Source organism: Gymnoscopelus braueri, assembly GCF_963280865.1.
Source record: "Gymnoscopelus braueri genome assembly, chromosome: 22".
Taxonomy (NCBI): Eukaryota; Metazoa; Chordata; class Actinopteri; order Myctophiformes; family Myctophidae; genus Gymnoscopelus; species Gymnoscopelus braueri.
In genome coordinates, this window is record NC_137624.1 from 1,185,775 (window position 1) to 1,257,863 (window position 72,089).

General features: G+C 41.5%; 2 protein-coding genes across 2 annotated transcripts; both read left to right on the forward strand.

The window, feature by feature from the left end:
- Positions 1–20,949: 20,949 nt before the first annotated feature.
- Positions 20,950–31,152, forward strand: LOC308078279 (uncharacterized protein; the record flags this gene model as incomplete). Its single annotated transcript, XM_080419400.1, has 3 exons — positions 20,950–21,085; positions 25,672–26,525; positions 31,123–31,152. 3 exons carry the CDS (start codon positions 20,950–20,952, stop codon positions 31,150–31,152), a joined length of 1,020 nt encoding a protein of 339 aa, XP_080275526.1.
- Positions 31,153–32,151: 999 nt separating this feature from the next.
- LOC308078280 (uncharacterized protein) lies at positions 32,152–59,011 on the forward strand (the record flags this gene model as incomplete). Its single annotated transcript, XM_080419401.1, has 4 exons — positions 32,152–32,233; positions 37,041–37,176; positions 46,758–46,831; positions 58,490–59,011. Exons 2-4 carry the CDS (start codon positions 37,041–37,043, stop codon positions 59,009–59,011), a joined length of 732 nt encoding a protein of 243 aa, XP_080275527.1. The 5' UTR covers positions 32,152–32,233.
- Positions 59,012–72,089: the final 13,078 nt, after the last annotated feature.

The window sequence follows — 72,089 nt, forward strand, 5'->3', positions numbered from 1 at the left end:
TAGGACGTTGTGTGGAACCGAGCCAAAGGCGTTGGCCAGATCTAGGAAAACGACATGGAGGTCTCTTCCATCCCTTTTTGCGGCTTGAATTTGGTGCTCCACACAACAGGGAAAGCCTGGCATCCCTGCTTTCTGCACCGATGTGTCAATGTAGTGGTTCATTTCCAGGTAGGTGGTCAACCTGCGAGCCACTACACTGAAGAAGATTTTACCCTCTATGTAGTGACTAAAATAGGCACAGTTTTACAAACACAGAATATGGTGTTATTATCCAAAGTGCAATGCACTCTGCATGGCAGGGACGTCCTCCTCCCTGAGCCAAGCTTGCGCCTGACCGCATACCTGAATGGGACTAGGTGTTACAATCCTTGTTTATACCTTGAGAAACATGGGTGGGGATGATAAAGTCATCACAGGGTTGGGTGGAAGGGGCTAAGGGTTTCATTGGGGTCGTCAGGTGGGCGCCCTCCATCTTGGGTGTTTCATTGACTAGGCCCACAACACCTCCAGAGGGTTCAACAGCAACACCTGGCGTCCCAGGTGTGCCCCCCTCTGCCTTACCCTCTTCTATACCTCACTCGTCTTGATGTCGTCTTAGACGTAGGTGTCATTTCGGAGCCCAGCTGTTGTCTCTCCTCCTGATCCAGGAGTGCAGGAGCAAGACGGGTCAAGAATATGCCCTGGTGGAATAGGAACTGTAGCAAAGCCGTTAAAGACAGAAATAAGGCATTTAAGAAACTCAAAAAGCTTCATTCTCTGGATACTTTGATTCAGTATAAGAGGGCCCAGACAGTTGTGAGAAGAACAATAAGAACCCCAAAACGCTCATATTGGAGGCAATATTGCAGCAGTATTGGAAGAGAGGCGCAGCTGTCAGATGTATGGGGTATGATCAGAATTATGGGGGTATCAGAAGGAACTATGCGTTGCCAGTAATGAGTAGTGGTGAGAGGGTGGCTATCAACAATTTAGAGAAAGCTGAACTTTTGGCCCAAACGTTTAGGAAAGTTCACAGTTCAGGAAATCTTACAGAGGAGGCTAAGCAGTGTAGAAACATAGTGTTATTATTATTATCAGTGTTATTATTATTATTATTATTATTATTATTATTATTATTATTATTTAGGATGAATTTGTTTTGGGGCGGTCCCATGGATGGTTATTGACTTCCACACCTACCATTTAGCTCGATGTATAATCCAGTGTATGGTGGTACCGAACATAGCAGATCTACAAGTAGGGATGTTGCCAGCGGTTAATTTCACTGACGTGTAAACATCTTTTAAAACATTTCTATGAAAAGTCGAAAATGTATTAATTAATTAAAATGAACAACCAGAAAATTGCCAAAAACTGAGCACATTTTGATCAATAAGGCCAAATATCATTTGAAAAAAATATGAGTATATGAAAGTAGGGATGCACCGAATATTCGGCCACCTAATATATTCGGCCTAATAAGGCCAAATAAATGCATTTGTAAATTATTGTAATGCCGAATAAATATTACCGAATGTTTACAAGACATACACAAACAGCACAATCCGATCGGTAACACACCGTTGCATGGAGAATTTATACAGCAGTTGCGTCTCTCTCGGTGGCTGAAATTACAGAGTGAGAGAACGGACATATAATCGTTGGCGATATGGCAACTTCACGTGTCCAGTTATTCATAAAACATGCTAAGTTCTGCACAAAATAGGCTAAAGTAGAGTTAGTAGACTGTTAACTCCACGTGTGTCACACATCTCTCATTCTCTCTCTCCCTGACGTCCTTCAACGGTGGCACGCCAAACACAGCAGCAGATCTACAAAACCAAAATGTGTTCATCTGCCTCTTATTCTGGGCTTTTGTTCTTCTGCTGCCCTGCCCTGTAGACCTTTGTATCCAAAAGTTTTAAAACCGAATCCAGTCACTGTCAGCGCAGCACCACACCACACTGACAGCACTGCTGTTCATAACTAATAAATACACACAGACAGATTGAGAGAACAGAATTTGTATTAAGGGGCCAAGGCCGTAGGGCCTTTGGACCCTTATTGCATCTCTACTCTTTCGTCGTCTTCCCCCGTTTTTCGCAGTTCTAGCCTAACCGTGCATTCACTTTTTACGAAACTCGGCGATATGGTAGTGGGTCATGGAAAACGGTCAAGAAATGAAACTCACAGTCATTCGTCAAAGTGTGGCGCTATAGCACTCAATTGAAAATGCAGTATAAGTATAACTCATGCCCTGTTTGAGCTATTGCCATGAAACTTCAACGCGCATATGTGATTATGCGTCTCCTCATGACAAACAACTTTCACGCTCTGACTTTTGACCTTTGACCCTTAGATCTCCCACCATTTTGAATTATATGAAAAATAGTTCAAATCTAGCTCCTCCTGGGATTTTTTAGCAATGTAAACAAAACGGTTAAATGTAAACAAAATTAAAGTGCAGGTGTTTGTGGCGGGGATCAAGAGCCGAGGCTCTCTGTATTTGCGGGTTCCTTATGGTTTACCTTATGGTAAGTGTGAGGAAATTACGTGAGGTCTTTAACTTAGGAAGGACTGGTAGAATGAAGCACTCTCAACCCTGAAGTAAGTTATATCAGAATGGTTTATTACAGCAAGTCAGCCAGCATAAGCGTTACAGCAAACAATGTTGACGTGAATATCTCTCAAACTCTCTCTCTCTCAATCTTCTGAACTCTTCACTCTTTCCCATCCATATATATCTTTTGTGATTCCCCCTCCTTCCCTCTTAGTTATTTTCCCTTATCTCATTTTTCACCTTCCTATTTATGATTTAGTTATTGTTGCCAATTTGTTGTGTTCTCACGTACACAGAGGAGAACACAACATGCTTGCCAACACAACATGTGCTTGCCAAACTCTTTCCCGTAATCATGTCGAGGCGACCCTGACCTTATTGTTAATTCAATACTCTTTTCTGTACCATCCCCATCCCCATTGTACTGTCTCCCCTGAGGTTACTAGGCCATGGTGCTAGTTGGCTGCCCCCCACGGCCTTGATTCTTTTCTGGCCATCGCTATGTTCCCCTATTGTTTCTAACCCTTGGCCTACGCTATCCTGATTATTATCTGATGTTCCAATCTTATTTGTTTCAGACTACCCCGTTCTCACTGGACCGTTTCTATCTGCCCTTTTTCTGCACGGTCTCTGCTGCGTGCACTTTCTCAAGGCCCTAGCAATTGTGCTCGTGTTCGCCCCCACATCGTGTTCGCCCCCACATAAGTCATTCAATAGTGTTGCTTTCTTGACTAAACAAGCAAATCTACTGGTGTAACTTTATTTAATATGCTGATATTATGTACAGGCAAGTGCCAAGTTACCGACGTGGAATATTACACCGTTCTGTAAATACAAGCTTCAACTTACTCACCGTCGATGCGTCCATTGCATGCATATTACTAATGAACAGCAAAATCCACGTTAAGATCATCTTAGAAAAGCTATACAAACATAGCATGTAAAACAAAACATATTCCAGCCAACGGTCGGGCCTAAACCTGTGACCCATAGAAAAGTGTTATCCTAGGGGAGTCGTTTCAAAGGAGACCCATAGACTCGGGAGACTTTAATAAATACACCATCGCACGATGGTGTTGCGCACAACGCACCGCGTATGAAAAGCATTATCATTTGAATGAAGCTGTGGCGGCCCAAAGTGGCGGGCTGCCACAGTTAATTGCATAGTAGGGAGAACACTGTCCAAAACAAAAAAGAGATGTTCCAATAGATCCATAGTTGTTATTTACACACTTTTAATACTTTTTTCATTGGTTAAATATTAATAAACCCACACACACACTTTCACTTTATCTTTCAAATGTTTTTTTTTCCAAACAGCACAAATATCAGTTCTACAAGCTTACAACGCTTGCATATAGGCTACTTTCGCTACTTTTGTGAGACATTGTTGTAGGACAAAGTAGGGCATTAATTTACACGTAAAAAATGTGGAGATCTGAATCAGAAAATTCATTGAGTTGATCTCTGCTGATGTCACCTCCTCTCCTCCTCGTAGATCTCACACTCCTTCCTGTGTGTAAAGAGGAGGTTTCCCCTGAACAGCAGGAGATGAGTCCCATTCTGGTCCACGTGAAACTAGAACCTCCACAGATTAAAGAGGAACAGCAGAAGGAGTTACTTCAAAGACCAGAGGAGGCTGCATGGTCATCGTTGTCATTACTAGCAGTGAAAAGTGAAGAGGATGATGAAAACAGACAGACAGAGCCTCTACCCAGCACCTCAACTTAAGACATGAAAACACAAGCTGATGTAGAGCACTGTGGAACATCACAACCAACTAGTGATGACCAGCTCCTGTCTTCACACAGTCCTAAATCTTACATTACTGAGGACAGTGTTGACTGGGCTTCACACTGTTCTGAATCTGATACTGAGGACAGTGATGAGTGGGAGCCCAGTGGTACTCAGTCTGTTTTAAACACACTGAAACCACACAAGACACGACAAAGGCTGGGTTTGAGCAACAAGTTGTCCCAGAATGTGAAATCATTCAAACAAAAAGGAAAGAAAAGCTTTTGTTGTACAGAGTGTGGCCAAATCTGTGTATGCAAGGCTGATCTGAACAGACACATGAGGATTCATACAGGAGAAAAGCCATGTACTTGTTCAGTTTGTAGCAAAAGCTTTAGAGCTTCTGAAACTCTAGGATTACACATGACAGGGGGAAACAGCATTTGCTTGTTCAGTTTGTAGGAAATACTTTCTTAAAACTTCACTTCTGAAAACACACATGAGGACTCGTAGGAAATACTTTCTGAAAACTTCTCTTCTGAAAACACACATGAGGACTCATACACGGGAAAAGCCATTTGCTTGTTCAGTGTGTAGCAAATGCTACACACGAGCGTGAGGGCAAAAAGCCCTTTGCTTGTTCAGTTTGTAGCAAAAGCGTTAACTCTGAGAATACACAATGACGACACACACGGGGGAAACAGCATTTGCTTGTTCAGTTTGTAGGAATACTTTCTTAAAACTTCAGCCGATCTCAAAATCTGAAAACACACATGAGGACTCATATGGGGGTTAAACCCTAATCCAGATTGTGAAAAAACGTTTAAAGACTCATACATGCATAATAAAAAAATAATGAGCGATTAACAGATTAACACATCACTGTTAATTGCAATTGAATATTTTATCGTCATTAATCACACACACACACACACACACACACACACACACACACACACACACACACACACACACACACACACACACACACACACAGTATCTTGTGGTCTCTGTAAGAGGACTTGTGGTATCACCGGCAGGGACACAGACACAGTCTTTGTCTCAAATATGCATCAGAATGCTGGTATCTTCCTTCGTCTCTGAGGATTTCAGCACCTGGCATAAAGAAAGAAAAGAAAACCATTTTTCTTTTTTCTTTAGATTTATATAACAAAGTAAGACTTTTGATGACTAACTCTAAATCCTGTCACATCTGTATTAATGTTCTCTGAAATAAAAACAGGAGACCTTTCCGTTTGCCACAGTCTTTTACTGAGGTTATTGATTCTACACTGTCATTTCATTATTTTATTTTATTTTATTTTATTTTATTTTATTTTATTTTATTTTATTTTATTTTTCTATTCTCAACTCCTTATTAACTAGTTTTAATTGTATACAACCTCTTATAATGTGTTTCTGTTGCACTCTCTGCTCTGAATTCTTTGTCAAAATCTCAAGACACTTGTATTCATAGTGGGGATATATATGTTACAGGGAAATTGGCATTCCAGGGAAATTGAAAGGGTAGCGCTTGTTTTTACCACCCACCCAGGCAATTCTGTAGAACCAACGTTAGAGGGCAATGAAGCCATACGCATACGCATGCACATGCGTGTGTGTGTGTGTGTGTGTGTGTGTGTGTGTCACACATGTGTGTCGTCGTGGATAGTAACCCATAAAAAGATCTATTCTCCCCCTATCGGGTTACAACTCGGACGGCGCTGATTCGACTCAGCAGAGCAGGCGCACCTCCGTCATGGACAATAACCATTATCACGTGCGGTCCACGTCGCATCAAAGCCCCACCTCGCGCCTCCTCCTCCTCCTCGCGCCGCCTCGTATCAAAGCCCCGCCTTGCGCCGCCTCCTCCTCCGAGAGAGAGAGAGAGAGAGAGAGAGATATCAGACAGACAGGAGGAGGCGCAAGGCGGGGCTTTGATACGAGGCGGCGCGAGGAGGAGGAGGAGGCGCGAAGCGGGGCTTTGATACGAGGCGGCGCCTCCTCGCGAAGCGGGGCTTTGATACGAGGCGGCGCCTCCTCGCGAGCCTCGCGTAAAAAAAACCTGTCTCGAAAAGCTCCGCCTCGCGCCGAAGCCCCGCGCCTAAAAGCGAGCGCTCCTCTTTCAATTTCCCTGGAATGCCAATTTCCCTGTGACATATATATGTGTGTGTGTGTGTGTGTGTGTGTGTGTGTATATAGATAGATATATAGATAGATAGATAGATAGTGTGTGTATAATTCCATCATTTCATTACAATTTAGAGGGTAAGCATTTTTTGTATCACTTAAAAAAAAAAGAAGCCAATCTACAAGCTCACAACGGAGTGGTAATTGCCATCCCCTGAGACGAGACCCCAAATGACACCCCTGAGACTGGAGTGTTTGACTATTTTACTTTTTCTCCTGAAAGACAGCTTAACCTTTTCATCAGCAGAAGCTTTACAGTCCATGTATATTAGAAGTACTGCAATGAAACCTGAACATTGAGGATCATATCATTGAAACCTTGTATACACCATATTTCCATATTTTATTTTTTTAGTAGTGAAAATAGCACATCTACAAGCTCACAACGTGTTGCGATGCTAGGTACGCCTTGTGAACTTGAAGATCAGACTATTTTCACTATTTCAAAATGTTTTAAAATATTAACCCTTCAATTGTGTTAGGGTCATTATTTTTACCCGTTTTCAAGTTTAAACAGGTAAAAAGTACTACCTAATGCAACAAAATGAATTACCACCATTTTAGTTAATCCCAATTGTTGGAGCCAAAATGTATTTTCTGTTTATTTCGTTTTATTTTAACTCACTGTGCAGAGGTGTGTCATTGTGAGTCACCATGGCAACCACCACAGGAGAGGTGTGGCATTGTCTGTCACCATGGGAACCACCACAGGGGGTGGTTACCCATTTATACTTGGCCTTGGGTGACGATCCCCAGGTGTGCAAGGGGAAAAAGGCCAAACAGTTTTTGACCGTGTCCGTGAACATGACGCCACGCTGGTCGGCGTTCAATGTTATTTGTTTGAGTGAATGTATAACAAGATATGATTCATAAATGGATTGACATATCCGACAGTATACAAACTCTCTGGACATTGAATTCATGGTGCACGCGTCGACTAAAAAGCAACCCAGTTGCCCCTCGCCCCTCACAGTGTATAGCTACAGGTAAAGGCTCTACATTAAGTCAAAAACTGGCTCTTTATTTTGGAATGGACAATTGAAACTTTTGTGTTATTTATTGGAAAACCTCGGGATTCAACGGCTGATCAGTGGGACAGCATTACCCTGAGGATTTATAGACAATTGTTTGATTCCCCCGTTTCGCTTTGAATTGCGGAACAAAGGATAATTAGGACCAGGAGGACACGCCGGTGCTTACGCACAGCGTTCGGTGAATCGCACGGCCGGGCGGCCTTGCAGCGTGTGAACCAGGGGGACCCGGTGCTGCTCGCAACGCGGCGTTTGGACAAGGAGCTGCCCTGCACGTTTGGAGTTGATCGTCCGTATTGGACGGACAAGGAGCTGCTCTGCACGCAAGGAGTTGATCGAGCAGTGCTCGGACGAGCGGCCTGCACCGTTTGGAGTTGATCGTCCGTATTGGACGGACAAGGAGCTGCTCTGCACGCAAGGAGTTGATCGAGCAGCGCTCGGACGAGCGGCCTGCACCGTTTGGAGTTGATCGTCCGTATTGGACGGACAAGGAGCTGCTCTGCACCGAAGGAGTTGATCGCGGCGAGCCGCACCGTTCGTTTGGACGGAGAAGGAGCGGCCCTGCACGCAAGGAGTTGATTGAATAGCGCTCGGACAAAGAGCGCTGTTTGAAGACTTTTCGAAGTTTAAACAAAGACAAACGGACAACTAAAAGGTATGTAGCGCGCTACCATGGTTACCATATATGGCCATATATAAAAAACAATTGTGTGCACACAAGGTCCTTTGAGAAAAGAAAAGAGACAAATCCAATGCATTGGTGGTTCATGTTTGCAACCCGTTTGTGGGTGTGTTCTGTCTATTATAAGGTTCTGGTTTAAATGTGATGATTAACTGTGGGTTTTGTTGTCTGTGATTTAACCAAAGGTACTGTTTTATATTGTGTGGGTCTTGTAATTGCTGATATGGAGTCTGATAAAGGTGTTCAGATTCAAGATGAGTCCGCCGTGGCGGAAACTCATTCAAATGGTGATGCATATCAAAGTCAAAGGGTTGAACTTGAATCCGCACAGGTTGAACAGACTGAGGAGCAGTCACAGCCCGCAGTGGCTGAAAAACAGTCCGAGGTGGACACAGGTCAAATCATGCACAATGTTGAAGCCGAATCACAAATTGTCACAAAACGCAAAAGCATAATGACACCAAAAGCACTAATGGATAAACTCGACACTTTACAAAAGGAAAGAAAATCTAAATTAAACAAGGCAGCTAACTTGCAAAAAAATATTTTGGAGTTAAAGCAAACTGGATGCAAACAGGAGGTGCAAAGCACATTTATGAAATATCTCCACATATGCAAGGAAGCAGCAGAGGCTCAGGAGGCTCTGTTGCCATTACTGCCTCCTGAGGAAAAGGAAAAGCACGACATATGGTTCAAGGCCAAATTGATCAATGTTAATGAATTTATTGATGAGGTGAATGCATGGACAAAAAATCCCAAAATTGTGGAAAGTGTTGCGGAGGAGGAGGTGGATGATTTGGAAAATCTGATACATCCAAACGACAGCATTTCAAATGTGGAAAGTAGAAAATCTGCTCGCAAAAGCCACACAAGGTCTGGGACCAGCAGGTCCAGCAGATCTTCTACATCTTCAGCCCGCAGACAGGCAGAGGCAGAGAGAGCTGCACTGGTGATTCGCACTGCAGCGTTAAAGGCGAAGCACGCTCTGGAGGAGCAGGAACAAGTGCTGAGAAAGAAAAGAGAAATGATGGAGGAGCAGGAACAAATGCTGAAAAAGAAAAAGGAAACAATGGAGCTTGACGCAGAACTGGCAGCTACCAATGCAAAATTAGCAGTGTTACAATCCCCCAGTCACCAAGCTCATTCACTCACACATTCAGATGGAATGGACTCCTACTTTAGGAAAGGAACAAGGGTAAAGGAACCCTCAGTCTCTCTCAACCCCCATGCTAAAGAATACAAAGCATCCTCACAGCAACAACCACCACTACCACAGCAACAACCACCACAACCACAGCAGCAACAACCAATACCACAGCAGCAACAACCACCACTACCACAGCAGCCATCTATACAATCACAGCAACCATCTGCACAGCAATCGTATGCGCAACAACCTTCCCTATGGCAATCACAAGCTAGGCAACAGCAACAAACAACCATTCAACAACCTTCATTTTGGCAAAGCCAACAAGCTATACTGCTACAGCCACCACCCATTCATAGACAACATGTGTCTTGGGACACAGCACAGGACAATAGCCAGGACAATGCAACTTACATGGACCCTCCTGTGCAGCTAACAACACCAACTGTAATTTCACCTCAAAGCAATGAAACCCCAACTGTATGCGATCTATTAAAACAACAAAATGACATAACAGCACTGCTATTGGAGCAGCAAACCACTCACTTACTGCCACCCCGAGAGATCCCATGTTTTGACGGAGATCCTCTGCAGTACAGAACTTTTGTCAGAGCCTTTGTTCATTGTGTGGAGAAAAACACAAGAAACATAGGTGATTGTTTGTACTTTTTGGAGAAGTACACTAAGGGTCAGCCCAAGGAGCTTGTGCGAAGCTGTCAGCACAGACAGAGGCTACGAAATGGCAAAATACCTCCTTGAAGAACACTTCGGAGATGAATACAAAATTACAGCAGCTTACATGGAAAAGATGCTCAACTGGCCGCTAGTAAAGACTGAAGACGTAAAATCTCTTCAAGCCTATTCTCTTTTCCTCCGCGAGTGCTGCAACACTATGGAGAATATACAGTACTTGAGGGAACTAGATTTGCCAGTGAACATGAAATTATTGATTTCAAAGCTTCCATACAAGCTCAGAGAGAAGTGGAGAGTCTCTGCAATCTCTATAGTGGAAAGACACCGTCGCAGACCCCAATTCATTGATATTGTCACCTACATCGAGCGCCAGCTCAAGATTGTCTCAGACCCAGTCTTTGGGGACATTAAAAATACACCACCAAGTACAGGAAGCAAACCGATGAACATGAACAGAATGAAGTCACAAATCAAACCCAAATTCAAAGGTGACAGTTTTGCAACCACAGTTACTACCAACGAAGCCCCTGCAGTGGAAGACCAAGCAAGATCTAAACACGTTCCAAAGAAAGACCATGCATTTGCTCACAACACCAACACTTGTATATGCTGCTCTAAAACTCACCCTCTGGACCAATGCCCTCAGATGGAGGAGAAGACCCACAGGGACAAGATTACTTTTATAAGACAAAAAGGAATCTGTTTTGGCTGCCTTCGCATTGGACATCTTAGCAGGAATTGCGAGAAGCGCTTGACCTGCAAGGTATGCAACCAAAACCATCCCACTGTTCTTCATATTAATCAGAAGCAGAGAGCAAGCAACACAAGCACAAACCAGACAAGGAAACCATCGGTGAGCAACGCACAGATCTCTTTGCAAACATGTGGACAAACGGGGGCCGGAAGCAGCAATGGCACTCTGTCAATCTTGCCTGTACAGGTGAAGTCCCGCAAGGGAGACAAAATCATCACAACATATGCATTTCTAGATCCTGGCAGCACCGACACCTTTTGTTCGGAAACCCTCATGAGAAGGCTGAACCTTACTGGAAGGAAAGCACAAATCAGTTTACTCACCATGGGCCCGAAGACATCAGTGTCCAGCTACATGCTGACAGACTTGGAAATCTCCAGCCTTACTGGGAAACAGTTTTATGACCTGCCCAAGGTCTACACCCAGAAGAGGATGCCGGTAACTACAAGGAACATCATTACAGAAGAGGAGTTGGCTAAGTGGCCATACTTGGAAGGGGTTGTCCTTCCTCGCATTCAAGCTGATGTGGAGTTATTGATAGGCACCAATGCCTCCAAAATGCTTGAACCGTGGGAAGTGGTAAACAGTCGTGGCAATGGGCCATATGCCATTAAGACCCTATTGGGGTGGGTTATTAATGGACCCCTTTCAGGCTACAGTGAGGAGCGGAGTAAGAGTGGCTACCCCGCTGCTACTGTTAACAGGATCTCCATAACGAAGCTGGAGGAGTTGCTGAACAACCATGATTTTAATGAAAGGTCATCAGAAGACAAAGAGGAAATGTCAAGGGATGATATGAAGTTCATGAAAATCATGACTGATTCATGCAAGCTTCAAGATGGACATTACACCTTGGATCTTCCCTTTAAAAAGAAGGACGTCTCTCTGCCAAACAATCAGTGTGTTGCTAGGCAACGCATACTTGGACTGAAAAGGAGGTTTGGGAGAGATGAGAAGTTCCACAGAAAGTACACCAACTTTCTCGGTGATGTAATCAGTAAAGGGTATGCTGAACGTGTACCTGAACATCAAGTGGAACGTTCAGATGGAAAAGTGTGGTACATTCCACACCATGGAGTGTACCATCCCAAGAAAGGAACTCTGCGTGTCGTATTTGACTGTGGAGCAGAGTACAGAGGAAAATCTCTCAACAAGGAGCTTTTACAAGGCCCTTACCTCACCAGCAGTCTGTTAGGAGTCCTCACACGATTCCGGCAAGAACCTGTAGCCGTAATGACTGATGTTAAAGCGATGTTCCATCAAGTCAATGTGGCACAGAAAGACAGAGATTTTCTTCGGTTCTTGTGGTGGCCTGACGGCGACGTAGCCCAAGAACTAGTAGAATATAGGATGACTGTGCATCTGTTCGGGGCAGTGTCTTCTCCTAGCTGTGCTTGTCATGCCCTCCGAAAGACAGCAGAAGATAACACCAGTTTCCCTCCTGATGTAATTGACACAGTCAACAGAAACTTCTACATGGACGACTGTCTTAAGAGCTTGCCATCAGAAGAGGAGGCTGTTAAAATGGTCAAAGATTTGACTGTTATTTGTCAAAAAGGAGGCTTCCATTTGACAAAATGGATTAGCAACAATCGTGGAGTGCTGCTATCCATTCCAGAGGAAGAACGATCCAAGAATCTGCATGAATTGGATTTGGACAGAGACCAACTGCCAGTCGAGAGAGCCCTTGGACTTCATTGGTGTGTTGAGACAGACACTTTTAAGTTCAAGTTGGCACTCAAAGAACAGCCTCATACTCGACGTGGGATTCTATCTATGGTCAGCTCTATCTATGATCCTTTAGGATTTCTTGCCCCACTCACACTTCCAGCCAAGCTCATACTGCAAGATATGTGTAGGAGGAACTATGGATGGGATGATGAAATTCACCCAATTCTCCAACAGCAGTGGACGAAGTGGTTGGGAGACCTGGAAGGAGTGATGGCATTCAAGGTTGAAAGATGCCTCAAGCCGGCAGAATTTGGAGAATCCATCTGTGGTCAGTTACATCACTTCTCTGAAGCCAGCGAAAGTGGATATGGAACAACAGCAACAGGTGTCATGTCTCTTTCATGCTAGGCAAAGCCAGAGTTGCCCCACTAAAGCAAATCACCATTCCACGCTTGGAACTCACTGCTGCTGCTCTTGCTGTTCGTGTGGACACCATGCTCAGAGGAGAAATTCAGCTTTGCCTGGAGAAATCTTGTTTCTGGACTGACAGCACTTCAGTTTTAAAATACATCAGAAACGAAGATAGGAGATTTCACACCTTTGTGGCGAGCAGGATTTCTGCCATCCGAAGAGCATCTGATGTCACACAGTGGAGGTACATTCATACTACCCAGAATCCTGCAGACAAAGCCTCAAGAGGAGTTAAGGTGGATGATTTGCTAACCAACAGAACATGGATTGAAGGCCCTGAGTTTCTGTGTAAACCAGAGGAAGAGTGGCCAGATAGTAGCTTGGTGTACAACATTGCTGCTGATGACCCTGAGGTAAAAAAGGAGCTCACCAGCCATGCAGTAATTGTTGATGCACCAAGTGCCACACACCAACTGATCACCTACTTTTCTGACTGGAAAAGGTTGAAGAGGTCAGTTGCTTGGATCCTGAAAGTAAGGAAGACTCTATTGGAGATGAGTCATAAAAGAAACCAACTGAGTCATGAAGATGCAGACAAAGTGGAACAGGAAATGCAACGCCTTAGAGCTGCATACGGAAATCAGAACTTCACACCAGATGATCTTTCTACAGCTGAAACTGCCATCATCCGCTTCACTCAACAGCAAAGGTTCCCTGATGAACTTGCTGTGTTGACATCTGAAAAGGGTGAAGTGAAGAAAGACAGTCCCATCTACAAACTGGACCCCATTCTGGAGGATGGCTTGCTTAGAGTTGGAGGGAGGTTGAGTAGGGCAGCAATGTCTGAGGAATCCAAGCATCCCATTATCCTCGCGAAAGACCTCCATATATCCACTCTTATATTAAAGCACATCGACGAGCAGTTGGGCCATGGTGGGAGAAACCATGTACGCTCTAGATTACGAAGAAAATATTGGATCACAAGTGCCAATGCAGCAACAAGAAAGATCTTGTCTGACTGTGTCTTCTGCAGACGCCATAGAGGGAAGTTGGGTGAGCAGAAGATGTCAGACTTGCCTCTAGAGCGAATCGTTGCTGATCTTCCTCCATTTACCAACGTTGGAGTTGATTATTTCGGCCCGATTGAGATCAAGAGGGGCCGTTCCCTTGAAAAGCGCTATGGAGTCATTTTCACCTGTATGGCATGTAGAGCAGTCCATTTGGAAGTCGCTTATTCAATGGATACAGACTCCTGTATAAATGCTCTATGCAGGTTTGTTTGTAGAAGAGGACCCATCTCTCATTTAAGATCTGACAATGGAACCAATTTTGTTGGTGCTAAAAGAGAGTTGAGGGAAGCTCTTGCTGCTTTAAACCACAGCAAAATACAATCAGCGTTTCTGGAGGAAGGAATTCAGTGGAGCTGCAACCCACCAACAGCCTCTCATCATGGAGGTGCATGGGAGCGCATCATACGGATGATTCGACGGATACATCAGTTCTACACCAGCAAACTTTGAATGACGAGGGATTTCATACGGTGCTGTGTGAAGTCGAAGCCATCCTGAATGACCGCCCCATAACAAAGTTGTCTGGAGATCCCAACGATCTGGAAGCTCTCACTCCCAATCACATTCTCACATTGAAAAGAATGCCGATCTTACCACCTGGATTGTTTGAGAAGTCCGACCTCTACCTCAAAAGGAGATGGAGACAAGTCCAATACATCTCAGACCTTTTCTGGAAACGCTGGCTGAGAGAATACTTACCTTTGCTACAGGAGCGGCAGAAGTGGAGTAAGGAGAGACGAAGTCTTGTCCCTGGGGACATTGTATTAATCGCAGACGCTACAGCTCCACGTGGTTCCTGGTTACTTGGAAGAGTCCTGGAGACCTATCCCGACAGGAAAGGACTGGTGCGTTCTGCACGAGTGAAGACCAAAACAAGCACACTGGATAGACCAGTAACTAAACTGTGCTTGCTTCAAGAAGCTACAATTTAAAGCCTCTAATTCAATATTGTTTTTGTATGAATTATTTGGCTCCATTATGTAAATATTATTTTGAATTGTTCCTGGCCTCCTGCCATCCTCAATTAGGGGCCGGTGTGTTGGAGCCAAAATGTATTTTCTGTTTATTTCGTTTTATTTTAACTCACTGTGCAGAGGTGTGTCATTGTGAGTCACCATGGCAACCACCACAGGAGAGGTGTGGCATTGTCTGTCACCATGGGAACCACCACAGGGGGTGGTTACCCATTTATACTTGGCCTTGGGTGACGATCCCCAGGTGTGCAAGGGGAAAAAGGCCAAACAGTTTTTGACCGTGTCCGTGAACATGACGCCACGCTGGTCGGCGTTCAATGTTATTTGTTTGAGTGAATGTATAACAAGATATGATTCATAAATGGATTGACATATCCGACAGTATACAAACTCTCTGGACATTGAATTCATGGTGCACGCGTCGACTAAAAAGCAACCCAGTTGCCCCTCGCCCCTCACAGTGTATAGCTACAGGTAAAGGCTCTACACTAATGGTTTCTATAAAAAAAAGTGACATCTGTGGTGTTAAGGGTCAAATATGACCCGGCAGAGAAGTGTGGCTCAATTCCCCCCAAATTGTCAATATTCAATATTTACAGGTTTGAGAGTGAGAGAAACTTGTCCTAAATTTGCATTTGCTATTAGGAGTAAAATAAGGTTTGGGTTTTTTTTTAAAATATTTTTTATCCCTCGATTTTGTAACCCTTTTTTCACCCGGTGCCAATTTGCTAAGTGATCCTGGGCACTACACTCCCCCCACCAGCCTAGGGAGGCCAGGGCCGAGCTCATGCCTCCTTCAATGCATGAGAGCCGACTGACCTTCTTGTCACCTGACAGGGGGGAGTTTCCCTGGTTGGACGTAGCGCGTGGAAGGAACACGTTATTCCAACCAGTTCCCTTCCCCTCCATCAGGTGCCCCGGCTGACCAGGGGGAGGCAATATAGTGACCAGGATTACTACATGTTTTTGTGAGGGTATTAACTACCCTAGGAGACACGGGGAGAACATGCAAACTCCACACAGAGTAGGCCCTTTCGCCAACCCCACCTAGGGTATGGGCGCTGGTGACGCGGACACTCTCAAACCTGTAAATAAATGACTTCTAACACCTTCTATGGTATATGGGTACATTTTGACCATTAAAACAATACAATAATATTAACAATTCTTTAAGTTAAAAAACTAAAACAAGTGTTTTATTTTTGGAAGTGTGTTCTAATATTAGTTTATTATGGCTAGATAACATCATTATCTATTGTCTTCATTATAGGAAATATAATTAGTTAATTGTAACATTTTTATAATTGAAGTTATATTGAAAGATGAAACCCTAACCCCAAATAATATTTTTAAAAAGTGTTTACATGGATATGAATGCATAACAAGTCAGCTATGAGGTGGGGGAAAAAATAAATGAAAATTATATATTTTTGAGTATTTTGGACTGAGTTAAATCACGGGTCAAATTTGACCCGCTAACACCAAAAGTGTCAGCAGGTTTCTAACAGAATGCAAAGGTTAAAAATAACAGTTTTGGACATAAAAGGTTTCCACCCGACAGCAATGATATAATACCATGTAAGCTGTGGTAGACTTTCAGTGTGTGATTGATAGATAACATATACTATGCCAAAATAAAGTGTCTACCAATATATAACAAACAAACACATATGAAGATATCCCTGACTGATTGATTGAAATTTTTATTAGGCAAAAGAATGTAAAACAACACAGTTACATTTATAATGCTTTTGTCTAAAAGGTCCGGCCAAAAAAGTCCTTGCGGACTTGTTTCCGTTGGGGTCCTTGAATTAATTTCATAGACATATATAGTAGCAACCAAACAGTTCAAAAATCAACATGAAAATACAGATAATACAGAAAAAATACCACTATGTACAAAAAAATCACACCCTGTGTGAAGTGGGCGGTGTCTTGCTAGCTAATCACAATACTGAATGGAGTCAACCAATCATGTACAAAAAATAAATACATTTATTGAAACACTCTTTATGATGGAAGAAACCATAACTTTAAAAAAACAAATTTATGGTTTTTTTTAAAGTTATGGTTTCTTATATAGGGCTGTGCACATATGTCATGTGACACTGGCCAATCACAGTCCTGAATAGACTGTGATTGGCCAATCACGGTGCAGGGTTAGGCGGGGGACATTTTTGGCCAATCACAGCGCAGGATTTGTTGTACAAATATCCAAACCTCACTTATAGGGGCGGTTTCACCGCCCAAAAATATGTACAAAAAAAGGGGAGGGGGGGGGCAGTCGACTGTCTACAGGGAAACTGGTACTAGCTCCTCTTTAGGCCTCCAGAAAGATGAGTTTTTAGGACTGTTTTGAATGAGCCCAGCGAACTGCATTTTTTGAGGGATGGGGTTAGACTATTCCATTCCTTGGTGGCTGTGCTATAGAAGGAGAATTTGCCCATGTTTGTTTTATGGGTGGGTGGTACCAGATTGTTGTTTACGCTCCCTCTAGTTTCGTGGCTGTGGGTGTCACTAACCTTTTCGAGGTATTTATACAGATATGGGGGTATAGGGGGCATTTCGGGCAAATCTGCATTTACAATTTTGAAGACCAGTCCCATTTTTAGTTGTTTAACCCTGTCTTCCACCCTGAGCCAGCCTAGGCTGGCAAAGTGAGTGGGAGAGAGGTGGGTCATGGGCCCCAGTCCGAGAAGTAGTCGAATCAGTTTGTTTTGGGAGGTTTGAAGCTTAGTCTTCAGTGACACTGAGGTGTTGGAGTACCAAGAGGAGCTAGCATAGTCAAAAAGGGGCTGAATCAGGGCCCCTGAGAGGGTCCTGAGGGCCTGAGGGTTGACAAAAGAGGAAACTCTGCCCATAAATCTGGTTCTCTGGTTTACTCCTTTGACCACCTTTGTTGTCATGCTTTCACCTGTCAGGTATTTGTCAAGAATACATCCCAAATAGGTAATCTCTTCTTTGCTAGTGATGATTGTGTCATCGACTTTGACCTTGAAGTCATTTACCTTCATTTTACTGAGGGAATGTTTGGTCCCAAATAGAATGGATTCAGTTTTCCCAAGGTGTAGTGACAGTTTGTTATCGGTAAGCCAGGTACGGATTTTTGAGAGTTCAGAGCTGAGAGCTTCCTCAACTTGCAACTTGTCCTCACCCGAGATCAGGAGTGCCGAGTCATCAGCGAACAGGAACAGTTTGCAGTTACAGGCAGCATTCATGTCGTTAATGTATAGAAGGAACAGTAACGGCCCTAGAATGCTGCCTTGAGGAACCCCGCAGCTCACCCGGAGGGATGAGGACATGGTTCCGTTGATGTCAACCACTTGTTCTCTACCCTACGACTTCTATAAACAGTCCAGAGAACAGAAGGAACACGAACACCTGCAGTGAAGAGTTTCACTCAAGCATTGAGGTATGGATGAGTATCCGTGCAGGAATGAATGCAGCCCACTAGGGGGCACAATCACACAGGAGAAACGACACACACAGTATGTAGAGCAGATATGAGCTCTGAACACAACAGTACATAGTAAAGCAGGCTTTCTACAGGTAGGCCTACAGTGGAAAACCACCAAGGTTACTACCAAGATAATCAATAGACCTGAATCCTTTTCACTTTTTATATACTTTATCATATGTTCAGGTTATTGGTCAAAACTGATCCAGGGACAAAAGATAATTCATTTATAAGTAAGTTGTAGTATTAAAAGTCCTATAAATGTGAAGCCAATAATAGTGAGAATAAACTATGTACAGAAGTCTCATGAAAGAGGTTCAAACGTATAAAAGGATTAACAGAGTAAAAAGTATCAGTGAATCTGTGATCTGCTTGTTGAGTCTTCCTCAGGTCTGCAGAGGTAGTAAAGAGATAAACTTTAAGCGACTGTGTTCCACAATCTTTATTGAAATCTCCACTTTTCAGGTACAAAATGACTATTTATGCTCTTGAATTGTTGAATACATTGTTATGTTGTCTTGTTTGTGTTTTGATTAACATTCTGACCGAATATTGAGTGGTTTAGAAGAGTCATGTTATTAGCCTTGAACAACTTAGATCCATCCGGTCCAGTGTTGCCATGTCCGGTTATTATAAGCGACGTTGTGCTTGTAAATTTTTCTCTAAAGTTGCTTGCGTTTTTTGGGGGCTTTTGGGCCCCAAATGAATATGTATTTGTTTGAGGACCCCCATCTGAAAATATTTCATGCCAGGGAGTGGGACCCCCACACAAGATTTCTGTTAAAATGTTTAAAACGTTTTCTTCAAGATTTTTTAAAATATATTTTTATAGAAGATCTACAAGCTCACACATGCTACGCGTTGTGAGCTTGTAGATCGGCTATTTTCAATTAGCCAATGTATATGTTTAAAGGGTGAAGGGTTCGCTTATTTTGGGCTTGTTTTCATAGACCTGGATGCTTGTTCCTCCTCGCAAAATCTGGCAACACTGCTCTGGTCCATAAAGTTATAAGGAGTTCTCCTTAACAATATTAGCCTGGTTCCAGACGAATCTGCCATTGCAAAATTGCATTGCACTTTAGCCGCAGTGTGTCGTGTGAAATTGTCTGGCCACGCGAGGCTATAACAATATGTCTCTCGACTTTAGTAAAATTAAACAATACACCTTAGCTACTCACCAAAACAAAGACGGTTTTAATGTGTTGAAAGCCTTCTCTCCTTGGTGGAAAGAGTCAAGACTCTCAGCCCCCACCTTCCTTGTAAAATACACTTTTTGGGCAGAATATAAAATATTTCACTGGAAGGAAAAAATGTTTTAGTTACTCCACTGCACCCCCTACAGATCTTGTCAATAGAAACATTCCATTGGCCAGATCTGTAGGGGGCGCAGTGGAGTAACTAAAATATATCCTTCCAGTGAAATATTTTCTTCTCTGGCTGAAAAGTGTATTGGTGCACCTAGACGGGAGGTGGGGGGCTCAGAGTGTTACCATCAAGGAAAGTAGGCTTTCAACATCTTAAAACCGTCTTTGTTTTGGTGAGTAGACAAAGTGTAAACCTAATTTTTACTAAAGTCGAGAGGCTGCGCTACCGGAAGCATGAGGGCAATGCCCTAAAAGTCACATAGTGTTAATAGAACTCCTTCTTCTAACGCTATGCATTTTATTTATTTATTTCAATTGTTTACTTACCACATGAAGTATTGAAGTCAAGGATACTTTTAGTTTATCCTTCATTACTTTATGGTAAATGAAGAATCAGAAAATGAAGACCATATTTGATGCATTTAGGTAAATTGAGGCCACGATTAACAGCAGCAAAACTATATCAGAAATCCGGTTATGAACTCCATAAAAACTTCCTTGTGAAAATGTTCACCTATAATGACATGAAAAAAATAAGGACACCAGGGTGAAAGTGGTTCATTGTAAACATTATATGTTTTTGTGTTCAATTGTGTAACTACATTTCTTGTATGATGTAGCTAAATTGAATAACCACGTGTGTGTGTGTGTGTGTGTGTGTGTGTGTGTGTGTGTGTGTGTGTGTGTGTGTGTGTGTGTGTGTGTGTGTGTGTGTGTGTGTGCGCGCTTAACTTATGACTATGCATTTTATTTATTTATTTCAATTGTTTACTTACCACATGAAGTATTGAAGTCAAGGATACTTTTAGTTTATCCTTCATTACTTTATGGTAAATGAAGAATCAGAAAATGAAGACCATATTTGATGCATTGAGGTAAATTGAGGCCACGATTAACAGCAGCAAAACTATATAAAAAAATCCGGTTATGAACTCCATAAAAACTTCCTTGTGAAAATGTTCACCTATAATGACATGAAAAAAATAAGGACACCAGGGTGAAAGTGGTTCATTGTAAACATTATGTTTTTGTGTTCAATTGTGTAACTACATTTCTTGTATATATGATGTAGCTAAATTGAATAACCACGTGTGTGTGTGTGTGTGTGTGTGTGTGTGTGTGTGTGTGTGTGTGTGTGTGTGTGTGTGTGTGTGTGTGTGTGTGTGTGTGTGTGTGTGTGTGTGTGTGTGTGTGTGTGTGTGTGTGTGTGTGTGTGTGTGTGTGTGAAGCAGATGTCTACCAGTGATTCCTACCACTCAGCAGCCATGAGCCATGACATGAGCTCTGCTGCCCCCTGGAGGACTGCTGCCAGCATACCTCCCATCTTCACCCTTGAGGATAACAACTACACTGACACTGAGACAGGCTGTGAGTAACACACACACACACACTTGCTTTCTCAGGCCCCGTAAAGTTTAATCCAGACGTTATCAAGAAGAGCAGAGTACACTCGAGGGAGGTCTGGACTCAAGTCAAGGATGCCATATGAAGCGCTCGGTTGAAGCAGTGGTAGTGTCTGCCAACTAGGGTTGTCACGGTGTGGGGAAGCTCCCAACAATTAATACATGTATTGTAACAACACCGGTAACACCACATAACCCACTTTAATTACTTTCATTAATATATTGTGCACCGGGTGTCCTGCATTAATATTGACATGTTACAGCTCATTGGCGTTGTCCAAGACGCGAACAGGAAATAATTATAAGATTAATTGAGAGCACCGTCTACAGGTTGATGTGAAGTAAATAAAGCACTTGTATGCATGACACTCATACGCAAGTATAAGCTCGCCGTACTGAGTTCAATGCAGCTTTCAACTACACTTTGGAAGCTTACCCCCCCCCCCCCCGTTAAGTGATATGTGACACCACTCTGCTCCGCTGTAGCTAGCAGCCACCTGTTATCTGACTAAAGTATCGATAACGATACGATACAACTTTATTGTCAGTTCTCACTGAAATTTGCTTTGTGTCCAAGACGTCACCGTTTCAAGATACAGACAGGACATACACAATACATTACAGGACACACATCACAGAAGCAGACAGAAACAAGAACAATAGAACATCCTCTTGGCTTACCGATTTTGGTTTAAAAGCAGAACAGACTGGTGTACAAAAGAGTTCTTTAGCCTGTTTTTCTTATATTCTGGGACTCCAAACCGCCTCATGGAGGGCAACAGTCGATATTCATCATTTAAAACATGTAAGGGGTCAGAGGAGATGCTCTTCGCCAGTCTAAGCATGCTATTGATCTGGGCTTCTTTAAAGGAACGTAACACAGCCTCAACTGGCCTACCAACAATTTTAGCGCAGATCTTAATTTGGCTATACAGTTTGTTCTTATATACCACTGGTAGGCTGTTAAACCAGGCCGTGCTACAGTACAACATCACAGTTTGAACAACAGACGTGTAGAAAAGAGACAAGATCTGACTGCTAGCACCAAACGATCTAAGTCGGCGTAGGGAGTACATACGCTGCTGTATCCTCTTACAAATATAATCAATATGAGATGACCATGATAAGGTGGCATCTATCATCACCTCCAGATATTTGTAAGATGGGACTTGTTCAATAGCTGAACCATGGATTGTCACCGGTGGTGTCTTATCACCGGGAGCAGGACCAAATATAATTTCCTCTGTTTTCTTAGTGTTGACAATCAGATTATTTTTGTCACACCATTCCACAAGCCGGTCAACGCTACACTGGTACTGTTTCGGGTCATCACTGTCAGTCATCAGAGCTATTAGAGTAGAATCATCTGAATATTTCAGAAGAAACTGATTTGACTCGCAGGTGTTACAGTCTGCCGTGTAAAGAGTAAACAGCTAATGCAACCTTGGGGTGCACCAACTCTGGTCCTGATGGGAGAGGAGAGTCTTGTTTACCTTTACATACTGAATTCTGTCAGTGAGGAACTTAAAATAAAACTGAATAACAAAAGGATTAATGTGTAACTGAACCATTTTAGTGAGGAGCAAGTCCGGCTGTATTGTGTTGAAAGCAGAAGAAAAATCAAGGAAAAGTCCTCTAGCATAGGAACACAGGAAAAATGTATAATTGTAGCCTATAAAAAGAAAAACAATAAAATTATGTCATCGGTGTGCAAGTAACGTACTGTGTGTGTGTGTGTGTGTGTGTGTGTGTGTGTGTGTGTGTGTGTGTGCGTGTGTGCGTGTGTGCGTGCGTGCGTGCGTGCGTGCGTGCGTGCGTGCGTGCGTGCGTGTGTGATATAAAATGTCAGTTTCCAGACTCCAGTCACTTTCAGTTTAGAGCACTGCAGAGGGCAGGTGGGTGTGTGTGTAGGTGTGGGTGGGTGTCTGTGTCCAGCTGATTTTCCTTGACGCTCGTTAATGTTATATGCATCAAGGCAATTATGCGTCTGCACTATCAAATAGGCCAACATCTAATCTTGCAACAATAGAACAATAGATTTTTACAAGCGACCTCCTCTGGGCTGGCTACATATTTTGTTGTTAATAAAGTGTTAATAACAAGGCTGCACTTGGTTGGTATCCAAGTCCAGATGACAAGAATATGACTATAAGGTTAGTGGAATTAATATTTATACAGGGTCACGGGGCAACCCGTGCCCTATACATAAAGACACATGGGTTAAGGGCATTGCATGCACACACACACACACCACACAGCTACGTCCAATTCATAATCAAGACCACCGGCCGGTTTGGAGCAACTGTTGGAAGTGTGGCAGATTATGTCCTAACAGAATGTCAAAACTATAATGTCAATACTGTTGAATGCATTCACAAATTCACAAGTAATTCACACAGACTTTACAGGGATAAAACATTCAGTTTATTGTGTAACCTGTGTTAAAAGGAGTTGCTCATTGTTTGTCACCTGTAACTCCTCTGCAGTACTGGCACTGTGGGTTGAACTGCTAAACAGAGAATGGACCAAACCATGTAGCTTAAGTAGAGGAGGTACCAGTGGAAGGTGCCATGTACTGCAGAGGAGGAGGGGTGTTTCACAATGTTTATGGGCAAAGTATTCTATGGTATTCGGAAATGAATTCAAACACAAAATGGTGTTCAGTCTGAAAGTACAATATCTATTTATATGTTGGGTTATTCATGATATATGTGTCAGCTTGTAGATAAGCTATTTTTGAAGGTTAATTGCTGCCTCTGTTGTGGTAGGATCCTCTCCTATAAAAAGGAGACAGCAGAGTCAGAGCTTCAGTTATGTTCGGGCAGGCAGAGAGCTAAGAGCCCAGTCAGAGCTGCCAGGGCCCCCTCATAGGGGTGTAGCCTAGTGCGCTTTGTTTTGTTCTTTTCCCTTTTTGTTAAGTTTTGCATTAATTTCCTGAGTTCATTATGTTCGTATTTTTTGGACAGTATTATTTTTGTTATTCGAATACGTCTGCACTGTAAAAAGCTACACTGACTTTGGTGGAGGAGAAGTGGGAGAAATAAAAACCACAAAAGAGCAATTTCTGACTGTTTTTGGAGTCTCGACCTCCGGTCAACTTTACATACAGTATTAACTTATTTTAATGTGTTTTCTAAATAAAGCACTTTTAAACTGATGGTGATGGACAATGTTGATGACGTTGTGAGCTCAATATCGTGTATCGTATCGTGACACCCCTATAATACCCTCACAGACTAAATCAACCCACACAATTGATGACAGATAATCTGTCATCACTTCTATCAAAAGTATCCGTTTGGCAGATATGTACAAATATATGGTCATGTGTATGCTTTTTTTTATGTAAATAAAAACTAAATCAATCAATTGAACATAATACCCAAACGTGAATATTGATTGATGAGGAAGTCAATATTGTGCATTGAAGATTAGATATCTCTAATAGCAATTTATTTCATGTCCCTGTGTTTTATTTTATTCATATATTTTTTTTACCGGGAGGACATAGTCTATGTCCTCCCGGTGGGGGCTCCTCACAGGTGAGTCATTAGGATACAACAGCAGTGACAACATTGTGTGTAGAGAGGAATTAATTGGCATAATGACTAAATTGGGGAGAAAAGGGTGTAAAAAGCAACAAAAACAGGACATTACTTGCCCCAAGCAATGTGCTGTGATGGAACAATCTTTACCTTGACATGAAACTGGAAATTATAAACAAATCTATTCAGTCTGACTCATAGCCAATACTTTTTTTATGTTTTCTATTAAATAAAATTAAGGTACACGAGAAATGTGACAACAAGGACGTTTCACCGTAGGGGACAATTCCAACCAGGGTTTTTAGAGCGTAAGCTGTAGTTAGACTCGCTCAGTGATAGAGGGCAGCACGGGTCTGCCCCGAACCCAGCTGGGTTGGGTCCAAAATATTGACTTGTCTGCTACCCTCTACTCTGTGATCTCGCAAATCAGCTGCTGTGTAATGTTACAGGCGACCAGGCATACTTTTTACATTTTTGTTGAGTCAAATATTACTTTAATATTAAAGTCTATATATATTTTTTTAATTCACCTTATTGATTGACTGGTTACCTGCATTACACCTGCAGTAGGCTACTAGGGAGGAAGTGAATAGATATTGTATGAAGCAGCACACAGAGAAAAACTCAATGGCGCCCCCTGTAAGAGGCAATGGCGGCGCCCTGGAGAAGGCCAGGAATAAGTTGAATAGTACAAATATCAGATCTACAAGCTTACAATGCTTGTAGGTCGGCTATTTTCGCGCATTTTGTGAGACACTGTTGTACGACAAAGTAGGGCATTAATTTACGAAAAAACTAAAAGTTGAAATGTGTAGATGCAAAGTTTCTGCCCGACAGTTTACACTAATACATACTTTGTACACAAAGTGTCGCTTGACAAAAATGTAAACATAAATGACAATGATCAATGCAAAACAAACCAATTAGTAGGAGAATAAATCTGATACAATCAGAAAATACATTGATTTGTTCTCTGCTGATGTCACCTCCTCTCTCCTCTTTGTAGATCGCACAGTCCTTCCTGTGTGTAAAGAGGAGGTTTCCCCTGAACAGCAGGAGATGAGTCCCAGTCTGGCCAAGGTGAAACTAGAACCTCCACAGATTAAAGAGGAACAGCAGGAGATGAGTCCCAGTCTGGTCCAGGTGAAACTAGAACCTCCACAGATTAAAGAGGAACAGAAGGAGAGGAGCATCAGTCCGGTCCAGGTGACACTAGAACCTCCACAGATTAAAGAGGAGCAGGAGGAGGATCTACTTCAAAGACCAGAGGAGGCGGCAGGGTCATTGTTGACATTACTAGCAGTAAAAAGTAAAGTTAATGATGAAAGCAGCGAGACAGAGCCTCTAGCCAGCACCTCAACTGAACACATGAAAACACAAGCTGATGTAGAGCGCTGTGGAACATCAGAACCAACTGGTGATGACCAGCTCCTCTCTTCACACAGTTCTGAATCTGACATTACTGAGGACAGTGTTGACTGGGATTCACACTGTTCTGAATCTGATACTGAAGACAGTGATGAGTGGGAGCCCAGTGGTGCTCAGTCTGTTTTAAGCACACTGAAACCACACAAGACACATGTGGAAGGACAAAGGTTGTCTTTGAGCAACAAGTTGTCTCAGAATAGGAAATCATCAAAACAAACACCATTCATGAGAAGTCAAACAGGAAAGAAAAATGTTTGTTGTACAGAGTTTGAAAAATTATGTAGTTGCAAGGCTGACCTGAAAAAACACATGAGGATTCATACAAAGGAAAGACCATGTGTTTGTTCGGTTTGTAGCAAAAGCTTTAACCAATCTGGAGATCTGAAAAGACACATGAGGATTCATACAGGGGAAAAATCATTTACTTGTTCGGTTTGTGGGAAATGCTTTAGTGAAAATGGAACTCTGAAAATACACATGAGGATTCATACAGAGGAGAAGCCCTTTCCTTGCTCAGTTTGTAGCATGAGCTTTAACCAGTCTCAACATCTGAAATCGCACATGATGATTCACACAGGGCACAAACCCTTTGCTTGTTCAGCTTGTAGCAAAAGCTTTACCCGATCTGAACATCTGAAAACACACATGAGGACTCATACAGGAGAAAGGCCATTTACTTGTCCAGTTTGTTGCAAACATTTTACCCGATCTGAACATCTGAAAACACACATTAGGACCCATACAGGGGAAAAGCCATTTACTTGTTCAGTTTGTAGCAAAAAATTTAACCAATCTGGAGATCTGAAAACACACATGAGGACCCATACAGGGGAAAGGCCATTTGCATGTTCAGTTTGTAGCAAAAACTTTAACCAATCTCAAAATCTGAAAACACACATGAGAACTCATAGGGAAAAGCCATTTGCTTGTTCAGTTTGAAGCTAAAGCTTTACAGAATCTAGACCTTTGAAAAGACACATGTTGACTCATGAAGAGGAAAGCAATTTGCTTGTTCAGTTTGTAGCTAAATCTTTAACCAGTCGCAAAATCTGAAAACACACATGAAGACTCATACAGGGCACAAACCCTTTGCTTCTTCAGTTTGTAGCAAAAAAAAATAGCCATACGCAAGATCTGAAAGTTCATATCAAGAGTCATACAGGGGAGAAGGCCTTTGCTTGCTCAGTTTAAAGCTTTAACCAATCTGAAAATCTGAAAACACATTAGTACTCATACATGCGAGAAGCCCTTTGCTTGCTCAGTTTGAAGAAAAAGCTTTAATCAATCTGAACATCTGAAAAGATGCATGAGGACTCATAAACAAGACAACCCCTTTGCTTGTTCAGTGTGTAACAAAAGCTTAAACCAATCTCAACATTTAAAAATGCAAATTAGGATTCATATGAGGGAAAAGCCCTTATCCAGATCCTGAAAAACCCTTCAATCGAAAATGATATTTGAAAATGCAAGTGAGGACACACACATGGTAATACATTTTTAGTTGCAGTTTGTGAGGCAAAAGTTTAGGTACCGCTGTTAACTGTTGTTTTACACACACACACACACACACACACACGCACACGCACACACACACAGTATTATGTATTATATATATATATATATATATATATATAAATTCTGTCACATCTTTTTACTGAGGTTATTGATTCTGCATTTAATTGTTTTATTGTTCTTATTATTTTCTATTCTCAAGTTTAGTGTAGTTTGTTTAGTTTATTAGCACATTGTAATTCTAAATAGAAACAATACTGTACATCAAAAGAAAACAAGTTATTGTCTAAGAAAAGGAAGAAGCCAGCAGGATTATTTGGAATCCTTTCCTTATTGGAAGATGTCATTAAAATAGCATACATATAATGTGTTTCTGTTGCACTCTCTGAATGTTTTGTCAAAATCTCAATACATCACAGCAAAAATAGCTGATCTACAAGCTCACAACGTGTCACGATGCGACATGTCAGCTTGTATAACTGCTATTTTTGAATAGTGATTGTGATTAAATATGAAATACACAATTTTATTACATTTAAAATGTTCACCTATAATGAACTGCTCAAAATAAGGATGCAGAATAATTACGTCTGTACTGGGAAACAAACCGATATAGTAAATGATTTAATTATCAAGATGGTTTATAACTTGATTATAATAATGTGTGGTTGTCAGTTGTCATATCTGGACTTGTCTCGTGGCACAACAGTGAGGCTCAGGAACGGTATATATGTATGTATGTGTGCACGATGCGGGTCACATGCGCACGATTTGTATTAATAGTTATTAATTAAACTACAATAAAACAACAGTAACAACACACTCTACCAGCCTCCAGTGGTGGAAAATAGCAGATATACAAGCTCACAATGTGTTGTGCTTGTAGATCTGCTATTTTCAAATGGCCGATATAGGGCATAAGTGGTTAATGTATGTTTTGTAATAATAATCTAAATCTACAAAGTAACTAGTTACTAAAGTTTTCAAATAATTGTAGTGGAGTAAAAGTGCAATATTTGCCTCTGAGATGTAGTGGAGTAGAAGTAAAAGTATTAGAAATAGGAAATACTCGAGTCAAGTGCAAATACCTCAAAATTGTACTTAAGTACAGTTCTTGAGTACATGTACTTAAAGATGTATGCCACAATCCATTTGAAATGCTTTTCACTGTTCTCAGGTCAAATATTGATACGCGATTAAAATGCTATTAATTGCAATTAATTAATTACAAAGCCTCTAATTAATTAGATTTTTTTTAATCAAGTCCCAGCCCTAAAATATATATATATATATATATATATATATATATATATATATATATATATATATATATAGTGTGTGTGTGCGTGTGCGTGTGTGTGTGTTTTAATAACACACCAGCATCCATGTAAACATCTGTATATCACATCTGTATTAGTATAATAACACACCAGCCTCCATGTAAACATCTGTATTAGTATAATAACACACCAGCCTCCATGCCAACTTCTGTATTAGTATAATAACACACCAGCCTCCATGCCAACATCTGTATTAGTATAATAACACACCAGCCTCCATGTAAACATCTGTATTAGTATAATAACATACCAGCCTCCATGCCAACATCTGTGTATGGTGACTACCAAACATCTTATTTAGTCACCGAGAGGCTAAATCGGGGGGAAAGTTTACCTGCCAGACACGCTGTTTGTCATTAAAATCACTGTTCCAGGGTACTGCGTTTGTTCATTTTATTAAGTTTAAAAGCATTTCATTTCAGCGACATCATGACAAAGTGAATCATAGTATAGTGTTGCTCTATACCGTGCGGTTAGCAAAGTTTGACTTCCCCCGTTCACCCCCTCTCCATTTCATTTCATGAGAACCCGCAGGTGAACAGCTGACTTTACTACCACTGCCTGACTGACGTAGCACCAACACCACGTGACCTCTTTGTGAATGACATGATCAATGAATCAATTAAAAACCATAACTCATTATAGCTGCCTATACCTGTCACCAACAATCTGTATTAGTATAATAACACACCAGCCTCAATGTAAACATCTGTATTAGTATAATAACACACCAGCCTCCATGCCAACATCTGTATTAGTATAATAACACACCAGCCTTCATGCCAACATCTGTATTAGTATAATAACACACCAGCCTCCATGCCAACATCTGTATTAGTATAATAACACACCAGCCTCAATGTAAACATCTGTATTAATATAATAACACACCAGCCTCCATGCCAACATCTGTATTAATATAATAACACACCAGCCTCCATGCCAACATCTGTATTAATATAATAACACACCAGCCTCCATGCCAACATCTGTATTAGTATAATAACACACCAGCCTCCATGCCAACGTCTGTATTAGTATAATAACACACCAGCCTCCATGCCAACGTCTGTATTAATATAATAACACACCAGCCTCCATGTAAACATTTGTATTAATATAATAACATACCAGCCTCCATGCAAACAGCTGTATTAAAATAAAAACACACCAGCCTCCATGTAAACATCTGGATGTAATATAACACACCAGCCTCCATGGTAACTCTCTGTATTAATATAACACACCAGCTTCCATGCAAACATTTAAGTATTCACTGCTAACATTTTCACATGTATTCATGAGGGTTTTATACAAATGTTTGTCCTGATGAAGACATAAGTTGCAACAGTAACTTTGAAATAAAAATATTTTTTTTGTCATCGAGGCTGGACAGAGCCGTCATTTAATTAAAACTAGAAAGTGGCAGAAAAGTGACCACTTCAGCCAAAAAAAAGGTGTGACAATTGCCATCCCCTGAGACGAGACCCCAAATGACACCCTTCAGGCTGGAGTGTTTGACTATTTTACATTTCCTCCTGAAATACTGTTTTAACCTTTTCATCAGCAGAACCTTTTCAGTCCATGTATGTTAGTATACTACAATGGATGGTTCTATGTTCCCCGGGTTACTAACTTACAATCCTAACCCCTTTGGTAAGCGAGGAAGATGGAACCCTGGGAATATAGAAGCTGGGGAACATAGAACCTGGGAACATAGAACCTGGGGAACATAGAACCTGGGAACATAGAACTTGGGGAACATAGAACCCAGGGAACATAGGGATGACACCCTGCAATGACACCTGACCATTGAGGACCTATTTTTTCCATTTTTTATATTTACCGTAAATGAATGCCCTACTTCATCATACAACAGTGTCACACAAAAGTAGTGAAATAGCAGATCTACAAGCTCACAGCGTGTTGGGATGCGTGTGAATGTGTGAACCTGAAGATATTTCACTATTTTAAAATGTTTTTGAATATTAAAAATAACAGTTTTGAACATACAAATTTCCCACTCGACAGCAATGATATAATACCATGTAAACTGTGGTAGACTTTCAGAGCGGCATAGATTATTTATAAACTAGTGTGATTATATTATGACAAAAGAAAACATCTACCAATATATAACAAACAAACACATATGAAGATATCCTTGACTCCTACAGTCCAGAGAACAGAAGGAACACCTGCAGTGAAGAGTTTCACTCAAGCATTGAGGTATGGATGAGTATCCGTGCAGGAATGAATGCAGCCCACTAGGGAGCACTATCACACAGGAGAAACCACACACAGTATGTAGAGCAGATATGAGCTCTGAACACAACAGTAAATAGAAAGCAGGCTTTCTACAGGTAGGTCTACAGTGGAAAACCACCAAGGTTACTACCAAGATAATCAATAGACCTGAATCCTTTTCACTTTTTTATCAGTGGTGGAAAGTAAGTACATTTACTCAAGTACAGTATACTTAAGTACAATTTTGAGGTATTTTTTGTTTACTTTACTGGAGTATTTCCAATTTTCAGTACTTTTACTTCTACTCCACAACATCTCAGAGGCACATTTTTTACTTTTACTCCACTACAATTATTTGAAAACTTTAGTTACTAGTTACTTTGCAGATATAAATTATTACATTATAAAACATACATTAACCACTTCAGCCCTATTTTATACCTAGGCTATTTGACAATAGCCGAAGCTCACAACGTGTCGCATCGCGACGCGTTGTGAGCTAGATCTGCTATTTTCAAACATTTTAGTACTTTGACTTTTGGTACTTTAAGTACCTTTTGATACCAATACTTTTGTATACTTTTACTCAAGTTAATTTTGAATTCCGGACTTTTATTTGTAAAAGAGTATTTCTACAATGCAGTATTGATACTTTTACTTAGTAAGAAATGTGAGTACTTTTTCCACCACTGCTTTTTATATACTCTATCATATGTTCAGGTTATTGGTCAAAACTGATCCAGGGACAAAATATCATGAATTTATAACTTATAAATGAATCATATTTTTTCTTGACTTGACTTATAAATTATAAGTACGTTTTAGTAAATTAAATCCATTAAAATGTGAAACCAATAAGTGAGAATAAACTATGTCTCATGAAAGAGATTAAAACGTATAAAAGGATTAACAGAGTAAAAAAGTATCAGTGAATCTGTGATCTGCTTGTTGAGTCTTCCTCAGGCCTGCAGAGGTAGTAAAGAGGAGATAAGCTTTAAGCGACTGTGTTCTACAATCTTTATTGAAATCTCCACTTTTCAGGTACAAAATGACTATTTATGCTCTCGAATGGTTGAATACATTGTTATGTTGTCTTGTTTGTGTTTTGATGAACATTCTGACCGAGTATTGAGTGGTTTAGAAGTGTCGTGTTAGCCTTGAACAGCTATAGCCTAAATGCTAAGATAGCATTTATAGCATCTAGTTGCTAACGGTTAGTGTCATGTATCCGCTTAGCTCTGGTCCAGTGTTGCCATGTCCGCTTATTATAAGCGACTTTGTGCTAGTTTTTCTGTAAAGTTTCTTGCGGTTTTTTGGGCTTAACATTTTCAAGTCAAGGACACCCAAATTAATATGTATTTGTTTGAGGACCCCCATCTGAAAATATTTCATGCCAGGGACTAGTGGGACTCCCACTCAAGATTTCTGTGAAAATGTTTAAAACATTTTCTTCAAGATTTTTAAAATATATTTTTTATAGAAGATCTACAAACTCACACTTGCGACGCGTTGTGAGCTTGTAGATCGACTATTTTCAAATAACCAATGTATATGTTTAAAGGGAGAAGGGCTTGTTTTCATAGACCTGGTTGCTTCTTTCTCTCGCAAAATTTGGCAACACTGCTCTGTTCCATAAAGTTAGAAGGAGTTCTCTTTAACAATATGTCTCTTGACTTTAGTAAAGTTAAAGAATACACTTTTGCTTCCCACCAAAACAAAGACGGTTTTAATGTGTTGAAAGCCTTCTCTACTTGGTGGAAAGAGTCAAGACAATCAGCCCCCCACCTTCCTTGTAAAATACACTTTTCGTCCAGAAAATAAAATATTTCACTGGAAGGAAATAAACAAGAAATGACAGTCATAATATACCCGCTTGCGGCAGGCTCATTGTGCAGAATGTCCCAGCCAATGCAACCGGGTGTTGTTAAAACATTTAGAACACGTGCACGCCTTCTCTGTTGCAGCCAGGCCATTATGTCTTTGTAGGTTGCAGGTATGAGGGGATATAATTCCTTTGTCACTTTAGGCCTATAGAGTAGGTCTACATGTACATAAAGGTTCGTCATCATCAAGACTGGAATACTTTTTAACTCCGTGGCATTATGAACGTCCGAGGATTATGCCTCTGTTCTGAACGATGTTGCCAGATTTGGCGAGAGAAATAAGCAACCAGGTCTATGAAAACAATCTCAAAAGAAACGACTATATATAGGCCACCCAAGCACTTTAAAGTTTAAACCTATATAGAAATACATTGAATATTTGAAAATAGCCGATCTACAAGCTCGTTGTGAGCTCGTAGATCGGCTAGAAAAATCTGGGAAAAAAATGTTTTGAAAATGTATGAATATTTTCCAAATTCACACAGATCTTGCATGGGGGGTTATATGTGACTGGGTACAATGCTTTATGCCGCAAGTTGGCATTTTTCAAAATTGGAACATATTTGAAGAAGATGTGATCATTTGAATCTGGTTATCTATAATAGTGCAAACTGAGATAATCCCTTCTAAAGAATTGTCACTTCGGAGCACCTCTCAGCTCCAGGTAATGGGCGTGAACAATGGGTAATTTATTCAGCCTAGCCACTCCTCTAATCACTCCCCCATTGACACCTTTCAGTCAGCTGTCCACTTTATTTAGTGCCAGGGACCCCCATAGAGGATCTGTGTTGTAAAAAAAAGGCATAATAAGTAATCATCATCATAATAGATTTAATACAATATTTATTTGAAAATAGCAGATCTACAAGCTCACAATGCATGCTTGTAGATCGGTAATTTTCTAATTGCCGATGTAAGTAAATGTATTGATACAATCCAGTGCTAGTGTTGTATGTGTATATCTATAAAGTAACTAAAGTTTTCAAATAATTGTAGTGGAGTAAAAGTACAATATTTGCCTGTGAGATGTAGTTGAGTAGAAGTAAAAGTACTGATAATTGGAAATACTCCAGTTAAGTAAAAGTACCTCAACTGGTTAATTATAAAAAAAAGAAATTGAGCATATTAAGTAATCATCATCATAATAGATTTAATAAAATATTTATTTGAAAATAGCAGATCTACAAGCTCACAATGCATGCTTGTAGATCGGCAATTTTCAAATTGCCGATGTAAGTAAATGTATTGATAAAATCCAGTGCTGGTGTTGTGCTGTGAGAGAAACAAGCTACGAGGTCTATGAAAACAAGCCCAAAAGAAACGACCAGTTTCGCCACTTGAGGTGAAATACAGCTATTTTCAAAAAGAGTCTTGAAAGCAAGGCCAAATAAGCAGTGGTGGGAAAAGTACTCAAATTCTCTACTTAAGTAAAAGTACCAATACTGCAATATAAAAATACTCTGTTACAAGTAAAAGTCCAGAATTAAAAATGTACTTGAGTAAAAGTACAAAAGTATTGGCATCAAAATGTACTTGAAGTACCAAAAGTACTAAATATTTGAAAATAGCAGATCTACAAGCTCACAACGCGTCGAATGTGAGCTTAAGTACAGTACTTGAGTAAATGTACTTAGGTACTTTCCACCACTGCAAATAAACGGCTACATGTCGTCGTGACGTCTTTGTTGAACTGCAACATGGCGTTTGCACTTTGTTCATTTACAGCCTGTACATCTACATAAACGTTCAGATTTGCAATATAAAGTGCTTACCCCATGGCCACGGATGTGACACGTCATTTCGGGTGGGTCTAAGTACCCGTATCTTCCGTATTGTTAATTAAAAAGCATTTTATTCCGATCGGCGGCCATTTTCTCATAGAGTTATAATGTATCAGAGTGCATACACCCCCCAACCGCTACAGCCGCGTAGTTGAGAAAAACGGAGACAATGGCCACCAATCGGATCAAAATGCTGTTTATTCAACGATACGGAAGATACGGGTACTTATGAGGGCCCGTGTATAATTATAACACCCGTAGCCATGAGATAAGCACTTTATATTTGAAATCTGAACGTTTATGTAGATGTACGAGTTGTAAATGGAGAAATGCAAACACCAGGTGTAAGTTCAACCATGACGCTTGACGTCAAGCTAACAATGCTAAAATCGTCGACTAGCCTCGTCACTCCACCGTTGTTTTTGTCCACATCTACAGTGAAATTCTTCCATACAAACGAACATCGAGCGGCCTGTTGTTTAGCTGGAGCCGCCCTCACCAATAGCTGCTGTGTTTGCAACATGTGAGCAACATCGAGGCGGGTGCTGTAAAGGAGGAGAGGCATTGGCTTAAACGGGAAAGTGTCCCCATTGGCTTAAAGTAGTGAAGGACAGCCAGGACAGCCAATGACAAATAGGTGTCGCATAGGTGTCAAGTGGCCCAGCCTGTCTGTAGACCCGCCAGCTTTCAGCAAGCGGGTAAAAATGTTTAGTTACTCCACTGTGCCCCCTATAGATCTTGTCAATAGAAAAATGCCTTTGACTAGATCTGTAGGAGGCGCAGTGGAGTAACTAAAATATATCCTTCCAGTGAAATATTTTCTTCTCTGGCTGAAAAGTGTATTTTAGACGGGAGTTGGGCGGTGGGGGGCTCAGAGTGTTTCCATCAAGGAAAGTAGGCTTTCAACATCTTAAAACCGTATTTGTTTTGGTGAGTAGAGAAAGAGTGAAGTTATTATTTTTTACTAAAGTCGAGAGGCGGCCATAGCTGAGTGGTCAGTGAGCCCGCCTAGGGAGCCAGAGGCCCTGGTTGCCCCAGGTACGATTCCAGGCGAGGCCAGCAAATGTGTCGATGAAATGAAATATGTCCCTGAGCAAGACTCTCTTAACCCCTAATTGCTCACAGGCCCTCATTGGAAACAAAACCGCAAGGACTTTCATGAACGGACTTGTTAAAAGGAATTATCCTTATACTTAGGCTGCGCTACGCCTACCGGTGGCATGAGGACAATGCCCTAAAAGTCACATATTGTTAAGGAGAACTCCTTCTAATGCTACGGACCAGAGCCAGTATCCGCTCATTGTACAAGACAGCATGTGGCCATTATTGGTTCAACACACATTGTTTGCTTTTTGATTGTGTTTAGTACAGTAACGTGTGTGTGTGTGTGTGTGTGTGTGTGTGTGTGTGTGTGTGTGTGTGTGTGTGTGTGTGTGTGTGTGTGTGTGTGTGTGTGTGTGTGTGTGTGTGTGTGTGTGTGCCTATGCATTTTATTTATTTAAATTGTTTACTTACCACATGAAGTATTGAATTCAAGGATAATTTTAGTTTTTATAACATTACTTTATGGTGAATGAAGAATCAGAAAAAGAAGACCGTATGATGCATTGAGATTAACAGCAGCGAAACTATATTAAAAAATCCGGTTATAAACAAAAAAAAAACATTCACCTATAATGACATGACATAAATAAGGACACCACTTTTTTTCCTATCTTTTTATTGCATTTATTTAAATTCATCTTGTGTTCACGTTTCATACTTTTTTACTATTTGTATTACTTTTATTTTTATATTGTATTGCTATTTCTACTATGATTAATGTGTATAATTCTGCCCTACGTTGACTTGGTCTTTAGTTTAACTACACTGTTTAGTTATGTTTCTGTTTGCCAGTTCCGTTTTTTTCTGGCATTCTACTAGTTATTATCTTATGTGAAGCACTTTGGGTTACATGTTTGTATGAAAGGTGCTATACAAACAAAGTTATTATTATTATTAATTATGATATAGCTAAAGTGTGTGTGTGTGTGTGTGTGTGTGTGTGTGTGTGTGTGTGTGTGTGTGTGTGTGTGTGTGTGTGTGTGTGTGTGTGTGTGTGTGTGTGTGTGTGTGTGTGTGTGTGTGTGTGTGTGTGTGTGTGTGTGTGTGTGTGTGTGTGTGTGTGTGTGTGCTATAAAGCAGATGTCTACCAATGATTCCTACAACTCGGCAGCCCTGAGCGAAGACCTGAGCTCTGCTGCCCCCTGGAGGACTGCTGCCATTATGCCTCCCATCTTCACCATTGAGGATAACAACTGCACTGACACTGAGACAGGCTGTGAGTAACACACACACACTAACTTTATCAAGAAGAGCAGAGTACATTCAAGTCTGGATCGCGGGCAAATACTGTGGGCAAATACTGCGGCATGGTCATGTTGGACCTCCAAAAAGCGTTCGACTCTGTAAACCATACGATTGGTTTTGATAGCACATCACTAAACTGGATGAGATCTTACCTGGAGGGTAGAGAACAAGTGGTTGACATCAACGGAACCATGTCCTCATCCCTCCCGGTGAGCTGTGGGGTTCCTCAGGGCAGCATTCTAGGGCCGTTACTGTTCCTTCTATACATTAACGACATGAAAGCTGCCTGTAACTGCAAATTGTTCCTGTGATGACTCTGCACTCCTGATCTCGGGAGAGGACAAGTTGCAAGTTGAGGAAGCGCTCAGCTCCGAACTCAACAAAATCCATACTTGGCTTACCGATAACAAACTGTCACTACACCTTGGGAAAACTGAATCCATTCTCTTTGGGACCAAACATTCCCTCAGACAGATGGATGTAAATGATTTCAAGGTCAAAGTCGATGACACAACAGGGGTCGACATTATAAATGGCCCGGTGGCCCAGATGTACTTTTTAAACCGTCAGGGCCAGCAGAACGCACCAAGCACTTGCCCGGTGGGGCCAGTGAAAATAATGCCTTGAAAATAAAAATGTAAAACATTAACATCTAATAATTTCACATAATTTCCCTGTACTACTGTGTTCTGTTAACATTTCTGTAAAATCGTCTCGTAATTACCGTTAAAACATAGTTAAATAATATATTTGGAATGTCTCAAAAACAGAGCGGTCTGCTGTGGCTCTAACCCGGACCTCAGCGCACCTCGCAGCAGGCAGTTCACTGCTCGCCCGCGATATACGAGCACGTTCATGTACTCAAGCAGGGCAGGCTCACAGAAGAGCCTTTTCCCGTCATCCTTGGACCTTTTCATTCATTTTCAAAATGTTTTTAAAACCACCAGTATTCGGTCAAACACCAGGTAAAAACAAATACAGAAAAAAGAAGTTGCCAGAGTGAAAAGCAGTAGGAGACGAAAAAGAGGGAGAGAAAGTTTCAACCACTGGCGAGACCGCTAGAATTGGCTTGCATAAGATAAGTTAAAAGCGAGCACGATAACTATTATGTGCGTCCACACCAAAGAACGATAATGTTATATGTAAACAGTGCATCAAACACGCACTGTGCAGTCCAGCTGTGTCAGCCAGCCTACATCGAGGGAGAGAGGGGGAGAGATCTCCAACTCCTTGGTGCTGAAACGGGATAATATGGATAATAATCCGACTGATTATTAATTGTAAGGAGGTGACCATACCGACAGTAATGCCAGCTAGCCTAAAAGCTAGTGTTAGCTATTCAAAATCATTCGTCTCCTCATTTACATTAATAGGCTAATAGTCTAACACAACTTTCTGAGGATGAGTGAGACCCGACTGCATTCCATAGGTCGTTCTGATGTTTTTGAATGCCTGTGGATGTTGCTAGAAATCGCCGATCTAAAAGCTCACAACACGTCGCATTTGTGACATACTGTGAGCTTGTAGGTCGGCTTTTCACCGTTGTACCGCAGAAAATCATTAGCTGATTATTGTAAGCGACTTTGGGCTTCTTTTTTTGTTTGCTTGTAAATATTGGGCTTTTTTGGGCCTGTTTCTAAAGTGCAGTTGCGTATTTGGGCTTGCTTCCACATGTTTTAATTATTATTTAGCAGTGGTTCTCAAATATTTGCATGTCATGGACCCCTTAGCTCTGGTCCAAACTAGTGTTAGAAGGAGTTCTCTAACTCCTTATAACGTTATGGACTAGAGCTAATGGACCCCAAAGATGCATCGGCTATTTTCAAATAGGCGATGCAAACAGGTTTAAAGCTTAAAGCTTGTAGATCAGCTATTTTCACAATATTTATCTGTGGAACAAAATCTGTATGCCTCTACTCCTACAATTCTAAGAGCCTGTCAGGGTGGGGGGTCCCCAGTTCAAATATGATCATTTGGGGGGGGGTCATGGCCTGAAAAGGTTGAGAACCACTGGTCTAAATCAGCCTGTGCTGTATAAATGATTAGCTGTAGCAGGAATGTAGCCTACACAGTATATGATGTACTATTTATGCATAAACCCCAATGCAGGGCTAACAGTACAGTAGCCAATGCCTAATATTATATATCTACCTCCTAACAATGACAGACAAGCAGAAAGTGCATAATAACATTTTTAAAAACAACTACATATTTCCCCATTCGGAAATCAGAATGGGTTACTTTTAGAATGATTGTCATACAATTATTTGTATAATGAACATGCTTTAGGCCTATCTATAGATAGCTGTAGTAGTTATACAAAATAAATATTTACACATGATATGTAATAGGCAGCAGAAGTGAGGTTTTTTGCTTGTTTATTTTACGGGAAAATACATTTTACTTTAGGGAAAATTCGGAATCAAATTCATACATTTTCCTTATTATGGGATCGATACTTGACGAAAGTCCTGGGCCAGTGGTTACAATGGTGGGGTCACTGGACCGGAGGGCCAGTGGCAAATTTCCCTTAATGTCTACCCCTGCACAATTATCTCTAGCAAAGAAGAGATTACCTATTTGGGTTGCATTCTTGACAAATACCTGACAGGTGAAAGCATGGCGACAAAGGTGGTCAAAAGAGTAAACCAGAGAACCAAATTTATGGGCAGAGTTTCCTCTTTTGTCAACCCTCAGGCCCTCAGGACCCTCTCAGGGGCCCTGATTCAGCCACTTTTTGACTATGCTTGCACCTCTTGGTACTCCAACACCTCAGCATCCGGTGTCACTGACTAAGCTTCAAACCTCCCAAAACAAACTGATTCGGCTACTCCTTGGACTGGGGCCCATGACCCACCTCTCTCCCACCCATTTTGCCAGCTTAGGCTGGCTCAGGGTGGAAGACAGGGTTAAACAACTAAAAATGGGACTGGTCTTCAAAATTGTAAATGCAAATTTGCCCGATATGCCCCCTATTCCCGCATATCTAAAGAGTAAATACCTCCAAAAAGTTAGCGACACCCACAGTCACAATACTAGAGGGAGCGTTAACAACAATTTGGTACCACCCACCCATAAAACAAACATGGGCAAATTCTCCTTCTACAGCACTGCCACCCAGGATTGGAATAGTCTAACCCCATCCCTCAAAAAAATGCAGTTCGCTGGGCTCATTTAAAGAGCCTTAAAAACTCACCTGAGGCCAAAAGAGGAGGTAGTACCATTTTCCTGTTAGACAGCCGACCCCCCCCTGTTCTTGTACATATAGTTTTTTTCACCCCCTTTTTTTAATGTTTTTGTTCTCTTATTCTGTATTATTTGTATGAGAGAGAGAGAGAGAGAGAGAGAGAGAGAGAGATGCCTCCCCCTGGTCAGGAGGGGCGCCTGATGGAGGGGAAAGGAACTGGTTGGAATAACGTGTTCCTTCCACGCGCTACGTCCAACCGGGGAAACTCCCCCCTGTCGGGTGATAAGAAGGCTTGTTAGCTCTCATGCATTGAAGGAGGCATGAGCTCTCTGAGCTCTCCCTAGGTTGACAGAGGGAGTGTAGTGCCCAGGATTACCTCGACAATTGGCACTGGGTGAAAAAGATGGGGTTACAAAATCGTGGGATAAAAAGAAAAGAAAAGAAATTACAGTTCAAATACAAGGTCAATTAAATAGGATTTAAAAAGCCCAATAAAGCCAATGACTTGTTTCAGTTGTAGTCCTTTTGTACTCAATTCATAGAGACATTAATTGACAGACAGATATACACTAATATGCAGAACATCATATAAATATTTCTTTTTTTTCTTATTTTTTCTTTCTAAACTATGTACAGTAAAACGTTCGACATAGCTCTCCTGCTATGTTGCATAGCAGGAGAGCTAATTCAACCCCTTGTTTGTGTCAAATCTGGGCTGGATGTGATCAGTGGAGCTACCTCTGGTGTTGTGATTGTGTACTTCATTTATGTTTTTGAAGTATTTTGACAGGTACATGGGTATCTTTACGTTGTGGTTTATCTTGTGGCCCAGGCAAGTTGCTGTACTCTGTCCTCTACCATGAGCCATCCGATCCTTGCAAAGTGAGCAGGGGTTAGATGAGGTGTAAGCCAAGCCTTACAAGTTTGTTTTGGGATGTCTGGAGCCTTGTTTTTAAGGCCATAGTGATAGATACATTTTTATTGTCATTAAACATATACATGAAATGCATAAATGATCGTGTTGAATGCTGAGCTGATGTCCAAGAACAGCATACGCACACTGGTGTTCTTCCCCTCCAGATGTGCTAGGCTCCGGTGTAGGACAGAGGCAATGGCATCCTCTGTTGAGCGATTAGCATGGTAGGCAAACTGGAACGGGTCAAATGTGGGGGGGAGTTTGGAAACGATGTGAGCCTTTACCAGCCTCTCGAAGCACTTCATCATAATCGGGGTGAGTGCCACTGGGCGGTAATCATGGAGAGATGTTATGGCACTGGAATTATTATAGCATTATTGAAACATGAAGGGACAACAGCCTGGCTTAACAAGATGTTGAAGACGTCTGTGAGGACCGGGGCCAGCTGATCCGCACATTCCTTTAGCACCCGAGCTGGAATCTTGTCGGGGCCCGCCGCCTTCCGGGCGTTGATACCTCTCAGGGTCCTCCGGACATCAGCCAAGTCCAGACTGAGTACCTGCTCATCTGGAAGAGGAATAGTTTTCCTTGCAGGGATGTTCTTTGTTGCTTCAAAGCGTGCAAAATAATTATTGAGCTCATTGAGTAATTCCTCATTGTCCTCACAGGATGATGGAGCCCCCTTATAGCCTGTGATGGACTGAATACCCTGCTACATGCGCCGGTAGTCCTTAGGGTCCTGGAAGAAACCCTGGATTTTCCGACTGTAGGCACGTTTTGCAACTCTGATGGCACGTTTCAGGTTGGCTCTTGCTGTCCTGAGCTCCCCACCATCTCCTGCCCTAAAAGCATTATTCCGCACCCTCAGCAGTGCCCGTACCTCGCTGTTCATCCAAGGCTTCTCATTGGCTCGTGTTCTGATGTTCTTAACAACACTAACATCCTCCATACATTTAGAAATGTAGCAAGACACAGTCCCAGCATACTCCTCCACATCAGTGTGTTGTCCCTCTGTTGCCGCCTCCCTAAATATGTCCCAGTCTGTACACTTGAAGCAGTCTTGTAGTGCATCCATAGTAGAGCCCTGCAGGCCCGGCGGGGCCCGCCAAAACAGGCCTGGCTAGGGCCGTTTCTGTATTTGACCATCGGGCCTAGGGCCGGGCTCAGGCTCACCGAACATTTTGTGCACATAATTTCACCCTGGTAAAATAATCCGCCTCTCACGGAACTCCGGTATAGTGCATGGTTGTCCACTCCATTCTCGCTGCGTTGCAGCAGCAGCCTGCACGCTGCTAGTAGTAGTCACGTGACAACAACACCGGGGCACACACACACACATGTCGCGCACACATCAAAAACGTGTTGCGGACTGGAACTATTTTTGCAATATTATTCTTCACAGTTTACCTCAAAGAAAGGTAGGCCATAATCCTTTTTTGTTGTTGCTGCTGGCTGGATGAGGATCACGCAAAGGGCACACTGCTGCCTATACTTGATTTGATTGTTGTGTTCTTGTCTTGACTTCTTGTGGGTTTGTTTTTACCAGAGCGAGAGTGCCAGCAGCTCGCTGCGTAGCGTGCAGCAGTGAAAGCACACGCTTGAAAATAATTAATTAATTAATAATAAATAAATAAAGAGGTGTCGGGCACGGGCTTGGGCTGTAAAATTGCGCCACCTACGGGCCAGGGGCCGGGCGGGTTGAAATACCACGGGCCAGGGCCGGGCTAGGGCCCACATTTTCGGCCCGTGTAGGGCTCTAATCCATAGCACCCTCAGGCCAGACCCTCACCTGCTTAACTGCAGGTTTTATCCTAGTGAGCATGGGCCTATATGCAAGGACCAGCATCACAGAACAGTGGTCTGAGGAGCCAAGATGGGGACGTGGGGCTGCTCTAAAGGCACTCTTGATGTTAGTGTAGACCCGGTCCAGTGTTTTCTTGCCCCTGGTTGAAAAGTCCACATACTGATAGAACTGAGGTAGAACTGTCTTCATGTTAGCCTGGTTAAAATCCCCAGCCACAATGAAGACCCCCTCTGTATGTGTGGTTTGCAACTCACTGATGGAACGGTATAGTACCTGTAGTGCCTCCTTAGTGTTTGCACTGGGAGGAATGTACACTGCTGTGATTACAATCGTAGTAATTTCCCTGGGTAAATAAAATGTCAGAAGAGCAGTGACTAGCGACCACTGTGGCATTGTTGCACCATCTATTGTTAGTGTAAATGCACACACACCGCCCCCTCGCCTCAGGTTTTACTACTGAGAGCACAGCTCCTGTCCCAACGGAAAGTTGTTAGTCCCTCCATGGCAACAGCATTGTCCGGTACAGATGATTTTAACCATGTCTCTGTTAGAATCATAGCGCAACAGTCCTTCATCTCCCGATTTTTTGTTAAATCCAGCTTCATAAAGTCCATTTGTTTCTCCAAAGAGCAAACGTTTGAGAGAAGAATGGATGGAATTGGTGTTCTACATGGGTTAGCCCTCAGCTTGGCTGTTAGCCCGCCGCGGCTCCCCCGCTTCCACCTCCTGTCGCACCGCCTTCGTCGCCTCCTAGGCCCGCCAGTGCCGGTGAGAGACGCCGCTGCCTCACGGGCCTCTGGGTCTCGCCGGCATAGCAACACGAGACTTTGCAGAGCGTCCATAGTTACCGCATCTACCGTCCCAAAACTACTGGACGCACGTAATTCTAATGTGAACTGCCGATCGTATATTACTTTAGCGTTGTTGCACTTAACACAAACAACCGGACTCTCTGGTCCTAGTGGATTATTTGCCTCTATGCTGTCGTGAGCCAGTGTGGCCGCAGCCATGTAATGGTGTTGTGATACCATGAGGTGCATGCATAGTCAAAGTGACCTTGGATGAGGGCCCCTGTTAGAATCCTCAAAGTATTCTTACTGACTAGAGAGGAAATCCTATACACATCTGATGCCATGAGGTAGCCAAAGAGAATATGCTAGAGAATGAAGAAACAATACATGAGAGAGCTGTTCGTGTGTGAGACATAATCTGTACTATTCAATTACTAATGTGATGTGTTGCTGTGATCTGCTTTGATTACTTTCTTAATAATGTGTTGTCACTAATTACAATGTAATGCATTTCTAATGGAAACTGTGTGTGTATTACTGCTGAAGTTAGAAGCATAGTAGACAGATAACAGTCAGATCTGAAAGTGCGTAACCATAGCTACTCTGTTAACTGTGTAAGCTAATTGTTCTGCTAGGGAAGCCATGTTATGATAACATTTTGTGACGATTCCAAAAAACAATGTTAGTGAGCCGCTCTGCCTGAAGAGTCTGGAATTCCAAAACATCGGCGAAAGTAGCAGCGTAGTGGCGTCATGATGGCATAGTTAACTGTAACCTTTAACCAAGGCCATGGTGATAGGAGGGGCACAGTAAACTTTAACGTTTGGAAGTTTAAACGTTCAATATCATAGTATTATTATGACTTTAAACCCAGTTCATGGTAGTGGAACTTTAAACGTGACACAGGTGCAGCGCCATGGTGTCTGGGTCATAGTAACTTTTTGTAGTAAAAATTGTCACTTCACATTTGACCTAGTGACCTGAATGTCAGGAGACTGGGAGGAGCGAGAGCTATTTTAAGATTGTTACGGTTAGTAATGATATCTAAGAGGCAGGTGATGAGTATAATGAGTAAAATGGGTTGTACAATTGATGGCACTCCACCCAGAGGAATGACACATTTTTACGAGGAGGCAACTACTACCATACTTAGGATATTTTCAGAGTCAGATTCAGCTAAGAATTCAGGCATCGTCTGTCTCTTGCCTCGAATAGCTGTTTCTGGCGATATTCATGTGAGTATGGCTTGTCTACACTCTACAGCTTGAGAACATGGGCTCAATCGGGAGTAAAGGACTCAAAGTCAGCCAAACCTTCTTTGGGATGATTACAGGAACCCCAAGCTCTCTGGCTATTCAAGCCAGAATTGCGTGAGGCTGTAATGGTTGGGAAGTGTTTGATCACCACCTTTTCTGCCTATCTAAATTACTGTATATTAAGTTATTTAATAATCAGACTGGTAGGGAGTTTACTGACAGGGACTTTTATTTTATATTTTATTCTAATCTTTCTAATTTGTAACAACTACTGTACTATACGGTCTGATCTATCTTTACCCTGTATCGCTAAATCCTTAATAAATATTCTAATTCATGCATTTAAAGTGATGTCTGAATAGTATTGTCACGATGGATTTTATTCATTATTATGTATTTCTCCTGGTTATATTGTACAACAATGGTATTGTATATGGGATCCAATACCTTGACCACTTTTAAACATCTGCTTTGAACCAAAAGTTCAAATAACAATGAGACAAATAAGTTTGATGTGATCCTATTGGCGGGTGTAGTATCGTTTCACGGTTGAAAAGGGGAGACCATAAGAAAATGTATGGCTGTTAACAGTCTCGCTAAATTTTGTTGTTAAGGTCTAAACATATCCAATATAATAACCAATGAAGCTTATTGACTATAAGGATTTTAACTGTTGAACAGCGGACCATATCAAAGTCCCCGAGAGGGAATTTTGTTGTCGGATTACAAGTAGGACGAAGCAGTCTACGTTCTACCGGTGGGGGCTCCTCACTGGTAGGAACAGAAAATAACTGACCTTGACATGAAACAGGAAATTATAAACCAATCTATTCAGTGAGACTCATTATAACCTACACCTTTGTAACGTTTTAATTAAATTAAGTTAATGTACACAGGAAATGTCACACGAAGGACATTTACCATGAGAGACAATTCCAAACAGAGTTTTTAGATAGCTTGTTTGGTCGAGTCACAGTTTGTAAAATGTCTGCCATCATTACCAAGTGGATCGCCCATTTCAGCTTGACCCAAGTTAGAATTTTGAATCAATTAAAGTGACGATGTGTGATTCAACGTCCGTTTTTTCCTAGTGGATTGCAAGGGAAGATTGAAGCTGTAGTCAGATTGCTGGCTCTGTGATCTCGCAAATCCAGCTGCTGTGTAAGGTTACAGGCACCCAGGCATTTATTTTTTCATTTGTATCTTAAATGTTAATCAAGTATTTATATACTGTCTTTATCTATATTTGAATGTGGAATATTCGTTGACAGCATTTTTTTTAAAGCAACAATGACAGATCTAGAAGCTTACAACGCTTGTAGATTTTTTGGCTATACTTTTGTGAGACACTGTTGTAGGGCATACATTTACTACATTAAATGTGGAGATGTGAGGTTTCTCCACAACAGCAACGATATGAACAGTTAACACTAATACATACTTTGTGCACAAAGGGTCACTCACACACACAATGCAAAGAGACATTACAATAATCAATATTAAACAAACCAATTAGGAGAAGAAGAATAAATCTGATACAATGAGAATATAAATTGATTTGACCTCTGCTGATGTTACCTCCTCTCTCCTCCTCGTAGATCTCACAACCCTTCCTGTGTGTAAAGAGGAGGTTTCCCCTGAACAGCAGGAGATGAGTCCCAGTCTGGCCCAGGTGAAAGAGGAACAGCAGGAGGAGTTACTTCAAAGATCAGAGGAGGCTGCAGGGTCATCGTTGACATTACTAGCAGTGAAAAGTGAAGATGATTATGAAAACAGACAGACAGAGCCTCTAGCCAGCACCTCAACTCAAGACGTGAAAACACAAGCTGATGTAGAGCACTGTGGAACATCACAACCAACTATTGATGTCCAGCTCCTCTCTTCATACAGTTCTGAATCTGACATTGCAGAGGACAGTGATGACTGGGCGTATTCTGAATCTGATACTGCTGATGTAGAGCACTGTGGAACATCACAACCAACTATTGATGTCCAGCTCCTATCTTCATACAGTTCTGAATCTGACATTGCCGAGGACGGTGATGACTGGGCGTATTCTGAATCTGATACTGAAGACAGCGATGAGTGGGAGGCCAGTGATGCTCAGTCTGTTTTAAACACACTGAAATCACACAAGACACAACGTGTGAAAGGACAAAGGTTGTCTTTGAGCAACAAGTTGTCCCAGAACATGAAATCATTAAAACAAACAACATCCATGAGGAGTCGAACAGGAAAGAAAAGCATTTGTTGTACAGAGTGTGTCAAAGTCTGTAAATGCAAGGATCATCTGAACACACACATGAGGACTCATACAGGAGACAAGCCCTTTACTTGTTCAGTTTGTAGCAAAAGCTTTAGACGATCCAATGCTCTGAAAATTCACATGACGATTCATACAGGGGAGAAACCCTTTGCTTGTTCAGTTTGTAGCAAAAGATTTAGCCATACTCAAGGTCTGAAATCACACATGAGGACACATACAGGGGAAAAGCCATTTGCTTGTTCAGTTTGTAGCAAAAGCTTTAGACATACTCAAAGTCTGAAAGCACACATGAGCACTCATACAGGAGAAAAAAACATTTTTTGTTCAGTTTGTAGCAAAAGCTTTAATCAATCTCAAGAACTGAAAACACACATGAGAACTCATACAGGGGATAAGCCCTTTTCTTGTTCAGTTTGTAGCAAAAGCTTTAGACATACTCATCATTTGAAAGCACACATGGTAATTCATACAGGGGACAAGCCCTTTTTATGTTCAGTTTGTGGCAAAGGCTTTAGCCATACTCATAATCTGAAAGCACACATGGTAATTCATACAGGTTGCAAGCCCTTTGCTTGTTCAGTTTGTAGCAAAAGCTTTAGCCATAACCATGACCTGAAAGCACACAAGAGGATTCATACAGGGGAAAAGCCATTTGCTTGTTCAGTTTGTAGCAAAAGCTTTACCAATGCGCGAGGTCTAAAAGCTCACATGCGGACACATACAGGGGAAAAGCCATTTGCTTGTTCAGTATGTAGCAAAAGCTTTAACCAACCTCAAATTCTGAAAACACACATGAGGATTCATACAGGGGAAACTCCATTTGCTTGTTCAGTTTGTAGCAAAAGCTTTAGACATACTCAAAGTCTGAAAGCACACATGAGCACTCATACAGGAGAAATGCCCCTTTTTTGTTCAGTTTGTAACAAAAGCTTTAATCAATCTCAAGAACTGAAAACACACATGAGAACTCATACAGGGGATAAGCCCTTTTCTTGTTCAGTTTGTAGCAAAAGCTTTAACCAATCTCAAATTTTTAAAACACACATGAGGACTCATACAGGGGGAAAGTGATTTGCTTGTTCAGTTTGTAGTAAAAGCTTCTACAAGTCTGAAAATCTGAAAGCACACATGAGGACTCATACAGGGGAAAAAACATTTACTTGTTCAGTTTGTAGCAAAAGCTTGACTACAACTTCATCTCTACAATTCACTTGTAAAAATATCAAGTTTGTAACAAAAGCTTTAGCCGTACTCAACATCTGAAAACAGACGAGGGAGGACTCATACAGGGGAAACTCCATTTGCTTGTTCAGTTCGTAGGAAAAGCTTTGATCAATCTCAACATCTGAAATCACACCTGAGGACTCATAAGCCCTTATCCAGATTGTTAGAAATGCTTAAATCATTTCCGATTAGCTGAAGATGCATATGAAGACTCATACATGATAATTGAAAAAACTTTAGTTGCAGTTTGTGTGGTTAATGATTTGGCCAAAATTAGCGCATTAACGCACCACTGTTCCAATTCAATATTTTATCGCCATTAATTGCACACACACAGTATCTTGTGGTCTCTCTAACACAACTTTTGGGATCACCGGTAGGAAAACAGTCTCAAATATGTATAAGAAGGCTGGTATCTTCCTTCATCTCGGATTTCAGCATTTGGTATTAAAATAAAAGTAGAAAATCATGTTTTAAAAGATAAATAAAAACATAGTAAATAATAAAGGTAAGTCTTAAATAGTCCGACTATCCCTGCCTAAACCTAAATCTTGTCACATCTGTGGTAATGTTCTCCGAAAAAAAAAACAAGACCTTTCTGTATGCCACAGCCTTTTAGTGAGGTTATTGATTCTGCACTGTCATTTAATTATTGATTTTATTTTATTGATATTTTCTATTCTCAACTTCTCATGGACTAGTTTTAATTGTATACAAATAAAAATGTATAATGTTTCTTTTGCACTCTCTTACTGCTCTAAATGCTCTGTCAAAATGTCAAGACACTTGTATTCATAGCAAAATGGAAGATCTACAAGTTCACAACGTGTCAGTGATCTGATTCCATACTTTAAACCTAATATGCATCTGCTATTTTTTTTAAAACAAACTTAGGAGTTTTTAATCACATTTTTAAAACCTGGAATGTTTTTGAAACATTTTAAATCGCAAATCCTTTCATCATCATCATCTGTTTTTACGTCTGGAGACTCCCGTCCAGGACAGGCTTCAGACGTGCCTCCTGCAGGAGACTTGGCTCAGATCTGAACCTATTTGATTTGGCGTTAGGGAAACGTTGTGACCTTGCTGACGTCAACCCTGAGTAGGGTTCAAACCCACGACCTTCCACATGAAAGGCGTTTGCTCTTACCCACTGTTTCCCAAACAGTGGGTCGGGACCCATGTTTGGGTCGTGGACAACTTTTTATGGGTCGCGAGGAAATATCCCCCTTTTTTTGTTCCCAAATAAATAAATAAAACCTTTTCTTCAATTAAAAACAATTCCAAAATTGTTCGTGTTTCATACATAAAATCAAATAAATCAAATAATTTCCATAAATACATTTTAATACAATTTAGAATAGTGAAAATAGCAGATCTACAAGTTCACAACACGTCACGAAGCGATGCGTTGTGAGCTTGTAGATCTGAGCTGGTAGATCTGCTATTTTCACTAGTTGGGTCCCGGGCAAACATCTTAATTTCTCTTTTGGGTTTTTGAACCTCAGCTCTAAAACTAAATTAGACAATGAAGTTTGACTGAGCTGCCACCCGATTCGGATGCTATCAATGCATTGAATGGGACATTATCACCTCTTATTAGACCTTTGAATGGGCGAAATAGGCGACATACTGACCTACCCGCGATTTATCTGACCATTCATTGGGTGTTATCAAGACATACTGACCTACCAACGGAGATGACTTAAATAGTTCAGTTTCGGTTTTGGTTTTGGTTTCGGACCATGACGGAGGCGCGCAGTCACAGGCGAACTGTCACCCCGTGAAGGACCCCCGAGGGAGCTAAGGCAACCGAGTTGCCGTCCTGTAGAAAAGAGAAAATCCTGGAAACATTTTTTAAACATTTATCTTATAAGCAAAACATCTTATGTAAATAAATAACAACTTTTTTGATGTATACAAATTAAACACATAAACCAAACTTTATTAACCACTTAAGCCATATTCCACAAGAATAGCAGATCTGCACGCTCACACAATGTGTTGCGTGTGAGCTTGTAGGGCTATTTTTTTGTTTGTTCTGTAATGACATAATTGCAGACACTGATGTAAAAAAAAAAAGGCAAATAATGACTGATAAATGGACCAGACCACTAAATCAGTCAGGCTCTAATAAAAGTAATACAAAATAATGCACCACTGATGAAGGCACAAAACATTTCACACACAGATAGGGCTGTCACGATTATGACATTTTACTTGCCGATTAATTGCCACTCAAAATAATTGCGATTAACAATTTAATTGTGTTTTTTTGGGGGATATTATACTGTTTAGACTGATGATAGGTTCTTGGTTTACCTGTGATCCTAGATTACCATTTCTATGCATTTGATGTATTACCTCGTGTTTACTTAGCTTACTGTAAATCGCTCTGGATTAAGAGCGTCTGCTAAATGTTTCTGTCATTGAACATTGGAACATGATGAATACAAATTAAAATTCTGTTTGTCTTTTAGGCTTCGTAAACAAAAGATGCATGTACCTATTTTAATAACTTTACACTTTATTTGAATAGCGGAAATAGCCGACATCTGCTATTTCCACTATTTTTGGGGGGAAATGTTGAAAATTATACTTTTTCCACTTGGAAATGATTATGACGATTATGCAAAAGATAATTGCGTTTATCTCAAATAGTTGAGATTAGGCAATTAAGTAATAATTGTGACATGCCTACACACAGACTTTGAGTGAAAAGAGATGATGGGTGCGCGTCATCTGAAAAGGGACAATTCGATATCTTACTACATCATGCCTAATTCATACGTTGTGGTGCCAAAGTGTCCCGTAAAATGGATGATCTACAAGCTGACAGTGTGCCGCGACACGTTGTGAGCTTGTAGATGTAAATTATCTGCCAATGTCAGCATGGGACACTGCTGTATGGCAAAGTATCAATCAGGCTTTAGACTTCGGTCTACACACACACACACACACACACACACACACACACACACACACACCATATATAGTATAAGATTTGGCTCAGTTTCACTCAAGCATTGAGGTATGGATGAGTATCCGTGCAGGGATTAATGCAGCCCACTAGGGAACACTATCACACAGGAGAAACAACACACACAGTATATAGGGCAGATATGAGCTCAAACAACAGTACATAGAAAGGCTTTCTACAGGTTAGGCCTACAGTGGAAAACCACCTAGGTTACTACCAAGATAATCAATAGACCTGAATCCTTTTCACTTTGTATATACTTTATCATATGTTCAGGTTATTGGTCAAAACGGATCCAGGGACGAAATATGATTAATTTATAATTGTAGTAAATTAAATGCATATAAGTCGTATAAAATGTGAAACCAATTTGTGAGAATAAACAATGTACAGAAGCCCCATGAAAGAGGTTAAAACGTTTAAAAGGATTAACAGAGTAAAACAAAACAGAAAGAGATCATTGAATCTGTGATCTGTTGAGTCTTCCTCAGGGCTGCAGAGGGCGTAAAGAGGAGACAAAGATTGTTAATTTATCGAGATACACCATCCCAATTGGAGCCACTAGAGGCGACATGGTACACAAATCCTACAAATGGTCTTCTAAGCGGACGCCGCCGTCTGACGGCAAATCTCGCGAACGTCCAATGTTGACTGGTGCTAGATCCCGCGAGAGTGTGTTGCTGGGACAGAAACATTTTGTCTCTCTGGAAAAAAAAAATGTTTCAAAATGTTCGGAATATTGTGTGGCTTGTGACGATCTGGTCCAATATTTAGTTCAGTGACCATGGAGCTAAAGAATGGTTCAGAAGCTGACGTTCACTCTGCCATTAGTCTCGCGTGGCCAGACTGTTGCCTCCCACAATTTTCAAATGTTTCCGGTCATACTGTCTGGGACATAGACATATAAAGGTAGACGCCTCCTCTGGCTCTGAAGCGTCGGCATGGCGGGCGCGCTTCCGCTTCCCGGAGAGCCTTTTGGGGGGCAGCTGGAAATTTCCGCGTGCGTCACAGAAGGGGGCGTTCAGTAGGCCAATGAGAGGCATATGGGGGCGGGACAACTAGATTCTGACAAGTCCTGGAAAAGACGCGCTGTGATTGGCCAGTGCCCGTTCCCCCAATTTCCGGGGGGGAACGGGCACTGGCCAATCACAGCGCGTATGGCGGCCACCATACGAAACAGGTCGCTCCAAAGAACTGCAGAAGCCAATGAGGTATCTAGGTTTCTATATCTATGGTCTGGGACCCAAGCCCCCAGAACCCAGTGGTTTCATTGAAGCCAAATGGACATGCTGGCCATTCATGGTACTGCAGGCCTGGGGCCTCAACATGAACGAGCGAAAACGGTTTCGACCAATGGGCTCGACTCACGTGCTTGCGCACGGGGCTGCGCGCTTCTGTGACGCAAAACGCGTCACTTCTGTGACGAACTGGGCCCTAAATAGGCCGCGCCCACCAAATTTCCAACCCGGAAGAAGGGGTGATTTAGGCCCATGCGCTGGGTGAGCAACTCAATGCAAGTGGATGGGAGGAGATTTCGGGTGCCCTCTCTATTATTTTTAACTCTATGTCTGGGACTCGGAAGCTCTGATCATAATTATAATATAAACCGGATGTGAAGCTTCCTCCCCAGTTCCGTTTCGTCTTTACAGTCGCGCAAATTTATCCGACTATAAATCAAAATCATTTAAGTATATTTAGCTTGCTGCTTAGCAGAAATGGAAATTAAAAAAGAAAATGTAAAGATATTTTAAAATATATTTTCGTGAACGGAAGTGCCAGTTTCCTCAATTGGATTTCGGGAGTTGTAGTTGTGCTATATTGACTCTATATAGCATTCGGAGATTGTGGAATAGTTGTCTGGCTACGCGAGACTACTCTGCCTTTGAAAATGAATAGACTCCAACCTGCTTCCGGTCTGCTAAAACGGCGTCCGCCCACTTCCATTGATACAGGAAGTAACAGGAGATGGCATGTCTTCTATATCCGTCTTGGGAGGACGCTCTAAGCGACTGTGTTCCACAATCTTTATTGAAATCTCCACTTTTCAGGTACAAAATGACTATTTATGCTCTTGAATGGTTGAATACATTGTTATGTTGTCTTGTTTGTGTTTTGATGGAAATTCTGACCGAGTATTGAGTGTGCTGTTCCTGCCAAAGTGTATGCTGAACTTCAGCTCAACAGCAAGCTAAACTCCACTTCCCATAAGAATAATGACAGAAAGTAGGACTTGTTCTTTTTACTGAAGATTCCTCATCATTACAGGTCATGGAGTAAAAACTGGAAACAAAAGTAACATACAATGTATCATGAGATGTTGTCCTCTTCTATTTACAGTGGCTTGTAAATACAATCATTTTTTAATACAAAATAACCATTAACTGCCATTTTTAACATTAACTTATTGTCTTAGTTAAGCATACATGAAATTGCCACAACAACATGAAATTATAGCTTCCACATGAATTCTAACTTACAGCATTGCCTCCTGGGGAAGGTATGTTGAAGGTAAGATGAAAAACATCAGAATTGGACAGCAATGAAGAGCATGCACTCTCTGCTGCTACTGACATAAAAATGCTGTTTGCTGGCTCACACAGCTGTTCTGTATCCAGTGCAATTAGCTAAACTCACACACCTGCCTTAACTAACAACCTCTTCTCATCAAGAGGACCTAAAGTCACAGTGGCCTCTTCTTGTCAAGAGGGCCTTTCAATATAAGGGTACTTTTGTCTTTCAAAATAAAGCCATTCTAAGCAACATAACAGCAAACAATAAAAATCACATTATCCGCTTGACCTTTATGAGGTCACCATCTTATCTTTTACACTGCGGGTTCTGAATAGGAGTCCTCTGTAGGTAGAAGCAGAACTATGACTAGTCTACACAAAGTCTTTGCACAACCTCGGTCCATAGTCTTCATTTCCACATTGCGTAATCTTTCCTTTTTCCTAGCTAAGGTGGCGGTGATCAAAGCAATTGGCCAGTTGTTCCGAACAGCTTCATTGTCCCTTGGCAGGTCAACATGTCCATGTTGAAGGTTTCTTTTGGACTCAGTCCACTGACCGCATTGCAGGGTTGGTAGGTATTCCTGAATTTTCCTCCACTGTTTTGTTGTAGACATCCTTGTCTGTGAAGTCTCCTTGAGGGCGTGAGACTACAGCCTTGATAGACTAACCTGAATAGACTGTCATGCGACTCCCCGCCATGACAGGTTTTCTCGTTAACGTGCATGAAGCACTGGCCCGGGATGCATGGCTGTTACGTGAAAGCTGCTGTCACATTCCTCACACTTTACTGCATTGTTGCAGTCCTTTGCTAGATGAGAGGCCGAGGACACACATTTGAAACATATTCCTTTTTCCATGAGAAAGGCCTTCCTGTCCGAGAGTGTTTTATCTCTGAATGTCCTGCACTTCCTCAGTGGATGTGGAAGGTCGTGGATTGGGCATGTTATACGTGGATCATTGTCGCTTTTCACAAGGTTGTTTGCATCAGTTTCTCCTGTGGAGACATCGGTCTGGTGAACCGTGATTGGATAGCTGGAGCCTTGACTTTTAAAGGTAGGTCTGTCTGTTTTTGCAGGTGCAGTGTCACTGCTGGAAAGAAAAAAGCTTGGGTCGTTACGCTTTCGTGCTTCGTAACAGACAAACCCGGCAAAATACTGAAATGGAGGGTAACAGCTGCCATTTTCCTCCTTCCATTTGGAGCCGGTAGACATCCATTTTTCTTGGAGCCCGTAAGGTAGCTTCTCGACAATGGGGTTTATGCCCCGTGGAGTGTCCAAATATGACAGCCCCCTGAGGTATCCGTCCTCATTTGCACCCTGGAGCTCCATGAGCAGATCTCCTAGGTCTTGTAGCTTTTTGTGGTCTTTCGCCGTCACTCGTGGGAAGTCATCCAGGCGCTTGAAAAGAGAGTTCTCCAATATTTCGGGAGCTGCATAACATTCACGGAGTCTTTCCCATGCCTTCTGAAGAGCTGCTGCTGGGTTGTTTACATGCACGGAGCGCATTCGTTTGACATGTTCGCTGGATTCCTTACCAAGCCACCTTGTCATTAAATCCAATTCCTCTGTTGCTGTGAGGCCTAACCCTCTGATAGCGTTGGTGTAGGATGAGTGCCAAGCACGGTAGTTTTCGGGCCTGTCATCGAACTGATATAAGCTTGAGCTCACCAAGTCTCGCCGAGCCAGGAAGTTTGCCAGTGGTTCAGTGGTGGGTGCCTTGGCATTAGCTGCTGGTGTACCTTGGGGGGTGTACGGTAGGGCGGAAGCGTTCAACTTAGAGTAATCCCTGCTTGAATGTCCCTTATAATCATGCTCTCTTTTAGGGGACTTGTATTCCATTTTAACAGGACGTGGTGTGCTTGTATCTTTGATTCGGTGTTCGACACTTGTTCGCTGCCGGATTTAGCGTGTTGTGGTGCGCTATTGTAATGGATAAATTAGAATGCCAACCTGTTCTTCGATCATTTCTGTACTATCTAACTGTATTTGAACTAAGGAGGTTTAAACTCACAGCAGGGGTCTTTAGTCAACCACTCTACACATGAATGTGCTAAATCTAACTCAGCTACAGCTGTCAATCTAACAGCTGATCTGAATCCTTCATGCTACTCTCACTGTGTCAGCTATGTGTATTTGTGTAGCTATGGTTGTGTCTCTCTTATCTTTAGTCCATACCTTATAAGACCATTTAGAATAGCATCTTTGGTACAATGTGGAGTATAAAGAACTGTGTTAGAGGAGGTTCAAGAGGCTTGTGCCCCGAGGGGCTGCAGGAGGGGCTGCTGGAGCAGGCCTGGAGGCCTGCTTCTCATGATCTGTATGCTGTTGCTCTCTGCCTGAATCTTCCTAATAAATGATCTAAAACTTCACCCGAATGGAATATTATTATTATTAATATTTCTATAACATTTGGCGACGAGGATGGGATCAATATTTCATCATCATAAACATTATGATTATGGATACTTGATCAAAAGAACTTAAGGGTGAAGGACTTTTTGGGAAGAAGATTTTCTCAAAGCAGATCCGGACCAGATCCAGACGATGGAGGACAAAGAGGAGCACTACAGAAGCAAGCAGAATCAACTTCTGATGATCTTCTTCAACAAGGTCTACACACGATTGGAACCTCGCAGACCGATCTACTCTGTCTGTGATGACAACAAGGAAACCACAAGCTTCAAGTGCCAGAGGGAAGGAGCAGAGCATGCGTTTTCCACAGCAGAGCGTGCGTGGTCACCAGCCATGAGAGCAGCACCAACAATGTCACCATGTAACAGCGAAGGTGAGGAAATCGACACCATGTCAAACAAACAACAAGAGACTTTGCCACAGCAGGAGGACCAATGCACAGAGAGCCACAGAGAGCACGTGAGAGCCACTGAACACTGGGACCCACCAGCCCAGTGGAGATCACTGCCACAGAGATACATGCCGCACGTGAGAGCCACTGAACACTGGGACCCCAACCAGCCCAGTGGAGATCACTGTCAGAAATATAAACCAAATGGACCCGTATGCCAAGTAAGATGGAGGAAAGAGCCATGAAGACTGGAAAACTATATCTAACTGAAAATATTTGTTCTTACTGCCTAATCTCTGGCATGTCAACGTCTAGAACGGTGAGATTTGTATTCCATGTAGCGAAAATGCCTGAGTGATGAAAATTCCATTTGGTAGCAAATTCCACGTGATGATAATGGAGCCCTCAGCCGTGAGAAACAGAGATTTAACATACAAACAGATATAGATTTGACATTGAGTGAGAAGCTCTCAAAGCTTTCAAACCTAAAACAAGCAGATCTATTATTCTGTAATATGTTTCATGTGATATGTTTGATATCTATCTGTATTAATTAATATAGGAGTTCTAGATAAAAGCTGATATCTAAAAAATTAGTAAACTGGGCATTGGCCACTAATGTGGAAATATTTGTTTTGACTGCATAATCTCTGGACTTTTAACGTTTAGAAGGGAGAGAAGTATTAATATTCGTATCCACCCATAAAAATTAGTATGCGCACTAAGGGCCCTTTGCCTTGGAAAAACTGAGATTTAACGTCCAACCAGATAAAAGATTTCACATATACTAAATTCTAGAAAGATGAGAGAAGAACTCTCAAACCCAAACAAGCAGAAATACTATTCTGTAAGATAACTGTATCAACATGTAGGTAGTAAAATGTCTATTGATTTGTCATTCTATAAATCTCCTGTTGTATGTACATGAATGATTATTCATGTACAAAAACAAAAAACTCTGGAATGTAATGGATAAATTAGAATGCCAACCTGTTCTTCGATCATTGCTGTACTATCTAACTGTATTTGAACTAAGGAGATTTAAACTCACAGCAGGGGTCTTTAGTCAACCACTCTACACATGAATGTGCTAAATCTAACTCAGCTACAGCTGTCAATCTAACAGCTGATCTGAATCCTTCATGCTACTCTCACTGTGTCAGCTATGTGTATTTGTGTAGCTATGGTTGTGTCTCTCTTATCTTTAGTCCATACCTTATAAGACCATTTAGAATAGCATCTTTGGTACAATGTGGAGTATAAAGAACTGTGTTAGAGGAGGTTCAAGAGGCTTGTGCCCCGAGGGGCTGCAGGAGGGGCTGCTGGAGCAGGCCTGGAGGCCTGCTTCTCATGATCTGTATGCTGTTGCTCTCTCCCTGAATCTTCCTAATAAATGATCTAAAACTTCACCCGAATGGAATATTATTATTATTAATATTTCTATAACAAGAGGAACAGCAGGAGATGAGTCTCAGTCTGGTCCAGGTGAAACTAGAACCTCCACAGATTTAAGAGGAACAGCAGGAGATGAGTCTCAGTCTGGTCCAGGTGAAACTAGAACCTCCACAGATTAAAGAGGAACAGCAGGAGATGAGTCCCAGTCTGGTCCAGGTGAAACTAGAACCTCCACAGATTAAAGAGGAACAGAAGGAGAGGAGCATCAGTCCGGTCCAGGTGAAACTAGAACCTCCACAGATTAAAGAGGAGCAGCAGGAGGAGTTACTTCAAAAACCAGAGGAGGATGCAGGGTCATCGTTGACATTACTAGCAGTGAAAAGTGAAGATGAGTATAAGAACAGAGAGACAGAGCCTCTAGCCAGCACCTCAACTGAACACATGAAAACACAAGCTGATGTAGAGCACTGTGGAACATCACAACCAACTGGTGATGACCAGCTCCTCTCTTCACACAGTTCTGAATCGGACATTACTGACGACAGTGTTGACTGGGCTTCACACTGTTCTGAATCTGATACTGAAGACAGTGATGAGTGGGAGGCCAGTGATGCTCAGTCTGTTTTAAACACACTGAAACCACACAAGACACAACATGTGGAAGGACAAAGATAGTCTTTGAGCAGCAAGTTGTCTCAAAATATGAAATCGTAAAAAAAAACACCATTCATGAGGAGTCAAACAGGAAAGAACAATGTTTGTCCGGTTTGTAGCAAAAGCTTTAACCAATCTGGAGATCTGAAGAAACACATTTAAAAACCAATCTGGAGATCTGAAAACACACATGAGGACTCATATAGGGGAGAAGCCCTTTCCTTGCTCAGTCTGTAACAAGAGCTTTAACCAGTCTGCACATGTGAAATCGCACATGATGATTCACACAGGGGACAAACCCTTTGCTTGTTCAGTTTGTAGCAAGAGCTTTAACCACTCTCATCATCTGAAATCGCACATGATGATCCACACAGGGGACAAACCATTTGCTTGTTCAGTGTAGCAAAAATTTTACCCGATCTCAAAATCTGAAAGATCACATGAAGACTCATACAGGGGAGAAGCCCTTTCCTTGCTCAGTTTGTGGAAAATGCTTTTGTGAAAATCGAACACTGAAAACACACATGAGGATTCATACAGGGGGAAAGTAATTTGCTTGTTAAGTTTGTAGGAAAAGCTTTAGCGACTCAAACGACACAAACACTTTACTCATTCAGTTTGCGGAAAATGCTTTAATGAAAATCAAACTCTGAAAATACAAATGAGGATTCATACAGGTGAAAAGCTTGTTCAGTTCGTAGGAAAAGTTTTAACCAATCTCAACATCTGAAAATGTACGTATGTATGATTCATATGGGGGAAAAACCCTTCAATCGAAAATGATATTTGAAAATGCAAGTGAGGACACATATATGGTAATACATTTTTAGTTGCAGTTTGTGTGGCAAAAGTTTAGGTACCGCTGTTAATTGTGATTATTTTACACACGCACACGCACACACACACACACAAACAGAGAGAGAGTATCATCTGGTCTCTGTAATAGGACTAATGGTATCACCTGCGGGGACACACAGTTTTTGTCTCAAATATTTATCAGAATGCTGCTATCTTCCTTGTTCTGGAGGATATATACGTGTGTGTGTGTGTGTGTGTGTGTGTGTGTGTGTGTGTGTGTGTGTGTGTGTGTGTGTGTGTGTGTGTGTGTGTGTGTGTGTGTGTGTGCGCGTGTATATATATATATATATATATATATTTATAGTAAAGCCGTCTTCTGAAGTCTGGCTGTAACCCTGCCTAACCTTAAATCCTGCCACGTCTGTATAAATGTTCTCTGAAATAAAACCTGAAGACCTTTCTGTTTCACATGTTTCACATGATCTGTATGCTGTTGCTCTCTCCCTGAATCTTCCTAATAAATGATCTAAAACTTCACCCGAATGGAATATTATTATTATTAATATTTCTATAACAAGAGGAACAGCAGGAGATGAGTCTCAGTCTGGTCCAGGTGAAACTAGAACCTCCACAGATTTAAGAGGAACAGCAGGAGATGAGTCTCAGTCTGGTCCAGGTGAAACTAGAACCTCCACAGATTAAAGAGGAACAGCAGGAGATGAGTCCCAGTCTGGTCCAGGTGAAACAAAACCTCCACAGATTAAAGAGGAACAGAAGGAGAGGAGCATCAGTCCGGTCCAGGTGAAACTAGAACCTCCACAGATTAAAGAGGAGCAGCAGGAGGAGTTACTTCAAAAACCAGAGGAGGATGCAGGGTCATCGTTGACATTACTAGCAGTGAAAAGTGAAGATGAGTATAAGAACAGAGAGACAGAGCCTCTAGCCAGCACCTCAACTGAACACATGAAAACACAAGCTGATGTAGAGCACTGTGGAACATCACAACCAACTGGTGATGACCAGCTCCTCTCTTCACACAGTTCTGAATCGGACATTACTGACGACAGTGTTGACTGGGCTTCACACTGTTCTGAATCTGATACTGAAGACAGTGATGAGTGGGAGGCCAGTGATGCTCAGTCTGTTTTAAACACACTGAAACCACACAAGACACAACATGTGGAAGGACAAAGATAGTCTTTGAGCAGCAAGTTGTCTCAAAATATGAAATCGTAAAAAAAAACACCATTCATGAGGAGTCAAACAGGAAAGAACAATGTTTGTCCGGTTTGTAGCAAAAGCTTTAACCAATCTGGAGATCTGAAGAAACACATTTAGGGCGCGTTCGAAAATGACGCACCGGAGCACACTCGCCTATTAGTTTGTATTGGCCAGTGCGCTCAGTGCTGTATTTTCGAACACACCCAAAGACTCATACTGGGGGAAAGTCATTTGCTTGTCCAGTTTGTAGGAAAAGCTTTAGCAATTCTGCAAATCTGAAAAGTCACATGAAGACTCATACAATGGACAAACCCTTTACTTGTTCAAATTGTGGAAAATGCTTTAGTGAAAATCGAACTCTGAAAATACACATGAGGATTCATAAGGGGGAAAAGCCCTTTCCTTGCTCAGTCTGTAGCAAGAGCTTTAACCAGTCTGCACAGGTGAAATCGCACATGATGATTCACACAGGGGACAAACCCTTTGCTTGTTCAGTTTGTAGCAAAACTTTACCCGATCTGAACATCTGAAAAAACACATGAGGACTCATACAGGGGAAAGGCCATTTACTTGTTCTGTTTGTAGCAAAAACTTAAACCAATCTGGAGATCTGAAAACACACATGAGGACTCATATAGGGGAGAAGCCCTTTCCTTGCTCAGTCGGTAACAAGAGCTTTAACCAGTCTGCACATGTGAAATCGCACATGATGATTCACACAGGGGACAAACCCTTTGCTTGTTCAGTTTGTAGCAAGAGCTTTAACCACTCTCATCATCTGAAATCGCACATGATGATCCACACAGGGGACAAACCATTTGCTTGTTCAGTGTAGCAAAAATTTTACCCGATCTCAAAATCTGAAAGATCACATGAAGACTCATACAGGGGAGAAGCCCTTTCCTTGCTCAGTTTGTGGAAAATGCTTTTGTGAAAATCGAACACTGAAAACACACATGAGGATTCATACAGGGGGAAAGTAATTTGCTTGTTAAGTTTGTAGGAAAAGCTTTAGCGACTCAAACGACACAAACACTTTACTCATTCAGTTTGCGGAAAATGCTTTAATGAAAATCAAACTCTGAAAATACAAATGAGGATTCATACAGGTGAAAAGCTTGTTCAGTTCGTAGGAAAAGTTTTAACCAATCTCAACATCTGAAAATGTACGTATGTATGATTCATATGGGGGAAAAACCCTTCAATCGAAAATGATATTTGAAAATGCAAGTGAGGACACATATGGTAATACATTTTTAGTTGCAGTTTGTGTGGCAAAAGTTTAGGTACCGCTGTTAATTGTGATTATTTTACACACGCACACGCACACACACACACACAAACAGAGAGAGAGTATCATCTGGTCTCTGTAATAGGACTAATGGTATCACCTGCGGGGACACACAGTTTTTGTCTCAAATATTTATCAGAATGCTGCTATCTTCCTTGTTCTGGAGGATATATACGTGTGTGTGTGTGTGTGTGTGTGTGTGTGTGTGTGTGTGTGTGTGTGTGTGTGTGTGTGTGTGTGTGTGTGTGTGTGTGTGTGTGTGCGCGTGTATATATATATATATATATATATATATATATATATATATATATATATATATATATATATATATATTTATAGTAAAGCCGTCTTCTGAAGTCTGGCTGTAACCCTGCCTAACCTTAAATCCTGCCACGTCTGTATAAATGTTCTCTGAAATAAAACCTGAAGACCTTTCTGTTTCACACAGCCTTTTACTGAGGTTATTGATTCTGTATTTAATTATTTTTTCTTCGTATAAACTCAAGTTTACTGTAGTTTAGTTTAGTTTATGAGCACATTGTAATTTTAAATAGAAACAATACATACAAATAAGACAAGTTATTGTATAAGAAAAGGAGAAGCCAGCAGGATTATTTGGAATCCTTTCTTTATTGGAAGAGGTCATTAAAATAGCATACATATAATGTGCTTCTGTTGCACTCTCTGAATGTTTTGTCAAAATCTCAAGACATTTGTATTCGAAGCGAAAATAGCAGATCGACAATTTCACCACGTGTCACGATGCGACATGTCAAAGCTTGTAGCTCTGCTATTTTTGAACAGTTGTGATAAAATATGAAATGCACAATTTTATTACATTTACAATTTTCACCTATAATGACATGCTCAAAATAAGGATGCAGAATAATTACCTCTGTACTGGGAAACAAACCGATATAGTAAATTAATAGACGCAAATAAACTTTATTATAATACTGTGTGGTTGTCAGTTGTCGCATCTGGACTTGTCTTGTGGCACAGCAGTGAGGCTCAAGAACGGTACAAAAATAATATATAATAATATATAATATATATATATATATATATATATATATATATATATATATATACATAAAATATATATGTATATATATATATATATATATATATATATATATATATATATATATATATATATATATGTATATGTATGTATGTATTAATATAATAACACACCAGCCTCCATGTAAACATGGATATTAATATAATAACACACCAGCCTCCATGCAAACATCTGTATTAATATAACACACCAGTTGCCATGTAAACCTCTGTATTAATATAATAACACACCAGCCTCCATGTAAACATCTGTATTAATATAATAACACAACAGCCTCCATGTAAACAGCTGTATTAATATAATAACACACCAGCCTCCATGTAACCATCTGGATGTAATATAACACACCAGCCTCCATGTAATCATCTGTATTAATATAACACACCAGCCTCCATGCAAACACCTGTAAACACCTGCAAATGCCTTCTAAATCAGTAGTTCTCAAACATTTCCATGTGAAAGACCCCCAACATGATATGTGTTTGGCCACAGACCCCCATCTGAAAAGGTTTTGAGCCAAAAACGTTTTAAAAAATCAAATAAAAATGTAAGATTGAAAAAAACAGCATATCTGCTAATGTTGAGAACCACTCTTCTAAACCACTGTTCTAAATCCTAAGAGTTTTCTGAAAAAACTTCTAATATCTAAAATGAAGAAAGATGCTTCCCGGTTTTAATGGGTTAATATAATAACACACCAGCCTCCATGCAAACATCTGTATTCACTGCTAACGTTTTTACATGTATTCATGAGGCTTTTATATAAATGTTTGTCCTGATGAAGACTTAAGTTGCAACAGTAACTTTGAAATCAATATTATTTTCTGTCATCGAGGCTGGACAGAGCCGTCATTTCATTAAAACTTGAGGGTGGCAAAAAAGTGACCACTTCAGACAAAAGAAAAATGTGTTGCTAAAATAGCCGATCTACAAGCTCACAACGGCGTGGCAATTTCCATCCCCTGAGACGAGACCCCAAATGACACCCCTGAGACTGGAGTGTTTGACTATTTTACATTTCCTCCTGAAAGACAGTTTTAACCTTTTCATCAGCTGAAGCTTTTCAGTCCATGTATGTTAGTATACTTATTTTATTTATTTTTAGTTTTTTGTAACCCACTGATCCCTCTGCCAGCCTGGGGAGAGCCCAGAACTGAGCTCGTGCTTCCTTCAATGCATGAGGAGTAAGCAGGCCGCTTCTTATCACCTGACAGGGGGGAGTTTCCCCGGTAGGACGTAGAGCGTGGTAATTCCAACCAGTTCCCCTCCATCAGGTGCACCGGCTGACTAGGGGGAGGCAGTATTAAGACCAGGATTACTGCATGTTTTTGTGAGGGTACCTACCCCGGGTTCTATGTTATTAATTTACAATCCTAACCTCTTTGGTAAGCGAGGTAGATCCCAGGGAACATATAACCCAGGGAATATAGAACCTGGGGAACGTAGGGATGACACCCTGCAATGACACCTGAACATTGAGGACCATATTGTTGCTGTCGGGCAGAAACCTTGTATCTCCATATTTCCATTGTTTATGTTTTTCCGTAAATTGATGCCATACTTCATCATACAACAGTGTCGCACAAAAGTAGTGAAAATAGCAGATCTACAAGCTCACAACGTGTTGCGATGCAACACGTGTGAACCTGAAGATTTTCACAATTTTAAAATGTTTTTAAATATAAAAAATAACGGTTTTGGACATACAAATTATCCACCCGCCAGCAATGACATAATACCATGTAAGCTGTGGTAGACTTTCAGCGAGGCATAGATTATTTATAAACTAGTGTGATTATATTATGGCCTATGGTGGAAAAAGTACATTTAAAAAAGAAAGTAGCAATACCACATTATAAAAATACTCTGTTACAAGTAAAAGGCCTGTGTTCAAAATGTTACTTGAGTAAAAGTATTGTCATCAAAATATACTTAAACTACCAAAAGTAAAAGTACTAAAATGTTGAAAATAGTCAATCTACAAGCTCACAACGCGTCGCAAGCTTGTAGATTGGCTATTTTCAAATAGCCTATGTATAAAATAGGGCTAAAGTGGTTAATGTATGTTTTATAATATAATAATTACTGCAAAGTAACGAGTAAACTCAAATTTTCAAATAAACCACCAAGGTTACTACCAAGATAATCAATAGACCTGAATCCTTTTCACTTTTTATATACTTATCATATGTTCAGGTTATTGGTCAAAACTGATCCTGATCCTTTTAAGTAAGTTGTAGTAAATAAAATCCTATAATAATATTAAATATAAGTCCTATAAAATGTGAAACCAAATTGTGAGAATAAACAATATATAGAAGTCCCATGAAAGAGGTTAAAATGTTTAAAAGGATTAACAGAGTAAAACATACAGAAGAGATCATTGAATCTATTCTTTTCGCAGATGAGTGAGGCTGGGACAGAGTTTAAGCTCTAAGCGAGTGTTCCACAATCTTTATTGAAATCTCCACTTTCAGGTACAAAATGACTATTTATGCTCTTTAATTGTTGAATACATTGTTATGTTGTCTTGTTTGTGTTTTGATTAACATCCTGACCGAATATTGGGTAGTTTGGATGGAAATGTAATGCTAACATGGGACGTCAAGTTGCCCTTACTTCCGCAAGCAACTTAGTCTTAGATGCTATAAATGCAAAGATAGCGTTTCTAGCTTCTAGTTGCTTTTGGCTAGTGTCATGTATCCCTGGCAACACTGCTCTGTTCCATAAAGTTAGAAGGAGTTCTCTAAACAATATGTTTCTTGACTTTAGTAAAAATTAAAGAATACGCTTTTGCTTCCACCAAAACAAAGACGGTTTTAATGTGTTGAAAGCTTCTCTCCTTGGTGGAAAGAGTCAAGACAATCAGCCCCCCACCTTCCTTGTAAAATACACTTTTTGGCCAGAACATTTATATTTCACTGGAAGGAAAAACACATTTTAGTTACTCCACTGCGCCCCCTATAGATCTTGTCTATAGAAAAATGCCTTTGACCAGATCTGTAGGGGGCGCAGTGGAGTAACTAAAATATATCCTTCCAGTGAAATATTTTCTTCTCTGGCTGAAAAGTGTATTTTAGACGGGAGGTGGGGGGCTCAGAGTGTTACCATCAAGGAAAGTAGGCTTTCAACATCTTAAACCCGTCTTTGTTTTGGTGAGTAGACAAAGTGTAAACCACATTTTACTAAAGTCGAGAGGCTGCGCTACCGGTGGCATGAGGGCAATGCCTTAAAAGTCACATAGTGTTAAGGAGAACTCCTTCTAACGCTATGGGCCAGAGCTAGATCCGCTCATTGTACAAAACAGCATGTGGCCATTATTGGTTCAACTGTGTGTGTGTGTGTGTGTGTGTGTGTGTGTGTGTGTGTGTGTGTGTGTGTGTGTGTGTGTGTGTGTGTGTGTGTGTGTGTGTGTGTGTGTGTGAGAGAGACTGGTTGTTAGAGGGTTTCAAAAAGGACATATGGCGTAGACGCTGTTACTTATACCCATAGTGTACTGAGTGACATGCTTATGGCATCATGAAGACATGTGAAATGATTTTGTGAAAGTAACCTTAACTGTACCTTTAATATTTGTGTCCTCGTATGCTCTCCTTTATGTGGACATGAATAAGTTGTTAATTGTGAAGTTGTTAAAAGTGTGTGTGTGTGTGTGTGTGTGTGTGTGTGTGTGTGTGTGTGTGTGTGTGTGTGTGTGTGTGCGTGCGTGCGTGAGTGCTCAGCATTACCAGTAGATTACACAAGTACCTCTCTTTTATTTACTTCACATACTATAGGCAAAATTCCGCATTTGTGGGGGAAAGAATCTGCAGAACAAATATTATCAAACCAATTAAACTCTCAGCTCCGAACTCAACAAGATCTGCATCTGGCTCTCTGACAACAAACTTTCATTACACCTGGGTAAAACTGAATCCATCCTCTTTGGGTCCAGTCCTAACCTTAGCAAGGCAGAGAGTTTCACGATCAAAGTGGGTGATAATGTCATCAAAAGAAAGGATGAAATTACCTACCTGGGCTCCATCTTGGAGGCAAACATCTCTGGTAACAAAAACGCAGAAAAAGTGATCAAAAATGTCAACCGAACAACACGCTATTTGTGGAGGATTGATCGCCTAGTCAGTAAGAATACTCTGAAGATTCTTGCAGGGGCCCTCATTCAAGGTCATTATGATTATGCATGCACTTCATGGTATCACAACACCTCCAAGGCCTTAAAAACAAGGCTCCAAACATCCCAAAACAAACTTGTAAGGCTACTTCTTGGCCTCAATCACAGAACCCATCTAACCCCTGCTCATTTTGCTAGGATTGGATGGCTTAGGGTTGAGGACAGAGTACAGCAACTTGCTATGGGCCTGGTCTTCAAGATACACCACAACATTGGGATCCCCCTGTATTTGTCAAAATACTTCAAAAATGTTAATGAAGTCCATGATCATAACACCAGAGGCAGCTCCACTGATCATGTTCAACCCAGATTTGGCTCAACTAAGGGTATGAACTCGTTCTCATGCTATTCATCAAAAATGTGGAATGCCCTACCAAAAGGAGTAAAGGAGTGTAAAACCCTACTCACTTTCAAAACTGCCCTAAAGATACACCTTCAGGAGGCTGCAATTCGAAAATGGCCCCTGTCTAAGTCTTAACCTACCCCTCCCTACCCCCCCCTAGCCTGGTAAACCCTCCCTCCGGAAATCTAATTTCTATTTGATTCCTGGAGTGAGTCTGGCATGAACCGCCTCTCTGCAATATTGGCTGTGTATGCCAAACGGACGCGCCTATCAGCGTCGTCGCTCATTGTTCTGTGATTGACAGCTTACGTTGGCCAATCAGGTGGCGAGTTCGAGTGAGCCCAAAACACGAACGGCAGCCATCTTTTTCATGTGCGGCCAATTCTCCGCTATTTTTTTACTTCAAAAAGCTCTCTAACTTCTATTTTGAGGCACGGAATTTACTTATAAGATATCGTTTGGATAGAATTTAGTTGTTTAACTTCATATATGTGGTCAATTAATCATGACAAAGCCTATTTAAAAAATAATAATTAGAGAACCGGTAGGGGCGGGCAGTGACACCATTGTACCCGAAAAAGGCAACCCATTTTGGGTATGGCTGTCTCAAAAGTCCCGTCGCGTCACATTAAGACTGGTGAACTGCTGATTGGCTGAAGGGGAAAAATTATCATTGGCTGAAGGGGTTGTCAGTCAACGGTATTACTCCCGCCCAACTCCAGCACAGCCAATATTGCAGACAGGCGGATCAGGCCAGACTCACTCCAGGAATCAAATAGAAATTAGATTTCCGGAGGGAGGGTTTACCAGGCTAACCCCCCCCCCCCCTCCTTCATTTTCCTCTTTTGTATATATATATATATATATTTTTTTTTCTCTCGTCATACCAGTAACCTGAAAGCTGATTGTATGACATTCTGTATAGTAGTGTGTATATCTGCCTGCCTCTTATATTTCATCATGATTTGTGTGCATGGGGTTCTCATCTTAAACAAGCGTAATGCTTAATGAGGGTTTCCAGTTTAGTAGACCTTGTATTGTGAATGTGTACTTCCATGTACTGTTATGTACTGTCATGTACTATTCTCATGTCTTTCTAAATAAACTACATCAATCAATCAATCAATCTCTGCCGTCAAGAACAATGAGCAACGAGGAGCACGAGTCACCAGCTGGGAGTGGCTACATGCCACCATCCACGGTGATCCACCGACCGAACTGAGTGGCTGAATAACTACAAAAGTATGTCACTGAGCAGCGGTGACAAGCGGATAGGTGGTCACCTCAGCACACATAGATGTTTTTACTCTCCCAACTAACTCGGTGGGTTCCAGACAGTGTGATTTATTCTAGACAGCAGTGATAGCACTGGGAACACATGTTGGCTGAGGTTTTTACAAAGACCTTTGTCCCCCTCTAGTGGCCGAGAATAAGTACAAAGTGTCAAGAAATACACATCCATACCTCTGTGGCATAATATCCAAATGTCCGATATCCAGGTATTAACATATCCATGCTAGATGTACACGAACATGCTCCAGCGCTCAGAACAAAGCAAGCTACACAGCTGTGATTAATTCCATCAGATTTCTGAGCGGGGAAGGGGGGAGTAAAATGAGTAAGAAAGATGTCTTATCAATAGGAACTTTTGGTGGATAAGCGATAAGGAAGAAAGTTCTGCTTTCGGATGGATTAATTTGGAGCATGAAGGCAGCTTAAGGTGCCTTTCCCCATCTAGAAACGCCAAGACGCTTGCCTAAAAAAGCTTACCAAACAAGTTGAATATATTTCAGCTCTCAGCAAGCAGATCAAAACGCCACGACATGTGAACGCACAAGCGCAAAATAAATGCTCAGTGCCTTGTTGCGCTGCTAGAGTTTCCAAAAAACACAGCACTCCCATTCTAAACAATTCAAAACATACGCTGCACTCTGGAAAAAAAATAAATAAAACAATCAATCTAGAAGACATTACAGCTGACAGTTTAGTGGACTGTATTGGACATCACATGGATGCACCTGGGACGTATCATCAGTGTTGTAGCCTGGGGTCAACGGGTGTTTCGGGTCTTGCAACATACACCCTCACCCAGGTGACCCAGCCGGAGGCTCTGGCACGAGGAGGGACTAGGCTCTGTGGATGGCCTCCTGGCCGGGCTCCTCCTCCGTCTCACCAGGTCCAAGACCTGAGCGTTGCACCAGACTCCCCCGCTCCAAATATTTAATCCTGGCGTGATGGTTTCTTGGGCCATGGTGGTACTGCAGGCTCCATTTGCGGCTTTCTTGAATGGCCCAATAAACACTCATTTACAGGGGCGGACTGGGACCAAAATTCAGCCCTGGCATTTTGGTCCGAACCAGCCCACCACCCCCCGGACCGTTTTGTCAACGGGGGGGAGCGTTTCACTGTTTTAACCCAGCAACCCAGCTGTGTAAATTACGCCACTGCTGGAAAGCATCCCAGCCCAAACGATAACGTAACCAATAATTGGGCCGTGCGACCCGGAAATGACCGTAATAATCCTTTTTTTTTGGGTGGCCCACTGGCCCAGCGGTCCACCGGGCATATGCCCGGTATGCCAAATGGCCAGTGGTGGTATGTGGTGTGTAAGTGTCCATATGTAGTGTGTGTGTGTGTGTGTGTGTGTGTGTGACGGTGGCCAACTGTGTCACATTTGACTTGCCAATTTAATGGCACCCTTTTTTAATCCTTTCAATTAAATTCACAATGGATTCACAATAATAAAATATAGGTTGCACATTAAAGTGCGGGTGCATAATTATCGTGAATACCAATGGAACAAATCACTTGCAGACTACGCCACTCAGGTTTGTTATAGGAGCCTAAGAACTCCTCCACTAACACCTTTCTTTTCAGGCTCTACACAGGTTCGAGTTAAACCAGGTAAGTACTTAAACTTGATTGAGAACAACACTTTTAAAACCCAGGAGAAAACGGAGACTGACAAATGGCTAAAAAGGGTGAATATACATTTATTAAGAATTTCCCTAATATAAGAGGCCTCTGTGCCTTTAAAATACAAATAAGAAAGAAACACAATATAATCCTAAAATAATCCTAAACTCCTATGGCGCCAACTAACTAACTAAAAATGCAATACAAAAAGATAATGGGGCTGGACATGTGCAAATGATAGCAGAGTGCAAAATAACAGGGCGCAACAATAACTTAATTTAAGTAAAGTGCCAAATGCTGTTAAAGTGCGCTGTGTGCTATAATAACTTCAAGACTCATGAGTGCAAATGGGGGGTTTGCGGTGGGGAGAGGACCAAGCAGGTAATCTTCTGTAATCTTCTAGTTCCACATCATCATCATCTTCAATCTGAAATCACAAAAGCAGGGGCCAGTTCATCCGTTCCCAGATAATATACTGCGAGGCTGTAACTCAGTGGGTTTACACAGCTAGTGTTGCATAAGACGGTACTTACAACGACGGCAGGTATTAACCTGCCGCTGCGTTGGTTGCGTGTGCAACACTGTAGCCACCCCGTCGTCCTTGGCTCGCTCCAGGTCCCGCTCCGTTCGATCACTTGGTCACTGTTAAATTCGCTGCTTTTCCAGGCTCATCTCCTCCTCTGCATGCTCTGGTCTCTCGCAGGGTTCCTTGTCCACACGGCGTCTCACACTGTCTCGGTGGTGTGAGTACTCGCCCTTGGTCCCTCTTACCGCCCCAATGCACTGGTCTTTTTCTCAGTTCACACTCGGCTTCCTCACCAGCTCCTACACACAACCTTCCTCTTTGCTGACTCCTTTTTGAATGAGCGCGGCTCTAGTTCATGTCCTGCTCACCGCGCCCTCCTCACTCTCGATTGGCCGCCGGTGACGTCGCCTACTAGGGGATTGGGCAGTGGGGACCACGCCCGAGTGTCTGTCAGCGTCTCAGCTGTTTGCTGTCATTGACACTTAGTGCTGCTTAGTGGCTTGGGGACCGGGGGAAAACATTGTCCAACAAGAAACGAATACATTAAGACATCAAAATACAGGCTTTAAAAGGGGTTAAGAGATGAAAAACATGCATAAATAAATAACAGAAAAATAATAAGAATACCCCGTTTCCCCCCCTGTCACACGTGTGTGTGTGTGTGTGTGTGTGTGTGTGTGTGTGTGTGTGTGTGTGTGTGTGTGTGTGTGTGTGTGTGTGTGTGTGTGTGTGTGTGTGTGTGTGTGTGT